At 42.1% G+C, this 72,089-nt stretch overlaps 2 protein-coding genes and 1 pseudogene across 6 annotated transcripts in view; 2 read left to right on the forward strand and 1 right to left on the reverse strand.

Annotated features, from left to right (window-relative positions):
• Positions 1-1,023: 1,023 nt before the first annotated feature.
• Positions 1,024-40,126, reverse strand: ENTPD7 (ectonucleoside triphosphate diphosphohydrolase 7). Of its 5 annotated transcripts, XM_060100959.1 has the most exons (14): positions 39,917-40,125; positions 39,519-39,621; positions 39,307-39,438; positions 38,210-38,392; positions 24,341-24,546; positions 23,946-24,096; positions 20,715-20,818; positions 18,998-19,054; positions 15,692-15,825; positions 11,524-11,690; positions 9,114-9,438; positions 6,811-6,896; positions 4,956-5,117; positions 1,024-3,450 (listed from the first exon to the last, which is right to left on the reverse strand). In XM_060100959.1, the coding sequence occupies exons 4-14, from the start codon at positions 38,269-38,271 to the stop codon at positions 3,219-3,221; spliced, it is 1,686 nt and encodes a 561-aa protein (XP_059956942.1). In that variant the 5' UTR covers positions 38,272-38,392; positions 39,307-39,438; positions 39,519-39,621; positions 39,917-40,125; the 3' UTR covers positions 1,024-3,218. The 5 variants fall into 5 exon arrangements, with proteins under 5 accessions (XP_059956942.1, XP_059956917.1, XP_059956924.1 ...); XM_060100934.1 differs by lacking the exon at positions 39,307-39,438 and having other exon boundaries at positions 39,519-39,631; positions 39,917-40,126; XM_060100941.1 differs by lacking the exon at positions 39,307-39,438 and having other exon boundaries at positions 39,911-40,126.
• Positions 9,916-10,498, forward strand: LOC132491915 (receptor-binding cancer antigen expressed on SiSo cells-like; annotated as a pseudogene).
• A 22,316-nt stretch (positions 40,127-62,442) lies between the features above and the next one.
• The window catches only part of SLC25A28 (solute carrier family 25 member 28), a 10,606-nt gene continuing 959 nt past the window's right edge, over positions 62,443-72,089 (forward strand). Inside the window, exons 1-3 of the mRNA XM_060108975.1 lie at positions 62,443-62,858; positions 69,614-69,842; positions 70,970-71,026. Coding sequence (XP_059964958.1) covers positions 62,568-62,858; positions 69,614-69,842; positions 70,970-71,026 — 577 coding nt within the window. The 5' untranslated portion in view covers positions 62,443-62,567. The remainder of the gene's footprint in view (positions 62,859-69,613; positions 69,843-70,969; positions 71,027-72,089) is intronic.

Raw genomic sequence — 72,089 nt, forward strand, 5'->3', positions numbered from 1 at the left:
TAGACCAAGGAAAATCAATTCAAGGAGCTAAGGTACAGAGAGAAAGATGGTATAATTTGGCTTAGAATTAACTGCAACTTAAGTGAATGTAATGCCAAATAATTGGATATTATACATATTTTTATTATGTTCTCATGATAAGAATTCAGAGAAAAGTGATGGGCTGTACCAACATAAAGAATAATAAAGCTTCACTCCTATAAGCCACTGGCTCGACTTTGACATTTGTGACCTATCTCAGTAATTAAAGCACTGAAACAGTTCAGGTTCATTGCTGCTGTTATAAAGAAGACTGCTTGGTAAGATTCAAAGGAACCAGTGGAATGTGAATTTTATGAAATCATAATTATTTTCACATGAGAACCGCTCAAAATGCAGAAATGCAAATAGAAATCTTTAAAAATCTTTTAAAACTGAGGGCAAAAACAGGGTTAAAGGGAAGATAGACTGTCTGATTCTACAAGTAAGAATATTTCATTTTGAGAAAGTAATATATATAATTGGCACTCAGCAAGGGATAAATGGCTTCTGTTTCTAGCTAATGAGATTTGATTTAAAATTTTTAATTGGGAGCAATGGAAGAAGCTCAGGAACCAGAACCAAGAGCAAATACTCAGTTTTTCTGAGGGATATGACAAAAATTCATCCTTATTTTTATACCATGGAACTCTAAGATGCCTTACTCACTGCAGTAGACAAGCCTAGATCCTGTAATATTAAATAATAAAAGGATATAACACTAAAAAAATTCAGGGCTTCCCTGGTGGCGCAGTGGTTGAGAGTCCGCCTGCCGATGCAGGGGACACGGGTTTGTGCCCCGGTCCGGGAAGATCCCACATGCCGCGGAGCGGCTGGGCCCGTGAGCCATGGCCGCTGAGACTGCGCGTCCAGAGCCTGTGCTCCGCAACGGGAGAGGCCACAACAGTGAGAGGCCCGCGTACCGCAAAAAAAAAAAAAAAAAAAAAAAAAAAAAAAATTCAAAGACTAATTAAATAAATTAAGAAATACATTTATATGGAAAAAATGATAAACAGGTATCCTGAGTTTCTCAACTATAAAAAGAACACAATAATCTGAAAGGTTATCACGATGAGCAAATAATATACATAAAATTCTTAAAGATGTGTCTGGTACACAATAAGTGCTTTGCAAATGGTAGCTATTATCATAGCCAGGATGAAGATTAAGTTTTGAGCTAATTAGATTGGACTAATCACCACCTCCTCCATGCTTCAGTTTCATTCTGAGCATACAAATGTGATCACTGTTAGCCAACTAGGCAGCTTTTGAGATCTTTCACTAGATCACACAAGAAGACCAAAAATAGTATTTGGAAACCAAGGAGAGGGGAAAAGAGTTACCTGAGTAGGCAATGGCTAGCAAAACATATTATGACATTATTTATAAGCAGCATTCATAAGGCAAGGGGTCACTCACAGTACAAAGATAAGAAGTCAAAGAAAATCAAGGCAATTTAGAAACCTTAAAAATTAAAGGAAACTGCTGTGACATAAGCCCTAATGAAAAGTAAAAAGTACTTCCAAAGGAACCTGTAAGACTCTTTGCTGGAACCATTTTAATCTAATTTGAAAACAATTCAAGACTCATGATCTTTTCACCTACCAACCAAGAGTCAGTATACTTATTTTCAACCCATTTTATTTCTAGGAGGATTTGGATTTATTTTTCTTGGTTTTATGAAGCACTTAATTCCTTTCTGCTCCCAGTATGGAATTTATTTTTTAAGAATTCCACTTTCTTTTCCCTTTAAAGTCAAGGACCTTTCCCCTACTCATGTAATCCTAGAACTCAAAGCTAACAAAAAGGAAATCTGTTTTAACTCTGGGAGCATATTCTTGGGCAGGACATTTAAGGCTACATAGAGGAATGGTGATTAACGTATAAAGAAGGTTCCACGGGGATGAAAAAGAAATCCTTGTGCAATTTGAAGGCTAAATGCAGAGAAAAAGCAAAGCTCCTGAAGGGTAGGAGATAAAAATGTAATTACTATGGCTTTTCCTCTCTCCCCATTAATGGAAATGCTGTTTATGACCGAGAAATCTCTTAAGAAATATTCTGAAAGTTGCCAGGTTAACAGATTTATATTTATTCCAAAGTTTGGGATTTGTTTCTTTTCAAATATTCCAAGAGTCAAACTGAGAGAACTTCTGTTTCTCAGAAAAAACATTAATAAATAAGAGCTTGGATTTTATTGCCTTTGTCCACTCTCCTGATACTGTTCTTTCCTTCTTTAAAAACAATCCAAATGCATCCCTTCCCAAAATACATATTGATCTTAGCAGTGAAATAAAGGAACTCTTTTTTTTTGAATCTTCCCACATAAGGACTCATAAAAATAGGCCTAGAGGACAGTGACCTGAAACCAGACAAATCTAGGTCTCCAATTCCCATCACAGTTTCTCCAACCCTACAAGCACACTTAAGGTTCAAAAAGAAAAATTAATGCCCAAACAGCCTGTGAGGCACATAGACATGGAAAAATTTTCTATCCTGGTCTTACCAGGCATCAGATAAAATATTGTTAAAATCGTCAATGGACCATTCATTTAGAAAGGGTTCTAACCTTTTAAAATCACAAACTAACATCAGCAACAGTATGTCAGGGATCTTGGACCACACTCACAATGGCTTCTTTGTCGAGTAAGCAAAGAAGCTGTGTTATTTTGGTTGCCTGGAAATTCTTATTTGTTCCGCTGAACTGCAAAGATCTTGGATCCCTATTAAAGGCTGTGGATCTCCACATAAGTGATATCTCTGTTACAGAGAAAGAAGGGGCTGCTGCATTTGCTAGAATGTCTTCGGCTTTGAATCAGACGCTCCAAGTTTGGTTTCAACCAGACTTCCAGTGTGCCTAATGCCAAACTTCAAGCTTTAAGCAAGGGGAGAAAAGTCTAGATCCCAGGAGCACACCAAATCACTCAGATAGAGGAGTAGAAGCATGCTTCAATTGGACTAAAGTTGGTTCCCTTTGTTAGCACCAATCTCTCATTTAGTTCTTCATAGACTAAATTACAGCTTCTCTCAGAGAAGAGGACCTGGATATTGAGAATGAATTAAAGTAGGTATTAAAGTAGAAATTTCAAGGCCAAATATCCACAAAGTCAGGCAAAGCAGCATCTGAGGCCAGTACCAGAAAGTGGTGGAATTCAATGGGCAGCAATTCTGAATACTTGAGTTCCCCTAGAACCTGTCCAGCCTCATGGCCCAACCTGTACCCCAATCATGGGCACCACCTCCTCGATCCACAGTAAGTCCAATGGGGTTGAGGCTCGACTTTGTCGGTGGTGAATTCGGCGTAGCCGCAGAAGGTACAGGATGATGGCCAGTAGCACCACCAGGATACAGGCGAAGAAAAGATAGTGGTTGTACACAAAGGAGAGACGGAACCAGCTACCATGGGCCTGTCGGGAACCTTCCTGCCGTAGATCCCTAAGGAAGAAGGTGGAAAGAAATGTTAGTTTAGGAGAGAAATATTCATGCCGATTTAAAAGGGCCAGTGGTTTTACCTATTTACTCCATCCATGTAAACATGCTATAATACCAGCTCCACAGAGCAAGCAAAGCTGAAGCATGTCCCCAGGCCCAGAGCTGGTATGTGTGATTCCTTCTGTACCTTCCTTTCCCTGGCCTAGAGGGAGCCTCACAGCCCTACCCCCTCTAGAATCTGGGGGCAAAATTAGAAGCCAAAGAAATGAACAGTAAGACAAGACTGGTCATCTGTCAAATAAGTCTTAACAGTGACCCCATACCACCCTGGCCTACACAGTTTGTAAATATGGTGCTAATGAGAGTAGGGTGGCCCCTGAATCTAATCAAGAAATCAGAGTATATCTAAACCTTAAAAAAAAAAAGTTGCTGTGCTTCCTGAGGATTTAGGATTTATCTAGAGAAAGCTGTCACTTAATCAATTGTATTGTAAACCGAAGAAAAAATAGACATGTAAACCTAAGTGTAGTGATCTGTCTAGAACAGAAGCCCTTCTCTCACGGTCCAGATACCAGATCCATTTTCATTCTGTTTGACCTGCAGTGTTTTTTAAAAATGTGAATCTCCAAACAGAAAGACCACATATAAAATATGGATTTCTGGCTTCTCGACAAAGGAGAGCTGGCAGATGCTGGGACAGCACTTCTGCATGACGTTAATCAGCCTTTTGTTTGGGGCACATACTCTCCAGTTCCCCACTTCTCTCACCCGCCTGACTTCTGTATTGAGTTTAAAGAAACAGGCACCAAAGATTAAGAGTTCATCTTAGTTTATTTGAAATAGTCCAGAGGAGAGAGCACCTAAAAATTATCCCAAATATCTTACGGTACATAAGAGCAAGACATCCCCTAAAAGCATCTCAGGTCCTTTGTTCTAATTCTGGCCCACCAAAAAGCCTTCCAAGTCAATGATATGATCTCTAGAGTGACTCTACCCATTAGGAAAGATTGCTGTATAGGAACAACATATCCCAGTCCTCTAGTCAGATAAGATAGTTCCAGAGTAACTTTAGTTCATCAGTCAGTATCTTAGAAGTTGTTAGTAAGAGCTCAATTCTAAAGATTGATTTGTTGTAGATAAACAAAACTGAATTCCTGGGAACTCCCTGGCGGTCCAGTGGTTAGGACTTGGCGGTTTCACTGCCGAGGGCGTGGGTTCAATCCCTGGTCGGGGAACTAAGATTTCACAAGCCACGCGGCATGGCCAAAAAAAACCCACTGAATTCCTGAAATTGCAAAGAAGAACATACTCCAGACCAATAATTCTCAGACTTCTTTCTGTTTCAACATGCCTGGTAAGTAATAGTAGTTTCACGTGGCAGTAATAAGGGGAGTTTGGGTGGGTTTTTTTTTTTATTTTTTGAGGGGGAGGTTACTTAAGAAACCTATTCTGAGGCACCAACTAACATCCTCTAAGCTCAAGATGCCAGCTTGGTCAGTCCACTTTACCTGAGTGGTAAGAAGCGTGTTTTATACAAAATGGCTCCCAGCGTCCACTGAACCTCTCGGTCATAGACCAGCTGGGCTGTCTGCAGATTTGGGTAGTCATAGGGAAAGTGGAATCCTTCATGAAGAACTTGGTACATCCAAGCTGACTTAAAACACTGATATCTGTGTGACAAAAAATAATTAATTTTTTTTAAAGAAGAAAAAGAGGGACTTCTCTGGTGGTGCAGTGTTTAAGAATCCGCCTGCCAATACAGAGAACGTGGGTTCGAGCCCTGATCTGGGAAGATCCCACATGCCGCGGAGAAGCTAAGCCTGTGCACCACAACTACTGAGCCTGTGCTCTAGAGCCTGCAAGCCACAACTACTGAGCCTGTGTGCCACAACTACTGAAGCCCGCATGCCTAGAGCCTGTGCTCCACAACAAGGGAAGCCACTACAACGAGAAGCCTGTGCAGTGCAATGAAGAGTAGCCCCCGCTCGCCGCAACTAGAGAAAGCCCGCGCACAGCAACGAAGACCAAATGCAGCCAAAAATAAAAATAAATAAATTATTAAAAAAAAAAAGAAAAAAAAGAATTCAAATGCTTTCTGCTAATCCCACTAGATGTCAAAAAGACCTCTCTTTCCCCGTTTCACCTTCCTCACCTCTAGGTGGAGCCAAATCTGAGCTTCCTTTATGTTAACATTTACCACAAAAGTGAAGAACACCTCTATGCAATGTAACAACACTACTGTGAGTACGTTTTACTTTTCTTTTTCTTTCTTTTTTTTTCTAACAGCCCTTATCTTCAGGGAGAATGCTGAAATATCTACAAATATGATGTTTTGGATTTGCTTCAAAATGACTGAATTGTGGGGTGGGAAAACAGATGAAACAAGAGGGCTGGAAGTTGACAGCTATTAGGGGAGAAGCTGGGTGACAGATATTCAGGAGTTCATTATACTTTTCTATTTTTGTTTATGTTTAAATTTTGTTTAACTAAAACATTTACAAAATGGGAGGACTGATGAACCAAACTGGCAAAATATTGATATTTGTTGAAGCTGGGTGACAGTTACACGTGGGTTTCTGTTACTGTTCTTTCTACTTTTCTGCATGTTTGATATTTTAATAAAAATTTAAAAATAAAAAGACCACCACTTTTGATTTAAAACCACTTGGAGAGAACACTTTTTGGTAACCACCAGTTTCCCTTGGCTTCACTAAAATAAGCTCACTATTTTGGCCTCTACCCTTCAGAAAATCAAAATCTGAAATAACCAAATTCTCCTTCAACATAAAATCCAATCTGTACTATCACTCGCTCTCTCTCACTCATTGTTTATACACTTTTTTAAAAATTTAATTTCATTTAATTTTTTTGGCTGCGTTGCCTCTTCATTGCTGCGCACAGCCTTTCTCTAGTTGCAGTGAGCAGGGGCTACTCTTTGTCGCGGTGCTTGGGCTTCTCATTGCGGTGGCTTTTCTTGTTGTGGAGCACAGGCTAGGGGCACATAGGCTTCAGTAGCTGTAGCACGGGGGCTCAATAGTTGCGACATGCGGGTCCTAGAGTGCATGGGCTTCAGTAGTTGCAGTGTGTGGACTCAGTAGCTGTGGCGCGCAGGCTCTAGGGTGCGTGGGCTTCAGTAGTTGTGGTGCGCGGGCTCAGTAGTTGTGGCTCGCAGGCTCTAGGGCGCAGGATCAGTAGTTGTGGTGCACGGGCTTAGTTGCTCCGTGGCATGTGGGATCTTCCCGGATCAGGGCTCAAACCCACGTCCCCTACATTGGCAGGCGGATTCTTAACCACTGCACCACCAAGGAAGTCCCATTCATACATTTTAAGGCCACATCTAAGGGAGAAAAGGAAGTTACTCACTTGAGTCGATGCTCATCTGCATGTGATGAAAAGAGGCCATTCTTGAATCTCTGAGTGAGTACTGACCAAGCCATGCCACAGTAATCCTGGAACAACCACAGAGAAATGGTGCAACATGAAATGGGAGGCAAACTGTAACTCCACCACAGTCATAGCTGTTCTATTTGTAAAGTTACTTGTGGGCTACTAGTTGACAAAGGAAAACAGAAATGGCATATTCATTCACCAAACACAGTGCCAGGTCCTGGGCAAGGCAAGTTCCTGAACTCAGGCCACTGAGTGACTTGAGCGACCTGGGAATAGTCCTTTTTATTCCTATTCCCTCCACGTTCACTACGAAGCCTGCCTGACATGGCTCCTGAGCCTCTTAGGCTTCAGAGATGGGTAAGGTTAGGACCAGGAGTAGCAACATCAAAAGCCAAACAGAGCTTCATTCTATCCTACGTAGGACTGACATGAGTAGGTCAAACAGATGGAACAGAAAATGGTCAAAGATCTATCACTGGGACTTCCCTGGTGGCACAGTGGTTAAGACACCACCTGCCAATGCAGGGAACACGGGTTCAAGCCTTGGTCCAGGAAGATCCCACATGCCGTGGAGCAACATGCACCACAACTACTGAGCCTGCACTCTAGAGCCCGTGAGCCACAACTACTGAAGCCTGCGCACCTAGAGCCCATGCTCTGCAACAAGAGAAGCCACCGCAATGAGAAGCCTGCGCACCACAACGAAGAGTAGTCCCCGCTCGCCGCAACTAGAGAAAGCCCGCTTGCAGCAATGAAGACCCAATGCAGCCAAAAATAAAATAAATAAAATAAATTTATTAAAAAAAACAGATCTATCACTGGCCTGCCTCTGTGTTGTAATTCTCACCAAAGGAATCATTCCTTTTGGTTTGTTTAGTAAACTAACATTTCCTGCATGTCTACTATGTGCCAGGTACTATTCTAGGTGCCAGGGGGATCCAGCAGTGAATAAAACAGACAAAAATTTCGTTCCTTATGAAGCTTACTTTCTAGTGGTGGGGGACAGACAATAACCAAATATACATGCATACATATATACATATACACATACATACACAGAGTGGGTTAGATGACGTAAGTGCTCATGGGAAAAATAAAGCAGGAAAGGGAAATAGGTAATATTGGGGAGGGCTGCAATTTTGTATAGGATGGCCAAGGAAGGTGTCACTGGGACGATAACAGTTGAGTCAAAGTTAAAAAAAAAAAAAAAAGGGCAAACAAAACTACCTTTTACCTAGGAAAGAAAACATATTAAGCCACTAGCAGTTTGGGCAAGTAATAACTTGAGCCCTTTGATGTTCAAGGGAATAGGATTTGAGGAAGTTTTAAAATGAGAGAAAGATTCAGGCTATGGACACTTAGGGGATGCTGGAAAGGAAAGGGAATATGAGGGTATTCCTAGAGGCAAGGGCAAATACAAACCAGGTTTTCCTCAATATTTCTTAGGGACTGCCTTTAGAGAACAGAATAGTACAAACACTGCAGATATTATTCCTTTTGGAAGCCTTATACCAAGCGAACCTTAGAGAATTCTAAGAAAGCAGAAGGGAAAGAATAAGAAATATAAGAGAGGACAGATCTCCCCATAAATTTTTCTGATAAAAGAGACAGATATACAAAAATTAAAAAGAGATGAATCCAAATTAAAGCAGACACTGTAGAAAGCTAGCTAAACTTTTACCTGTCCAAATAACGAATGCTTTAAACCTATAAGATGCTTAAGTCCTAAATGTGCTCTAAGTGCATGTTTACTTCTTTTGCAATTTAAATGCACTATCATTGCTTTTTGCAACATCTTTTTAATATTCTAAGTGACCCTATACCATCCTGGCCTCTTAAAACTCAAGGTAAGAAAATGAAAGTGGACTTGCCCACCTGGGTGACATCATCTCCAAAAGCACATTACACCTGGGAACAACCAGTAAGGGAAAAATACCTGGAGATGACACTTTTGGCCACAAACGTTAATTAAGACTATTGGAAAGTTGGAGGAAAAACCATTAACCACCAGGACAATATTAGACCTGGGTGATAATCTGGGTAATAGGACACCCATGGAAACCTAAGCTTAATTAATTAGAAGGCAGTATAGCACAGCACGTTCCTTAACTTCTCTAAGTCCACCTCCTCATCTGTAAAATGAGGGCTCACAGGGCTCCTGCCAAGAATCCAGTGAGATCATGCATGCAAAGCCCTTCGCACGGCATCTGGTACAAAGTTAGTCGTACAATAAATGGCTGCTGCCAGGATGAGTCACTTTATTATTAATAATTTACCTGAGCAGCCTTGGCAAATGTTGGCCCGTGGTAGCGGCCACCGATGCGTAACACATCCTCTGTACAGTAAAAGAACTCGGAGAAACCGTAGAACTCGCTGTTGTTGAAGTTAATGGGAGACTGGTAGATGCCATTCAGCGAGGGCTGGCTGGTGCTGGAGCGAGCCAACAGGGGGCTCAGCATGGCCCCACAAGCCACCCAGTCCCCTCTTCCTCGGACATGAAGGACCTGGCTGTTCCTTTCCACCACGTCTGTGAGTCCCACAGGCAGACAGGGATCTAGAAATGGATTGTCGGGACTCAGACCTGTCTTCTGGCCCAGCAACCTGTCACAATGACAAAAACAAACAAAACACATCACTACTGTACTCAGCCTCCTCTGAGATGCTTCCCAGATGTCTTGTTATTCTTCTACATGACACCCCTAAAAACAAGGATGGAGTGGTACCACGTAGTTGTGTCACATGAACATTTAAATTATGCAAATTCAATTTAGAAAAAGAAAGAAATATGGCAGTGATTTTCTTCAACCTTTTAGTCAACATGTATATTTCCCAATGTATAGTGAAATTGGAGATGTGAATCTGCTGTTCTCCCTCTGGTCTTCATTCCCATTTGCCTGTTAAAAGTGAAAAGATCTCACCATTCTGAGCACAATTCTAATGTTTAAAAAAACAATCGGGAGGAGGGGAAGTGGGAAGGGCTGAGGAGTGTCCTGAGGCGGGGACCATGGCAGTGGTGCAGTGGCGATGGGTGGCAAAAGTGACTGAGTACATGCCCAGCTCTGAGGGGGAAGGGAGGGGCAGGTTTTGATTCCCACCATGGCCATCACATAGCTCTGGTTAATTAAAGTCTGTACTTGTCTAGCAACAGTATTCTCATTCCTAAAGAGATTAATATGCAGATCTGGCCAAAGATGGAAATTAAGTAGAGACCAAATAACTTGGCCAACTACACAGTTAATTATTCATCAGTTCCTAAGACAAATGTTGAAGAGTGGACTTCCTGGGATGAAGATGCACCCACAAGTGTAGAGATTGAAGGAGGGAATGGGAATGTGGCAACACAACAAAATGCTTTGGAACAAGTGAAACTACTTTAAAGATGTGACACCACCTATAAGGAAAACTCAGAAAATTATTAAAAAGAGAGAAACATTAAGTTTTAACATCCCAGGAAGCACAGGTTTCTCTATAGATTAGAAGATACACAAGATGAATAATCAATCTTCTGAACTAGGTAACTTAGATACACGGTAAAAAAAAATACCAATGCATGAGAAGAAGATGAGGCAGCCTCTTCCGAGGCAGCAAAAAACATGATACAGAGATAAAAGAGCAGCAAAACAACAAAGGAAGGAAATGCAAGAGGAAGCACAGTGGCTGAAGTTGGTGTGAAACTTTCACAGTAATTGTTCTTCAGATGCCACAGTGTCAGCAGGAGTGATATGAACTCCATAACCCAAGAAACATTTGTATGGATTTAAGAGTACTTTCAGAATACAAACACACTGCTTGGTTTTAATGCATTCATCAATCATCCAGATAACAGGATTCTCCCAAAGCACCTTGAACTCTTAGGAGTTTAGACTCAGAAAAACAAAAAAGACTTATGAGACAATATTTTCTTTAACATGCTCCCAATATAAGACAATTGACTACTGTAGAGAAATTATTACAAATGGGATAAACCAGTAGCTCTTCAAGCCACTGTTTCCAGCTAAACGAATGGGGGTAAATAGTTTTATGGTGGAAAAGAACTCTGCTCTCTATTATGCTTTCCTTTAATGTGCATAATGATAAAAATAATTTTAAATGCTAAAAAACCCACAACTATTTGTACATTATGGTCTAAATACTTCATCTGGTACACAAATGAAGAATCAGTGGTCTGTCCAATGCTGGAGGAAAAAATGTCTATTCTGGACTGAAAGAGAATATTTTAAAGGCTAATTTTGATTAAGATGGTTTTAATCTTTTATGCACACTATGGAACCTTAAGTCCCACGTAAGATGCAACTCCACTGTAATTCAGCAAACATGTCCTGCGCACTTCCATGTATTGATAGAATGAATTTCCAGGAGCTACGTTACACTGCACAATTTAAATTGGTGACTTAATTGATCTCACTTATCCTGTGATACCATATCTGAAGATGGGCACAGCAAGAAGTCACCACAATAAGCCACTGTACATTTTTGAGTCCTGATAACAAGATTAGAAGGCACTCTCAAGCAGATCAAGTGGGACTACTAATAGAGGGTCTCTAAAAGACGCTACCCCATTGGCAGGGGTGGTCAGAAAGGAGGAAGCAAGGACGTATCTATCTAGTAGGATGTAACCATTTTTTCCTAATATCTGCAGCCTGACAACATTCTATTTCAGAATCACAGATCCCATGTCAAACATACCTGTTTTTGTTAAGAGTTTCATTCATCACAAGGTCTTCATAGCGCTGCCGGGCAAAGTTGCCCCCGAATCCCAGAAAGGTTGTGACGTAAACCCTATACACATGTTCAGTGTGTTGCACATCACAGCCCAGGTTGAACTCGGCCAGCAAGATCTTTGCAGCTTCTTCCTGTAATACGATGTAAAGGGAACTTTACTTGTGGTTGACTTCTAGAAAGGTATGACACTGCTAATACACTAGATTTCATCTGCTATGACTACTCTTTAAAACGTCTTGTAGCGTTCTTTCATCCTCACAGTATTAATTTAAACAACGACATAAAATGACAAGACTACACAAAAAGGAACAAATCAGAGACTAAATAACAAACTAGAGACTAAAATACTTTCTGTAGTTAGATAGAAGGTAGAATCATTACAGATGATGTCATTATCTGGCGTGTACTTTTCTGATTTTCCAGTTCTCCAAAATGGGAATGTACTCTTTTTATAATCAAAAAAAAAAAAAAAAAAAAAATCCGGAGGCACATAGTTTTTTGAGGCAGAAGCCTGGTGTGTCTCCCTTTGCTATCTTTTTCTACTTCACCCAAAAAGAAAAAAAAAAATCCTTTGACAAAAATAAATTTAAGGAATTTGAGAGATCATAATGAGATCTATTCTATGGCTTTTTCTAAAACTATTCAAGATGCCTTAATACTCCCTGTGACAGATTTGAGGATTAGAAAAGTTCAATTTTATTGTACCTCTGTTTTTGTGGGGGTTTTTGACTTCAGGTACAGAGGCTGAATTAGTCATATTCCTCAGTTCATGGCACACTATCATGGCAAAGCCCCACTTTTGTTTTATTTATTTACTTTCTTTTATCCTCACACTCACTGCCATTCTGGCTCCTGCCACAGGCAACCATTCTAATGTGCTTAATATGTAGTATTTGTTTGTATGTATTGTTGCAAAATGGGATTGTTTTGAATGTATTTATTTTAAATTTCTGAAAATGCTACTGTGCCCAGCAATCCCACTCCTAGGTATATACTCAAGAAAACTGAAAACATGTCTACACAAAAATGTGTACATGAGTGTTCATAGCAGCATTATCCATAATAGCCAAAAACTGGAAACAACCTAAATGTCCATCAGCTGATGAATGGATAAACAAAATGTGCCATGGTCACACAATGGAATGTTATTCAGCCAAAAAGGGACTAAAGTACTGATATCTGCTACAACATGGATAAGCCTTGAAAACTTTTGCTAAATGAAAGAAGCCTGACATAAAAGGCCACATATTTTATGCTTCCATAGGCAAATCCATAGGGACAGAAAGTAGATTAATGGTTGTCAGGGCAGGGGAGAGGGGAATGGTGAGTAACTGCTAATGAATATGGGGCTTCTTTTTTTTTTTTTTTTGCAGTACGTGGGTCTCTCACTGTTGTGGCCTCTCCCATTGCAGAGCACAGGCTCCAGACGCGCAGGCTCAGCGGCCATGGCTCACGGGCCCAGCTGCTCCGCGGCATGTGGGATCCTCCCGGACCGGGGCGCGAACCCGCGTCCCCTGCACTGGCAGGCAGACTCTCAACCACTGCGCCACCAGGGAAGCCCATGGGGCTTCTTTTTGAGGTGATGAAACGTTCTGGAATTTGACAGTGGTGATTGCACAACTTTGTGAACGGTACAAAAAATTAGGTATTTAGGATTATTTAAAATGTTTAAAGTGCTATTGTGTTATGTCTCTTTGTTTCTTTCCTTTCTTTACTAAGCACAAAGATCCGTTATACTGCTATGTATACATCTAATTTGTTGCTTGCAAATATACTTTCTAAACCAGTGTTGCTTTCTAAGTCTGCACACACACAAAAAGCCATTTGTTTAAGACTTTAAGGCTCAATGCCACCTGTCACCTATTCCTTAGTATCAGAACCATGCCTTCATTTTACCTGTTGAATACATACTAACAAATATAGACTAAACAGTCTCATAACCTAGTTCCCCAAATCTGCAACCCCACCACAGACAATCTCTTCTGAGTGCCAAACCCACATTTTCAACATACCCAAAACTGAACTGCTTGGTGATAGGACTTCAGAGCTAGAGACCAGAAAGATACTCTCATCCAAACCATACCTGTGTGCTTAGCATCAACCCTGCCCTCTCCCCTGTGGTCTCTCTCTCTCAGTGACTAGGTTCTTCACCCTTTCAGTTACCTAAGCTGGACCCTCAGCATCTGGCCATCCCTTCCTGCCCTACCCACATCACCACATTACACTGTTTTTTTTACTCCAAAATATCCCTTGAAATCTGTCCCCTCCCTTCCATTTCCACTTATACTGTCTAGTTTAGCTCTTTAGCACTTCTCACCCAAGGTTCCCCGACCTACAGTTTTTTCTCCTGACACCAAAATTATTTTCTTAAAAAATAGATTGGGGGGCTTCCCTGGTGGCGCAGTGGTTGAGAATCTGCCTGCTAATGCAGGGGACACGGGTTCGAGCCCTGGTCTGGGAGGATCCCACATGCCGCGGAGCAACTAGGCCCGTGAGCCACAACTACTAAGCCTGCGCGTCTGGAGCCTGTGCTCTGCAACAAGAGAGGCCGCGATAGTGAGAGGCCCGCGCACCGCGATGAAGAGTGGCCCCCACTTGCCACAACTAGAGAAAGCACTTGCACACAAACAAAGACCCAACACAGCAAAAATAAATAAATTAATTAACGTCAGATGCAGGCTTGTGACATCCTCTGTCACACAGGGGAGGACGTAAGTCAGGCACCAGCAGATAAGCAAAGATTTCACTTTAAAAGAAAAAAAAAAAAGAAAAAAAATAGATTGGAACTCAGTCACACAATTAACATAGTCACAAAATTCAGAGCTGGGGACCTTCAGAGTTTAATTATTTCACAGATGATGAAACTTAGGCCCATATGACTGCCCTACTCAAAAACCTTTGCTGGTTCGCCACTGTCTACAGATAAAAAAGCCAAATCCCCTAGCATGACACCCAAGACTCCTTATGATCTAACTTCATCTTATCTTCCTAGCCTTCCCTATTACCACACTTGAAAATCCCATACTGCAACAGGCTATTCATCATTACCTGGACATTCTGGGCTCTTTGCTGTTTTCTGTGCCTTTGTGCATACTGTCACCTCCATGCAGATGGCCTTCCCTCAACCTCCACTATGCAAAAGCCTACTATCATCCAAGGCCCAGGTAAATACCTTACTTTCCACGAAGGCAGCATGGAAGGCTCCTATTCAAGCCTTTGCAAATGGGGTCGACCCTGCCAGTTCCCACATTGCTGTGGCTCTCTGTTTAGACCCAAGGTTCTCAACCAGAGGTGATTTTGCACCCCTAGGGGCATCTGGCAATGTCTGAAGATACTTTTAATTGTCAAAACTGGGAGTTTGGGGGAAGTACGGGCGTTGCTGCACCTGATAGAGGCCAGGGATGCTGCTAAACATCATATAATGCACAGAACAGCCCTCCACAACAAAGACTTATTCAGCCCCAAATGCCAGTAGTGCCAATGATGAGAAACCCTGGTTTAGATCAAATTACAACACTGTCATGGTCTGCCTGTTATCACAGGCTGTCTCCACTGATAGATTACAAGCTTTTGGGGGCAGTGTAACATGTCTTATTTCTTGCACATACTAGGTGCTAAAAAATGTTTTATTTCTTTTTCCTCTGTATGATGAAACTTCTCCCTCAAAATACATTTTTACATTCTAGTCAGGTAAGGAATAACAGAAGCACAAGGATGGAATCATCAGTAAAGGAAAGGGAATAACATTTAATTAACAAGTATGTAACAAATACTGTACTCCAGGATTTATATTATCATGTTTAATCCTCAGGCAGCTCTTCCAGATAAGTAGTATAGTTATAATTGCTAAAATGTATTAAACGTTATTACATGCTGGGCAGCTTGCTAAGTGCTTTATACACATGGTATTATTTCATCCTCACAACTTTATGGAGTAGATACTATTATTATTCTCTTTTTACACACGAGAAAACTGAGGCTCAGAGAAGTAACCAACCCAAGATAACACAAGCTAGCAATGATCTGAACCAACATTTGGACCCAGGCCATTTGGTCTAAGTCCAAACATAGTGCCCTTCCTTCTCAAAGACTGGCATTCCTAGCCACTGAATTCCCCCAAAAGGTAAAATACCTGTTGTGGAGAAAGGACAGAAGTTGAGGCAGGAACTTCATAAGCAATTTGGAGAGAGGCTCCTCCCATATCCAGTATCCCTACTGTCCTTCTGCGTCCTGTTGCCAATTCCTGGGGAGCCTCGGCATCTGATTCTGAAATAAATAAGGGAACAGAAGGGGTCTAGTAATTAAAAGCCAAAATTAAGTTTAAAGGGAAAAAATCCCAGAAATCCCTTAAAAAATTGAAAGCAGGGGCTTCTCTGGTGGCGCAGTGATTGAGAATCTGCCTGCTAATGCAGGGGACACGGGTTCGAGCCCTGGCCTGGGGGGATCCCACATGCCACGGAGCGGCTGGGCCTAGTAAGCCATGGCTGCTGAGTCTGTGCGTCCGGAGCCTGTGCTCCACGACAAGAGAGGCCGCAACGGTGAGAGGCCCGCGCGCTGCGATGAAGAGTGGCCCCCGCTTGCCACAACTAGAGAAAGCCCTCACACAGAAATGAAGACCCAACACAGCCAAAAATAAATAAATTAATTAATTAAAAAAAAAAAATTGAAAGCAAACTGAGATAAATTAATCTAACTGTACCAACTATATATTATACAGAGAAGAATTACTTTAAGTGACTTAAAACATGGTTATTTTGACTATGTATCTCTTGTAGAATATATCTTAATGACAAAAGAAACAAATAACTTAAACTGCATTCCAGTAGTTTTATTGGTAATACATTATGGGTATTATTATTTTTAAACAATTAAACATATATTATGAAATAAAGTTAAATAAATGTTTATGTAAATAGCTTTAGGAATATTCAGCATAAGAGGAAAAGGATTTGATTTTAATATAAAATCAAAGAAATTAAACAATAATCTTATAATCTTAAATATGAATTAGAACTATCACTATGAGATCATGATTTATTTTTCTTTTTTAAAAACTACACATTTCCTAGCTGTCCACTGAAAAGGCCTAGAAGCGATGATAATCCAGGAGCAATGAGCACCGCTATTGTCTAGACCACAATCTCTAAACATCATTTTCCACTAAAAGAAACAAGGGCTCCTTAAAAAAAATGGCTGATGCTAGGGTCTAAGAGTAGAAAAAATACAAGATGAGCATAGAATACCATGGTATGCCCATATGCCAGGGAAACAGAAAAGACTACTGGGATCATGTTAAAAGGGTACAAGAGCCAACTTAAAGGTGCTCCTACTGGCCAATGATGGTAAAATTTGAGCACCAAAAAGAATAATGATGTGATGGACTGCAATGCATCAAATAAATTAAAATCTGCAAGTTCATAAGGATACTGAAAAAAAAAATTCACTGGTTACCTTCGGAAGTTGCTAGGACACCAGCTCATTATTCAAAAACTTGATAAATAGGGCTTCCCTGGTGGCGCAGTGGTTGAGAGTCCGCCTGCCGATGCAGGGGACACGGGTTCATGCCCTGGTCTGGGAAGATCCCACATGCCGCGGAGCAACTAGGCCCGTGAGCCATGGCTGCTGAGCCTGCGCGTCCGGAGCCTGAGCTCCACAATGGGAGAGGCCACAACAGTGAGAGGCCCGCGTACCGCAAAAAAAAAAAAAAAAAAAAAAAAAAAAAACTTGATAAATAAAAGCAAAGAATCAAGGGTTCATTCTGTCTTTCCCATAGGAACTATATTTCAGGATAACCAAATGGCTAATGAAGAAAATTTCATTATATAAAAATCCTAACTGTTAAATGCAGAAAGAATGACAGAATTAGAAAAATCACCATTCTGCAACCTCTAATGAGAAAACAAATCTAAGTAACGATCACAATTGGCTGCTATAACCATTAGGTGAAAAGTGGATGGAAAAATTTTATAACAGATCAGATCAGACTGACAATACCTGAACCCTGAACACCTGTTCAGTCTTAACATGACTAAAAGTAAGACAACCAGATATTACAAAACTCCTGATGTGATACAGCAGGAAACAGCACCACCTATGATTTATTCTTGCCAAAAGAACTGAATCTGAGTCTAATCAAGCTTCTATACCTAACCTCCAGTTTACAGAACAAAAGCGGGGGAGGGGATGAAAAACATGTTAAAGATCCCACAAAGATTCAGTCAACCAAATCCAGAATGTGGCAAATTCATTCCATCAAGTGACCCAGTTTTGGTTGTTTTTTGGTTGTAGGGTTTTTGCTGTTGTTGTTGTTGTTGTTGAATGATTTGGAAAAAAGAGTTGGGGGGCAGGAAGGTTAACTGTTATAGATTAAAAAAGACCTATCGGGCTTCCCTGGTGGCGCAGTGGTTGAGAGTCCGCCTGCCGATGCAGGGGACACGGGTTCGTGCCCCGATCCCGGAAGATCCCACATGCCGCGGAGCGGCTGGGCCCGCGAGCCATGGCCGCAGAGCCTGTGTGTCCGGAGCCTGTGCTCCGCAATGGGAGAGGCCACAGCAGTGAGAGGCCCGCGTACAGCAAAAAAAAAAAAAAAAAAAAAAAAAAAAAAAGACCTATCAATCAAATATAATTTGTGATCTATGTTCAGATTCTGATCTGAACAAGACAACTACAAATAAATATTCTTGATGCAATTGGGGAACTCTCTACCTGTGTATGAGATGGTTGTTATCAATACATGATATTAGGAATTGTTAACTTTGTTAAGTTTAAAAAATGGAACTGAGGGGGAATTCCCTGTCTGTCCAGTGGTTAAGACTCCATGTTTTCACTGCTGAGGGCCCAGGTTCAATCCCTGGTTAGGGAACTAAGATCCCACAAGCTGCATGGCATGGTGCAGCAAAAAAAAAAAAAAAATCAAATAAAAATGGAACTGTGGATATTTCTGTTTGTTTGTTTTGAAACTCATCTATTAGAGGTATTACTGAAGTACATGAAGACAAAGTGATTATGTGTGGTGTTTGCTTCTAAAAATCCAGTAGGGTTACAGCAGAAAATAACACAACATCGTAAAGCAATTATACTCCAATAAAGATATTAAAAAAAAAAATCTAGTAGGGAAAAAAACCTGTGTTGTATGGAAGGAGTGTGGGAACAAAACAATGGCAAATTGTTAATAACTATTGAGACTAGGTAATGGGTTCATGGAGGTTCATTTTATTAATTACTCTACTTTTGTGAATGCCTGGAACTTTTGAATATTAAAAAGTTAAAAAGAAATAAAAGAAAGCAAATTAGGACTGGGAAATGAAGCATCTTAAGTTTTGAAAAAAGAAAGAAAAAAAAAGAAAGAAAACTCAAAATTAGCACTTACATGCTACTGATAGGTTATGACATAAACGTTCAGCCCTTAGAACTGTCATAAGAAGACAATACTACTCACCATCCTCATGGTCGAATCTTCCCAAAACAAAGTTGATTCCAATCCATGCATAAACCCCTAAGTAAGAAATATAAAAGCCCTTGCTTAATTCTCTACTGCTATAGCATGTATATACCTCTCCCAGGGCTGCTCTTTTCCTCCTTTTCTTGGAAAAAAAGTGATAACAGTATTTTATTCCACATTCTCAGTGTATGAATTTAAAATCTTTTATCTTGTGATGTTTTTCCCTTTTAAAATTATTTGCATTTTCTAAATTTCCTACAATGAATAGGAATTAATGTATAAAAATAAATGTTAAAAGATAAAATATCTTGGAGTTCTAGTTCTGGGCAAGCACACTCACCCTGTCTCCCCACTGACCACAAGTGTAAACTCTGGATAGACTATATGGAGCAGCTTTCTGAGAACTCTGAAAGTAAATGGTAGTGGGCACACTGGGACAGAGATCAGACTTTAAAGTACCACCAAAACCACAGTTAGTTTCCCACTTTTCCCCCTCAGATACTGCCTGGCCTGGACTCAAAATCAGCTTGAAATACAAAAGTACACACCAGATGTGGACAGAAAGAACTTCAAGACCTTGCTTTGTGGTCCAAGGATCAGAAAAGGGGACTCCAAAGGTTCACAAAGAGTGGTGAGAAATTCCCTGCTTTTTAAAAAATTCTGTTCTCTCCTACTCCAGGCAATCCTGCAACAGCAGAGGTAGAGACTGGGTAGATGCCTAAACCTCTGAGGGATGTGAATCCTTCTTTCTGACCAGAGGAGCTACAGCCTCAAGAGCTGGGGCAAATCCCTATTGCTTTTTTTTTCTCCCTCTGTCCTCTACCACTTAGCCTTGGCTACAGATGCAGTCATGGGAAATGCATGGCAGAGTGGGCAAATTAAATCCCTGGCTTTCTGACCTAAGGACCATGAACGTGAACCTCAGGGAACCAGAAAGTATTGGGGAGACTGTGGAGAGTGGGGAATAAACTGGTGTAGGAACTCCTGGGCTCACATGCATGATCTGACTCTAAACAACATATCAAAGCTTTTGAGAACTGACATACTGGCTAGTCAACACATTTGTATGGGCTGTGCCCAGGTTCAGACTGGCCACTGGCTGGCACACACATGGGACAAATCCAAATAGCCATGCCAAAGCTTTGAAAAATGAATCAGCAGAATCACAGCCCACAGAAGCCAGGTCAGAACTTAAGGCTTGAACCTAACCAGTCTACTAAGACAAAAATTAACATTCTCTTTATGATTGAAACAAGACCCAGGGTCTAACAATGTAATATTCAAAATATCCAGGATACAATATAAAATGACTTGTCATACAAAGAACTAGGAAGATCTCAACCTTTCCAATCTCAAGGGAAAAGATGCCAACCCTGAGATGACACAGGTGTTGGAATTATCAAATAAAGCAGCTATACAGCCAGGAAATAAGAGCAGTCTTCCAATGAATGGAAAGATAGAAAGTCTCAGCAAAGAAATGGAGTAAAACCAAACGGGAATTTTAGGACTGAAAAAGGAAATACTGAGATTGAAAAAGGTGAATCTTTTCCTTTATGTGAACTGCAACTAGAAGACAAAAGATTTTCTGTTTTTCAAGAAATGGAAACATAATTCATCATACAGGCCACATTTGGGCTACATGAGAACATGCATTCAACTTCACCCCAAAACTACAAACCCCAAGTGCAAGCTTTTACTCCTCAAGGCCCAATACCTTCCTGCTTCCCAGAGATCACTTCTGCCTGAGACTGAGAAAAGAGGAAGTCAAACTCCAGAGGTAAATCTTTCACTAGATCAGCCAAGATAGCCAACTGCTTCCTGCAAGAAAGAATAAAAAACCTAAGAGTTAATGGTTAGACTCTCTTCTCACAAACAACCTCAACTTGACCTTCTACTTAGCCTTGTTAGACCTCACTGTTCACCTACCCGAGACACTTGATCCCTGCTTCTGTTTGGTACCCCCTTCGAGATTTCAAAGGTTTAAAATTACTCAAAAGTGGGCTTCCCTGGTGGCACAGTGGTTGAGGGTCCGCCTGCCGATGCAGGGGACACGGGTTCGTGCCCCGGTCCGGGAAGATCCCACATGCTGCTGAGTGGCTGGGTCCGTGAGCCATGGCCACTGGGCCTGCACGTTCAGAGCCTGTGCTCCACGACGGGAGAGGCCACAACACTGAGAGGCCCGCGTACCGCAAAAAAAAAAAAAAAAAAAATTTCATGTGCTTAACCTTTGACCCAGCAACTACATTTTAAGACATTTATTGCAATGAAATCATCAGATAAGAATACAAAGAGAAAAAATACGACAGCATTATTTATAACAATGAAAAACTGGAAATAACCTAAATGCACGTACATCAGTAGTGACTGGCTAAATAATTTATGGTATAGTCATGCAATGTAATAGTACACAGATGTTAAAAGAAATGAGGTCAATTTATATCTGCATGTATTGACATGAAAAGATGTCCAATATATTTTGAGTTCCAACAGGTTACAAAACAGTACATATAATATGATCTCAAATTTATGTTAATAAACAAAACACTCTTCATGTATTACACAGGATAGGACAGAACTTCCACTTTCTAAAATTCAATATTGTTTCTTTATTAAAAAAAACATTTATGGCAAAACATTGACAATTGTTGAAGCTGGGTGGCAAGTAAATGGGGATTCATTCCATCATTCTCTCTACTTCTATATACATTTGAAATTTCCCATAATAAAGTTTTTTTTCTTAAATTATCACTTTGTAATTCTTTAAAGGTATTTCCATTACAAACTAAAAAGGCAGTGGAACAAATTCTGTTAGTCTAGGCCTTTGGCAAAAAAATAAAACCTAGTGCTAATAAATCCAAAATACAGTCCAGGGGATTCAAACCCATTTTGAATATTGCTCACAAATGCTAATAAATTAACAAAGCATTAATTATACAAAACAGGTTCTTGCAGTGATTGTTACACTTATGTCAACAACTATAGCTACCTTAGAGGTAGCAATGATTTCATAAGCCCAGGGTAGATCTTGGCATTATTAAAAGAGGTGATCAAAACCAAGTTAGGGCTTCCCTGGTGGTGCAGTGGTTGAGAGTCCGCCTGCCGATGCAGGGGACATGGGTTCGTGCCCCAGTCCGGGAAGATCCCACATGCCGCGGAGCGGCTGGGCCCGTGAGCCATGGCCGCTGAGCCTGCGCGTCCGGAGCCTGTGCTCCGCAACGGCAGAGGCCACAACAGTGAGAGGCCCACATACCGCAAAAAAAAAAACCCAAAAAAAACAAAACAAAAAAAAAACCCCAAAACAAGTTAAAGGCGAGTTCTTTAAAAATTCTTAAAATATTCAGAGCTTCCATGATAACAGGGAACATCTTAGACAAATGGGGTGGAGCTACACAGTTGGTTTTGTTTAAATAGAAACTTCTTTGACAAACAGAGGAAAGGCTGGGCAGTGCCAGGAGATAAGGCAATCCTCTCCTTTGCTCCAGACAGTCAAAATGTGGCCATTTCATCACCCTGATGGTTGGCTCTGCCTTTTTGACCTCTGAGTCAGCTTTTTCTCTGGCCCTCCACCCTCTTTCCTTGTTTGTGAGACCTTAGTCCATTCACAGCCCTGTGAAGTGGCACCACGTATGTCATCCATACTCTTCACATGGTTTCTAAAATTTTGAATGATGTATTATTTATGTCAAAAGCAAAAATTCTAAATTGCACGTGTAGTATGATTACAATTTTGTAGAAGTTACACATAGATATACAGAGAGAAAGGAATAGGACCAAATGAAACAGTTTTGATAGGATAGTAGAATTATAACTTCTTTGTTTTGATTTTAAGATTTCCTTTAATGATGTAAGGTTCTACAATAACATTTTAAACTTTAGTTTTAAAAATAAGTAAAAACAAACAAACAAACAAACAAATTTAAAGACCAAGATGTATGAGAAAACAAGGAGCTAGAAGGCCTTTCAGATTGACAAATGGCTACATAAAATAATCTGCTTCTCAACAGTAAACCAGTAACTCTGTGTCTGAGCAGAAGGAAAGTAGTCAACTGGAAGAAGTGTTGACATACATGTCTGGCACAAGGAGAATGGAGCCCTACACACATGGCAGAGGTTTTCATTGCTGTTGGCCAAGTATATGAAATGAAACCTTGTGGAAAAGGGAAGTGCTATTTAACAAGGAAAAACATTTAAGCTAGTAAAAAATACCCGATGACTATGGGACTGTGAACATTGCAGAAGGATGGGTGCTCAAGTTAAGGGAGCTCATTCCTACCTCAAGACCATAATAAGTATGGAGGGGTCAGGGAGGTGTCAAAAGGGAGAAATCACAAACAAGGAGGGGTCTGACCTAAGCATAGCTGCTGCCTCTTTGTCTTCCTCCTCTTTCAGTGAAGGAAGAAGGATCAGGTGGCAAGAAGCCAGGCTAAACTGCCAAGGTCAAGTGGAAAAGACTTAACCAGCAGGGGTTGAAAAAAGTGGTCTAAAGCAATGGAGGCTAAGCTTTGCAAGTAGCACCAACTATCACCAGGGAGCCAGGCAAAGTTACAGAGAAAACCCCATTCCTACCAGAGCCCCCAGGTACCCAGTCCCTCAGGTGACCCTCCTACTACCCTTCTGAAATTACGCTCCCCTTCTAGGTGCCTCATGACCCAAATTTATTACATCACCACTGCTCCCAACCCTCAATCAAAATTAAGAGTCATTACAACCATCTCAAATAGATATTGATCCCAAAGAAGCAAATGACATGGAGGTGTGATCAACTGATCGTGGAATAACGGGGTGTAGGAGTGGCTCTGCTCTATTTTGAGCAAGAAGTCTTTTAGTGCCACCTGTCAACTCTGTGTGCTGTACCCACATCCTGCCTTCAGACCAGGGAACCACAGAGAATAATGTATGAAACTGCACTTTCAACTCCTGGGCCACCCACTCTCCTGCATCTCACCTCTCAGAGAGAAGCCTCATGCCTGCTGTGCAGAGGATGTAAAGGGGGGTCTCCTTGTGCTTCCTCACAGGCACATGAGCAGCAGCAAAGCTCAGCAGAGGACGAAGGTAATCGCTGGCATGTTCTGGAGTGTCTGCCATTGCAGAGATTCCTTAAGTAAGACAAAATACTTTCTTTAAAGAGCAGAGCACATAGACTCAGAAGACTGATACCCCGTAAGGTTCTGTTTAAGGTCCTAAACATTTATTTCATAAGAGTAGGGCAGCAATGAATGCCTCCCATTATCCAGAACCTCCAGAAGAAAAGGGGAGCTTTCTTTCTCCCTCTTCTCTTCTGTCCTCTCATTTCTGTAGCAGATCAAAGAGACTGACAGTGAAATACATTCCATTTAGTACCTGGCTTGATTTTTTTAACCACTGGTTGGCTGTTACGGTCTCTCATCTGTTTGATGTCCAGCAAGTCATGAGGATTCCCATTATGTCTTGGCCAGAAGTAAACAAAAATCCGAGAGCCACTGCTGCCACAGTCCACAACAAGTCCATAATTTAGATTTGGGTCCTCAGTGTCAGTAGCTTCAAGATCTCCTACTCGAGCCAAATACCTAAGCCGGGCAAAAAGAGAAACTAGTGTTCAGCAAATAGCACCACCACTTAACTCATCATGTTCGCGAGTCTTCATTAAGTGCCTGCATGTGCCAGGCACATGGGACTACACAGCCTAACAAAGGAATGAAACAATATTGACCATATTTACTGATGTATATGAGGCAACAGCTGGTTTATACTGAAATTAGGTAACCAAAAGACTCCCCTAAGTTTGGGGGTAGTTCTGAAACTGGCCAGGGTAGCAAATCTTTTACTAAGCATTAAAGGACTTCTAGGCCTGAGTAAATACGGAGCCACTAAATTTGAGGGTGGTTTGCTATGCACACTAGATAACTAAAGCAATTCTAATAATTTCTTTTCTATTTATCTATCCTTTCTGTATATAAACATGAAGAACATGGCGGAATGATATCTGGCTGGCAGCAGAAAGACGGAACAAGTAAAGATGTTACCACCAAAACCCCAAGGTTTGAGTCTCAGCTCTAGCACTTGCTATGTTTTGTGACCTTCAGGAAATTACTTCTCTCAAGCTGTTCCCTCATCTGTGAAATGAGGGTAGTTAGGCGTCTCTGCTCTCAGAGAGGCAATGTATGTTGAACAGTTAGCACAGTGCTGTGCAGCTACCTCTGCTCTTATTGTTACATAACTACTGGGAGAACAAATAGCAGAAGACTCTCTGCAGAAAAGGGCTGAAATATCCAGAAAGAAAAGATGGCTAAAAGCTGGTAAAACCCTTCTTCTGAGTGATGAAGCTTTTTTTTTTTTTTTTTTGCGGTACACGGGCCTCTCACTGTTGTGGCCTCTGCCGTTGAGGAGCACAGGCTCCGGACGCGCAGGCTCAGCGGCCATGGCTCACGGGCCCAGCCGCTGCGCGGCATGTGGGATCTTCCCGGACCGGGGCACGAACCCGTGTCCCCTGCATCAGCAGGCAGACTCTCAACCACTGCGCCACCAGGGAAGCCCTGAGTGATGAGGCTTTAACAAGTATTAAAGTTTCCTCAGAGTGTTAGGGTCTGAAAAGTACAAACGTCACTGATGACTCCTCTTTAAAGGCTTCACCTGAAGAGGAGCCCCGTGAGAATGAGAATGGCTTTTAGCTTATTATTTAAAAAAGGAGAGCTCTTTCTTGATGCTAATATATAATGCATGGTAGGCAGACTAAAATTGTGCCTTCTAGATTCTTTTAAATTTGAATAAATATTACCATAGGTTGAGCTAATAATTGAATGAATATTCTGAAAGTAATGTGTGAATTTTTTCAAGGAATACACCTAAACTCCCTTCTGCCCTATCATCCAACATTGTCTTTAGAGCTAACGCCCAGATCCCCAAGACCCTTACATAGAACCCTTTAGAACTAGCTTTTGTGAAGCCTGAAACTAATATAATGGGGGAGGAAGGTTCTTTTACACAAAATATTCAACATTACAAATACAAAAGGGGCCCATGTAAGTGAGGGGCCTTGAATTGCAGGTAACATTCCCTTCACAGTAAATCCAGAGAAGTAAGCCATGTGTCATACCTCTCAGAACAATCTAGCCTGTGTTTACTGGTGATTTCACATTGCTACACAGACTACAAAGTTCCTTATTTTGGACAGAAAAGCAAACTTGATGAAAAGAAGACCAAGTAGAAACAGTTCTGAAATCAAAAAAGTAGAGCTGAGTACCTTTCCCATTCTATAACACTAAATGCATTTTTTTTAAAAAGAGAAGAACATATATTTGAGCTTCATTACAATGCTGTAAATTATTGCATAGGATAGGGTCAGGTAGAACTTTTTTCTGGATCTGATATGACAGTGAGTTGCGGGAAGTGAAGCAGATGGTAGAAGTCTGTTACACACGAGAAAGTTTACAGACCTAAAGATTCCATTCCACCATACCACAGACTTTCCCATTCTAATCAAATGAATGGGCTGAAATGGGCTCACAATCCACCAATCAACTCATAACAGCTCAATTCTATCACAGGAAAGCTGGGCAGACATCTGTGTGCCACAGACAGAAAAGAAATAGGCAAGATAATCCATCTCCAGCCCAAAGTGACTTTTCATTTCTCATCAGCAATCTTTCTGCTTCACAGATCTTTATCTGCTTTCCTTCTCTGAAAACCACCCCTTCTACTTCTCTTTGACAAGATTCTGGATCCTGTCCCCTCCTGCTTAATGAATAACTTTTTCCAGTACAGTGGTTCTCAAAATTTGGGGGCTCAGGACCCCTTTATAGTCTTAAAAAAATTATTGGACCCCAAAGAGCTTTTGTGGTACATCTATCTATATTTACCATGTTAGAAAATAAAACAGAACATTTAAAAATATTTATCTATTTATTTTGACACAATAGCAAACTCATTACATATTAACATATTTTATGAAAAACAGCTATTTTCTAAAACCAAAAAGTTAGAAGAGTGGTATTGTTTTAGAGTTCTGCAAATCTCTTTAGTGTCTGGATTAATAGAAGATAACTAGATTCTCATATCTGCTTCAGTATTCAATCTGTTACGATAAGTTGTTTTGATTGAAGTATATGAAGAAAATCAAGCTTCACCCGGATATGTTGTTGGAAAAGGGAAGGGTACTTTTTAGATCATTGGTACTACACTGAAACTCGACAAGTGGAGTTTCTTAAAGGTTGGTTGCAATGTGGAATCTAAACTCTAAGAACTTTTCATACTATTACATTAAAATGCACTGGTCTATCTTTCACTTTAAATTGCTTTTACCCATGCGTAATGTTGTCACATCATATACTGGAAAATACTGGTTCGCTGAGCTATGCAAATCTTCTTAATGTTGACACATTTCATTCTACCAAAAAACCACACACATTCATTAATATCACTACCAATTTTATCAAAAAAGTCTTTTAGGGCCTCCCTGGTGGCGCAGTGGTTGAGAGTCCGCCTGCCGATGCAGGGGACACGGGTTCGTGCCCCGATCCCGGAGGATCCCACATGCCGCGGAGCGGCTGGGCCCGCGAGCCATGGCCGCGGAGCCTGTGTGTCCGGAGCCTGTGCTCCGCAACGGGAGAGGCCACAGCAGTGAGAGGCCCGCGTACAGCAAAAAAAAAAAAAAAAAAAAAGTCTTTTAAGTATTGGGAAGCTATCAAACTCACAGTGGCAGATACAAATTTCCCAAACTTCTAATTTTCACTTAAAAGCTCAAATTTTATCACTGGCAATAAATACTGACAGTTATTTTCCTTAAAGTGACAGGTTTTTACTTCATTCATTTTCAAGAAAATGTCTATGAAATACCCACATCTGAAATCTACAGTTTTTCTGACAGTTATTCTTTCAAGTGAAAAATAGTATTCCATGACTGTGTTCAGCTCACAAGTCAAACTGCCTAAGTGCTTTTCCTTGAGACAACCTGAGTATGCAACAGAAGTGCTTAATTCCTAATTCCCATTTTGTCACACAGAATATTAAAAAGATATTCTTAAGTGGAATTAGACTTTTCTTCCCACTGCAACTGTGTGACAATGAAGACTACCATAACTACTAGTATAATTTGGTGCTCTTATCTTTTTTTTTTTTTTTTGCGGTACGCGGACCTCTCACTGTTGTGGCCTCTACCGATGCGTAGCACAGGCTCCAGACGCGCAGGCTCCGGACGCGCAGGCTCTGGACGCGCAGGCTCAGCGGCCATGGCTCACGGACCCAGCCGCTCCGCGGCACGTGGGATCCTCCTGGACCGGGGCACGAACCTGTGTCCCCCGCATCGGCAGGCGGACTCTCAACCACTGCACCACCAGGGAAGCCCCTGGTGCTCTATCTTGATTTGTGCTAAGGCACCAGCACTTTTACCCACCATTGCTTTTGCATCATCAGTGTAAATGTCAACTTAGTGAAAAAGGCAAATAATATCACCATAGCCAAAACGTAGAAGCAACTCAGATGTCCATGACAGATGAATGGATAAACAAAATGTGGTATATACATACAATGGAATATGATTCAGCCTTAAAAAAAAGGAAATCCTGCCATATGCTACAACATGGGTGAACCTTGAGAACATTATGATAAGTGAAATAAGCCAGTCACAAAAGACAAACCCTAGATAATTCCACTTATAATAAGTATGTAAAGTAAGCAAATTCATAGAAATAGAAAATGGAATAGTGGTTACCAGGGGCTGGGGATAGGGAAAAATGAGGGGTTGTTGTCTAATGGGTATAGAGTTGCAGATTTGCAAGATGAAAAAGTTCTGGAGATTGGCTGCAGCCATGTGAATATGTTTAACAGTACTGAACTATACATTTAAAAATGGTTAAGATGGGTAAATTGTGTTATGCGTTTTTAAACACAATTTTTTAAAAGGGCAAACAACATCTTAGTATTATCATCAAAATAGTTTTGGCCTCACAGACTCCCTGAAAGGGTCTCAGAGACTCCCAAGTGTCAGTAAGCACTTTGAGAACCACTACTCTAACGCGACCTTTTTTCTAACATCCGTTTGCTTCTCTACCTATTCTTCCCCCTTTCCCTTCTTTGATATGGCTTCCCAGTTCTCAAGAAGCCTCCCCTCAACAAGCTGATTCTTTTAATGATCTAAAAAAGGCCTCCTCCTTCTGTTCTAACATGTGGAGTGTCATTATTCTCTTTAAGCAGTTTGCTTACATTTCAGTATGAGCCCTAAGACTTCTTTCATATTTGTTTGCTCCACCTCTCCACTTAGATTCTCAGCTTCTCAAGAGTAATTACCTTATCTGCATACCTCAATACAGGCACAATGTTCCTCACATTTCTCTGATACGTATCAATCAATACTGATTGACTTGGGCCTAGAGCTCACAATATGAAGCTGCTAGTTTGTTAATAATTCATCTATGTATAGCTATATTCAAAATCAGCTGGTCTCCTTAGAAAATTTCAATGGCTTTCCAAAGCATCCTGTCATCCTCTTTGGTTCCTGTCAAGATAAGCAACTTTACAGCTCTCATTTGGGTACAACTCAACTTTGCTTTCTCTTCTCTTAGAAGTCGCCATGTGTGCACTGGCAGAAAAAAGTCAGCTGACACTAGAATACAAGGGAGAAAGATAGGACCAGATGACATTTATATTACATTTCCCACTTGAATCCTTGATCAGTTGCTTCAGGCCGCAGAAAGTTCTGGAATTCTGACCTCTTCTGACCTAATCAGGCTTCTTACACTTTTCAACCACCTGAAGGTCTTCCTCTGTCTAGGCTCCTAACGCGAATGGATCACTGGTCCTTTCTCGGATATTTTCATTTCTGATTTGCAGTCCCAGCCTTAGCCATCATGGTTAATTACTTGCATTGCTGGATCCTTCTGCTTTGCTGATACTGCACTAAGTCAACCCCTAAAGAAGACCTAAAGCCCAAGAGAAAAGTTCCAAAAGCTTTGGATCCCTCACATCCACCGTCCCAGGAGAGATCTGATTCCCCATCACATGTACTTACCCCCGCCTCACACACATATATCCTCTCAATTTGAGAAACATGATTTCCCTCTGGTCACTGCTGAGTCAATGAAAAGAAAGATACCCACATATACATCACCCAAGGCAGAATTGGAAGACATTGCTTTTCGTTGCCATTATCCTCAAGACATTAACAGCATTAGAGCAATAACTAACCAAACCATTACCTAGCTCACAAAATCAACACTAATTATACCACTTCTAGAGTTCAAAAAGAACTCAGTAATATGCCGGAAGTCCATTAAAGTGGTCCACCATCAGCATGGAGCTACCACCTCTTTGATGAATGTAATCATATCCCAACTCTGTTCAAGGCTCAAAACCAAATATAATGACATTATAGCCAAAGTAGCTGTGCATGACTGATGATAGCAATACATACCCAGAAAAGCATCTTGTAAGGTTACTACTTATCTCCTAACAAGATTAATCAGGGCAGTCAGGAACATTTATAATTTAAAGCTCTGCTTATAAACATTATAAACACCATTAAGGACAAGTAAATGAATAAATGAATAAATGTAAATAAATGTCTTAAATTTCACCAGCAAAATCTCTGAATTTTTCCACTGTACATAAGAACCCTTAACTTCATCTGTATATCTGTTTATCATTTTTATTCTAACCATAAGTAATGGCTCTTTTTCACTTGCTTTAAACAGAATTAAAACTCTTAAGCAAGGTCAGTATTGAGCTGATTGTTGACACAGTAGCTCTCATTCACAGTTATTCCCAGGTGGCAAAGGAACATGAAGGCACCACCTTTCAATATCTACATTCTTCAGGACAATAAGTCAACCAGACAAAAATTTCCCCACTAATAAAGACAGTAGTGGGGTTACCAAAAAGTGAACAATATTAAACATTAAGGTGAAAAAGAAATGTACTGAATATACAGAACATTTAAGTAAGAACAGTTCACTGTTTGTCTTGCACAATATGTATGAATACATGCTAAAAGTATCCCTTATACTAAAAATTATTAATAAATTTTAACAATTTACCCAGTATCCAAGACTAGCACTTTCCAGCAGAACTTTCTGATACGATGGAAATATTCCAGTTCTGCACTGTCTGATAGGATAGCTACTAGCCACATGTGGCCAGTGAACACTCGAAATGTGACTAGTACAAATAAGGAACTGAATTTTTATTTTATTTTATTTAAATTAATTTATATTTAAATAGCCTCTATGGGTAGTGGCTACCTTATTGGATACCACAGTGTAGACAGTGTTTGTTGAGTGAATAGATGAATGAATAAATGGGTGTAAAATATGAATTAAGTAAGATGAAGTTGTTGGAGCACATCTTGTATGCCACATGCTAGATAAATAGTTGATTAAATCACATCTAACAAAAATTATTCTTAAAAACAGCTTTGCTGTGCGTGTTGGGGGGGAAGGCAAGAGGTATATGGGAAACCTCTCTGTCCTTCTGCTCAATTTAGCTGTGAACCTAAAACTGCTCTAAAAAATAAAGTTTGTTTTAGAAATATAAAGTTAAAAAAAATTCTGGATTCTATCCTTACTGACACCCATCAATCTGTAAATTTACCTTTTCCTAAATTCTAGTTCTGATGCAAACCTTCTGCTTTCTCCTTCCAGAAGCAATGTGGGTATGTGTTTGTAAAACAACAGCTCTTCAGCTTTGAAACTACTGAGGGAAAACCCCCATGCAGGCTTCTAAAATCCTGGGCCATATCACCTCAGAAGTGATATGCTATATATACACTAATATGTATAAAATAGATAACTAATAAGAACCTGCTGTATAAAAAATAAATAAAATTAAATTAAAAAAAAAAAAAAGAAGTGATATGCTAGGTTCCACCAATGGCTGAAAACATTCAAATTAAAACATTTTTTCAATATAAAATGATATAATTTCATCATGTGAATTAAGAACAATTTAAGTTGGAAAAAATATGACTATATTCAATGTATATAATATAAAAATCACAAGCACTTGTCCTAATTTTTTATAAGCTGTTGAACTTGAGTGTTAGGTGTTTTCAACAATTCCTAATTATTTGTTTAATCATTTTATCATCAGCTAGTGCTTACCAGTGCCTAAGTAGTAACAGCTGCCACAGAAAAGAAATTCTGGAAGGAAAAAATTTAAATGGAGATAATGCTTCCCCTTATCTTCATATTTGCAGGGCACAAAACAGAATTAGAGAACAGAAAAATCAAGATTATTCCAAATAATACTAATAAGACTAATATCTGTGATGTACCAGGCAGTCCTAGGTGTTTTTCTTTTTTAATCCAAATGACAAGACAATGCAGGCATTTTACCTCCACTTTATACTTAAAGAAATGAGATCCCAGAATACAGCACCTGTCTGAGATAACCCAACTAGAGAATGACGGGCTGATTAGCTCTAAAATCAATCCTCTTTCCCCTATACCACAATACTTCATTCCCAGATAAATATAACTAAACTGTATAGCAATGGCTCCCAACTTAGGCTGCATATTAGAATCACCTTGAGAAAAAGTCCAGTTATTTGCATTTTTTAAAGGTCCCCAAGTGATTCGGATACATAAAGTTGAAAACCACTGACTTAAGGTCATCGTTAACACAAATAATTAGACTGTATAATAAAATAGTTTTAACAAAATGTGTAGAACTGTTTAGCACTACAGAAACGGTCTGTAGAAATTCTGAGTTATTGAGTCTACTTTTTTTTTTTTTTGGCTGTGTTGGGTCTTCGCTGCTGAGTGTGGGCTTTCTCTAGTTGCAGGGCCTACTCTTCGTTGAGGTGCACAGGCTTCTCACTGTGGTGGCTTGTCTTGTTGCGGAGCACTGGCTCTAGATGCGTGGGCTTCAGTAGTTGTGGCACGCGGGCTCAGTAGTTGTGGCTTGCAGGCTCTAGAGCTCAGGCTCAGTAGTTGTGGCCCATGGGCTTAGTTGCTCCGCAGCATGTGGGATCTTCCCAGACCTGGGCTCGAACCCACGTCCCCTGCATTGGCAGGTGGATTCTTAACCACTGCGCCACCAGGGAAGCCCCTGAGTCTATTTTTAATAAATTTCCTCTCTCCTGCCTCACTGTCAAGATGTCAGCACATCGTTAATTACTGTCATCAGTGTGCCCGCATCTAATGACCATCACACCCTTCCCACTACCACCATTCTAACTTGCTATTATTTGCTGCGTCCTGAGACAAGAGAGAAGCAAGCTAATTACAACAGTATGCACATGTACACAGTACTATATTTAAAATGGATAGGGACTTCTCTAGTGGCGCAGTGGTTAAGAATCCGCCTGCCAATGCGAGGGACACGGGTTCGAGCCCTGGTCCAGGAGGATCCCACATGCCGCGGAGCAACTAAGCCCGTGCACCACAACTACTGAGCCTGCGCCCTAGAGCCTGTGAGCCACAACTACTGAGCCCGTGTGCCACAGTTACTGAAGCCTGCGCGCCCTAGAGCCCGTGCTCTACAAGAGAAGCCACCACAATGTGAAGCCTGCGCACTGCAACGAAGAGTAGCCCTCGCTCCCTGCAACTAGAGAAAGTCCGCATGCAGCAACAAAGACCCAAAGTAGCCAAAAATAAATAAATAAATAAATAAATAAATAAATAAATAAAATGGATAACCAACAAGGACCTACTATATAGCACAAGAAACTCTGCTCAATATTATGTAACAACCTAAATGGGGCAAGAATTTGAGAAAGAATAGATATATGTATATGTATAACTGAATCGCTTTGCTGTACACCTGAAACTAACACAACATTGTTAACAAACTACACCCCAATATAAAATAAAAAATTTAAAAAACAAACAAACAAAAAAACAGTATGTAAAACAAAAGTAAATAGCCTCTATGTGAGAGCCTTTCTTATCAGTATAGTACATAAGCTCTTAGTACATGAACTCAGTGATATCAAATTTGGTTACTCATAAGCCTCTTATTAATTTCTGATTCTTAACTTTATTCCTCATTCTTGACTATGTACAGTTCCTGATTCTTTATTCCTGATTCTACATAGTTAAACTATTATCTCATCAGGAAACAATTATTCCTTCACATCTGCCTCTCTAACTAGATTAACTCCATGAGTTCAGGGGCCACGTTTTATTCATCTTTGTACCCTAGTGCCTAGCACACAGTCACACACACAGCAAGCTCTCAACAGATGTTTGCTTCCTAAATGACTCATGTAGGCAGCCATGAGTGAAGTTTAAGGACACATGGTAATTTGTGGCCATATGCACATAACGTTTCATTAAAGAACAAGGAGCTCTAGGCTATATGGCTGCTGGCTGCTCAGCCAGAGAATTACAGGGTGTGAGGATTTTGTTAAGATCATTACACAGGCACAGCCTGTGTGTTCCTTAGCTCTGTGGCTAACTTGTTTCAATTAATTCAGCATAAGTATTTATTGAATCTGGCCACCTGAGTTTAGTGGTAGATAAGAACTATCAGATCTCTCTACCTCCCACGTTTCCCTCAGGTGCATTTACTTCTCTTCATTATCATTGCTGCCACCCAAGTCTAGGCCACCATCATTTCTCTACTGGAGGATTCCAATTCATTCTCCACCATGCCATCAAAGTGACCTTTCTGTAAAAAGCATTTCTGATCATATCACTCTTCAAAGCCTTTCAAAGTCTTCCCTCTGCCTTTAAGATAAAGTCTAAACTCCCTAAACTGGCTTAATAGGCCCAGCCTGATCTACCTCTCCAGCTATATAGATCACCACTCACTGCCTAGTAGTCTTTACTCTAGCCATATTATCCTACATAGAATTCCATAATTAGACCATGCTATGTTCCAGTGAGAAACTGTGCTCAGGTATGTCAAGAAAATCTCAATAACCATTTAAAAAACTCAAATTATGGACTCAGTTTTCCAAAGCTACAGGCTTCTTAAGACCAACTGTTGACAACTCTAGTCATCTATCTAAACAAGTGTTCCCTCTTCGAAAAGGAAGAAAGAAAAATACAAAGGAATAGTGTTGCTAGATGAGAAAAGTTTGAAAATATAAACTTCTTGAGAAAAAGTACCAAGTCTCCATGCCCTAGTTCCTATCACCCAGCACATAGTGGCTGCTCAATAAATGTTTGTTGAATGAATGAATGAATGAATGACCAAAGTGAATAGGAAATAAGAAATTCTGGGGACAGAACAACACAGAAATATTAAGGGGAGGAGGTATGTGTCCCAATTCTGACCAAAAATGATTCAAGGAAAGGGTTGTAGAGGTTTCCAGGAAGGGTCTTCACTCTTATAAGAAAGCATGGAAGACCTGTTTCTCTCCTGCAGGACATGAGTGAGGATGCAGGTAGCCCTGGCTGCCATTATGCAACCATTTAGTAAGCTGACAAAATGGGCAACTGCGACAGAGACTCCCATCCTGACAGCCAATGTTGAACTTGTGGTACCTCTATCCCCGGACTTCTTGTTATGTGAGCCAATAAACTTTGTTATTATTTAAGTTGGTATGACTGTTACTTGCAGCCCAAAGCCTCCTAACTGATACTTTCTGGGAAGCAATAAAGAGAAAATCATGCTGAAGATGATGAACACACGTCATCATTTCATCCTGTAGCCTAATCAGAAACTAACCTTTAAAAAATAGCAACTTCTATGCAACTGGTAAGGCATTAAAACAACAAATAATATCAAATAATTCAAATATATTTTCTGTGAAAAAAGGTATTCAGTTCTCACTGAACTAACAGGAGATTAGACTCTACAGAAGAAAATACTAATGAACTGGAAAGCATGGCAATATATTAATAAAATATCCAGAAAAAACAGAGAGAAAAAAGACTGAAAAAAAAAAAGAAATGAATAGAGCATCAGTGGGCTGTGAGAAAACGTCACACGGCTCAGTATGTCACTGGAGACACCAAAGGAGAAGTGGGAGAGGATAGAAAAATATTTGAAGAAATAATGGTTAAAATTTTTCCAAATCTGATTAAAAATTACAATCCATAGATCCAAGAATCAACAAATCACAAACATAAGAATCATGAAGAGGGAATTCCCTGGCGGTCCAGTGGTTAAGACTTCGCCTTCCAATGCAGGGGGTGCGGGTTCGATCCCTGGTCTGGGAGCTAAGATCCCACATGCCTCAGGGCCAAAAAACCAAAACATAAAACATAAACAATATTGTAACAAATTCAATAAAGACTTTAAAAATGGCCCACATCAAAAAAATCTTTAGAGCTTCCCTGGTAGCGCGGTGGTTAAGAATCTGCCTGCCAGTGTAGGGGACATGGGTTTAAGCCCTGGTCCAGGAAGACCCCACATGCCGTGAAGCAACTAAGCCTGTGCGTCACAACTACTGAGCCTGCACTCTGGAGCCCGCAAGCCACAACTCCTGAGCCCACAGGCCACAACTACTGAAGCCCGCGAGCCTAGAGCCCATGCTCCACAACAAGACAAGCCACTGCAATGAGAAGCCTGTGCACCCCAATGAAGAGTAGCCCCTGCTCACCACAACCAGAGGAAAGCCCATGCACAGCAATGAAGACCCAACACAGCCAAAAATAAAATAAAATAAATTTTAAAAAATAAAAATCATTTAAAAAAAAATCTTAAAAAAAAGAAAAAAGAGGGCTTCCCTGGTGGCGCAGTGGTTGAGAGTCCACCTGCCGATGCAGGGGACACGGGTTCGTGCCCCGGTCCGGGAAGATCCCACATGCCGCGGAGCAGCTGGGCCCGTGAGCCACGGCCGCTGAGCCTGCGCGTTCGGAGCCTGTGTTCCACAACGGGAGAGGCCACAACAGTGAGAGGCCTGCATACCGCAAAAAAAAAAAAAAAAAAAAAAAAAAAGAGTCATGAAGAAAACTACACCAAGGCACATCATAATCGAATTGTTTAAAACCAGTGATAAAGAGAAAACCTTAAAAGCAGCCAGAGGAAGACACATTATGTACAGAGAGAACAAAGATAAAAATGACAGCAGACTTCTCCTAAGACAAGCCAGAAGACAGTGAAGCATCATCTGTAAAGTAATGAAAGAAAAAAATGATCAACCTAGAGTTCCATACTCAGTGAACATTTCTTTTAAAGGGAAAACAAAATAAAGACTTTTCCAGTCATATAAAAGTTTAAAGAATTCACCAACCACAGACTCACACTACTAGAAATGTTAAAGCAAGACCTTTAGGCAAAAGGAAAACGATACCAGATGGAAATATGAAATCTACACAAAGGAATGAAGAGGCCTAGAAATGGTAAATATACAAGCCTTTTTTTCTTATTTTTAAAAACCCCTTTAAAAAATAATTGAATGCTTAAAGCAAAAGTAATAACACATGGTGGAGCTTATAACGTGTGTAGAAGTAAAAGGTATGACAACAATAGCACCAAGGCCAAGGGGAAAGAGAGGAATGAAAGCACACTGTTGTCAGGTTCTTACACTGTGCGTGAAGAGGTATAATATTACTTGAAGTAATAAGTTAAAGATGTATACTCTAAACCCTAAAGCAACCACTGAAAAAATAAAAACAGAGTTATAGCTAATAAGCCAAGAAAGGGGCTAAAATGGAATCATAAAAAATGTACTCAATTCAAAAGAAGGGAAAAAAAGAGGAAAGGCAAACAAAGAACAGATGTGACAAGCAGAAAACAAATAGCAAGACAGATTAAAACCTAAACAATTGATAAATGTAAATAGTCTGCACGGCCCAAATAAAAGGCAGACATTGTCAGATTGGGTAGGAAGAAAGACTCAACTAAACTCTGCCTACAAGAAGCTCACTTTAAACATAAAGACACAAATAGGCTAAAACTAAAAGAATGGAAAAACATCTATCATGCAAACACTAACACAAGAAAGCTGAAGTTGCTATTGATATCTTAATACCAGACTAGTAGATTTCAGAGCAAAGAATATAATCAAAGATAAACAGAGTCATTTAATAATGATAAAAGGGTCAATTCATCAAGAGTACATAACAATCCTAAACATTTATGCACCCAGCAAGTCAGCCCACTAAGACAAAAAAACAGAAAGATGTCTTTCATGGTTAAAATGCAGCAACAGCATTCCTGAATCAAAACTGAACATTGCCGAAATGGGGCTTAAGATCTTCTTTATGTAATAAGTGGCATGCAGTTTTACTAATAAAAGTGCGGTATTCCCCAAAAGAGTCAAAGGTGGTAGTGTGTTAAACAGCTTATCAAAATATCTATGACTTCAACACCAAAGCCAATCGAAGCGACATAAAGCTGACTCACCTTTCGTATTGCCTGTCTCGTGGTAATGAAGCACCCCAATGTCGAAAGTCCATGATTAACATAAGTAAAAGGAGACAGGATATGAAGAAGAGTCCTAGGAATGCCACCCGCTGCCGGGGAAATGGGCTCACTGTGGGCACAGTGAAGTACCAGGAGGCTGGGCAGAGGTAGGAAAAACTGATCCTGAAATGAGACAAACATTAGTAAGAAAAGTCTCTACAATCCAGTGCTAAAAAATGGTTTTTAAGCTGAATTAAAGCGCTTCCTGATAAAGGCAAAAAATTTATGCCCCCAGAAGTCTAAATGTTCATTTAGTCTCGAATTTTAGAAAAGGACATATACAGTTCATGGAGCTTCTACTATAAAAATAAAAAAAGGCTTCTCTGCTCTTTTTTCAGAGTCTGCACTTTGGGATGCAGTTCAAAGAACCAACTTCATGTTAATGAAAAGATCACCAGTCTCCCTGTGAAATCTCATAACGCTGAAGAATCGGAGCACTTGTAACATTCCCATCAAGAATGCTGTCAAAAAAACTGGATAGTCAGAAAATTTATTCAATTGATTAAAAAAAATATTTTAATAGGTAACATACGCACACAGTATTAAAAAAATCAAACAGTTTAAAGGATATATAGTGGAAAGTAAGTCTTGTGCCTTAACCCCATCATTTCCCTCTCAGAGGCAACCACTGTTACCCAGGGATACTCTATGTATACACAAGCATAAATACATACCATATAGGTAATATATCTGTGTGTGTGTCTGTGTGTGTACCTCCATTCCTTTGGTTTTACACCATACCTACTGTTCTGCATCTTTCTCCACTTACTCTATTTGACAACTGTCTCATTTGGTACATGTCGCTCCACAGATCCACATTAATCTTTTCTGAAAGCTTCAGAGTGTTATAATGTATGGATAAGCATATTCAACTGTGAAGTTCACTTTCCATAGTAATTCAGAAGGACCTCGGTCTGTTTTCAAAGTTCATTAAAAAAATTTGTTTTGTTTTGTTTTTGGTTTTTTTTAATCTCCTCAAGGAGCGCCTAGCCTCACTCAAGTGGAAATTTGAAAGAACATTACAATCTAGCACTTACCAGAGCTGAGCGGGCACTCACTCTATCACCCCGGGGGCTCTGGGATGTAAGGTATTGTTGAATCTGCCTTCAAAAGAATGCAGCTTTGATCTCTGCATCCATCTGACCAGGCTGCGAAGTCCAGATGCAGCCCTAGAGCAAACCTCACTCGTAACAATCTCCCAGCCACCCCCCACTGAGCTCCCAGCTGAGGATAAAGTCTGCAATCTTACCTAGCCATGGATTCCCTTCAGTGGTCTCAAGGCCTGTCACCTCCTTTTCCTTTTGCCTTGAGAAGGTGGTCTCCTCGTCCCAGTCATCTCCGAAGTCTGCAGCCTGGGAAGAGCTGGTTGGGGTTCCGGCTCATCTCCAGCAGTACCCACGAGACTAGACCCCATACCCCACCACGAGAAGCTCATGGCGTCCACCCACTCTCGGGCTCCCACTCCAGATCCGTATGCTCTTGTTCCTGGGGCTCAGTGGACCCTACCCGGGCTCCCTGGGAGCGGGGTATTCTAGAGGGCCAGCGACATCCTCGAGGAACCCGCGGTTCGCAGGTGGCGGGGATGGGGGTTCCCTCTTCCCCTCGCCGCCCCTCCCGGCCCCGCAGCCCTCCCGAGCTCACACTCACGGGTCGAGCGGCCCGCCGGCTCCCTCAGCTCCGCTCTGCTAGGTCCGGAGGTGCTCCCAGCGGCCTCTACCCGAGCCGGAAGGAGGCCTGGGCCGCCGGCGGCGCCACGTCCCCAAGGAAACGGCAGGGAGCCAATGACTGACAGGGGACCCGCGGAGAGGGGCCCGCCTTCCACCCAGCAGGGGCCGCGAGCGAACCAGCTCCGTCGGCGCACGTCGGTCCGCCAGGGTGGCCAGTCCCCTAGAGCGCTAGGCCTTAATGCCCGCCCCGGGATTTCGAGCGCGTCCAATCCGGAAGAGCGTCGTGCGGGGCTCCGCCTGGAGGGGCCGGCTGTGGCTCACAGGTGAGCAGTACCGAGCGGCGCCCAGGTGCATTGCGGCTGCTACCCTCTCGGTGGCGCGAGTTCTCTGCTGGCTGTTTTCTCTGCGGCCGTTTTCAGGACGGAGCGGCTCGGGTGCGTAGGTCTCGGGGTGTTCGCGACACAAGTGCATCTCTTGCCTAAAGCCAGTCGGAGGTTTTGTGTCCACAAATCCTGCCCTGCAGAATGGCAGTTCTCCCACCACAAACCTTCCCTACAGCCTCCCAAACCAGATGCCCCGGATCCACTGTGTTGTCCCATGAAAAAAAAACACAAGTTGGGGGGTGATGACGACTACACCGCAGCGCTTATATCCATTCATTCAACATTCATTTAATGTGTACTGTGAACCAAACATTAAGAGCGGCTGTGTCCCTGCCCTCCTGGACCTTAACAGTGATACACAAAAGGTAATGTTTCCTGAATGTTGTTTTTGTACCTTGCTTACACCAGCCCCTTCTCTCATGTCCAGGCGGGAGCCGCTTGGACAGGATGAAGTCCAAGTCCTTACAAACTTGGCACACACATGGCCGTCCACGACCTGCCCATGCAGCATCTGCTGCTGCCCCGCACCTCCCTTATCATGCTCCAGCAACGCACCTCTGTGGTTTCTGCCCTCTTGGGCTTTGCTCACTCTGCCTCCTCCACCCCTCCCCTCCACCTGCCTTGAGTATCCTTCCCTGCCTCTTTACCGGGTCAACTCGTCCTCATCCCTTACCACTCGATTTAAGGGTCACTTCCCCTAAAAGCCTTACTTGATCTACACCTCCTTTATAGATGCCTGTTGTTTCACTTACCACATTGACTTACAATTATATTTATGTATCTGTCTATCCCGGTAGACAGAATATCCTTGAGGGCAAGGACTATCTGCTTGCATAGCAATGTTGGGCACTGCCTGGCACATAAAATACAACTAATATATGATAAATATGTGAATGAATGACTGTGGAAATAAATGAAGACCACCCAAATGAGAACAAAGAGGCTATTTATTCTATGCCTGCTATAACAAGGCAGTCAACCACCATCACTTGGCATCTGGCAGAGAATCAAAGGCTGTCTAGGGAGTGGGGAAGTTTAAGGTGGAAAAACAAAAAGGGAAGATTTCATGTATGTATGCACCGAGTATTGGCATGGGGAAGCTGGAGGCAGGCTAACTAGAAGCAAGGCATCTTATGTGATTGTTTTGGGGGAGCATATTTGACCTTCTCCAGTTGGTCCTGAGTTGGAAGGGCAGGGGCAAAAATTAGGGAAGCTGACAGTCATTGACCAGTCATGAGAGTTCTGGGCTGATTGCTGCAGAGGCTGTGGGTCAGAGTTTTAATTGTCATATACGGTCTGGCCATTATCCAGTTTGCGTATTCAGTCTCTCATGACTGCTTCTTTTTTCCTCCATTACCCTCCCAACCTTGTTGGGTTTCCTAGGTTGCTTTTCTCCTTCAATTCTCAATTTTCTTTTTGTCCCTCAGTCCCTACTCTGCTTCAAGTGTTATATTTTATCCAGGCCCCAGAAACCACATCGAGTATAATAGTTGCATAAAGTTAGGATTAATCACAAAAAATTACAAAATACCAGGTGTTTTTATTCTAGAGCCCAGTTCAGTGCCTGGAACAAGGTAGACGTGGGAAAAGCTCAACAAATGTTTTGGTTTTGTTTTTTGTTTTTTTAATTCTTGAAGTTGCCTGCCAACTGTGCAGTTCTAAGTCTATGTATATTTCAAACTCCAGTGTTCCGCTAAATGAGTGTTTTTGAGTGGAAATAAAATTCCTATTTATGTTTTAAATAGTACTTGATTCATATGGTTTATGAACTATATTAACTTAGAACTTGAAGGTGCATTGAAACATCTAATTTATATTTTGTAACTACTGTTATAAAACAGAAAAGAAACCTACATTTTAATCCCAACACTTTCTCATTATACCTTCTTTGTCCATCTGGTTTGCACAATAATTCCTTCAATCAGTCCATATGCCCTCAGGCATGGTAAAGCCTGCAGTGCTTATCTGATTAACAGCCTACAGGGCTAAATTCTGAGGTTTCCAGTTAGGAGGCCAAAAAAAAATGGGTTGAGATCATTTCGCCATCTCATTTGCTGTAATTCAACATGTTGAAACAAATTACAGAAATCCATATTTCAAAACAGGTTTTTAACTGCTTTTTAAAGGCTTGTCTACAATTACATTTGCAATTTTCTCAAGGCGTCCTTGACTCTACCCACCCTGAGCAAAATCAGTCAAACCAGTCCCACACTAGGTGTCAGCTGTCTGCATCGCTTTATGTCTCCTCATCAATTCTCCTTCATTCCACACTCCATCCTGCCCTAACCTCTAATGGAATTTAATGTGGTCTTTGCTCTCCCCTCCAAGTTTACTGATCTCTCTTCATGTGTCCTGTAGGTACCTCATTGTTGAAGACCAAATTCACTGTCTCTCCATTCTCACCTTATCCACCCAAACCTCCTCCATGCATATTCCCAACTTTGACAAAATACCCTGTGATTCACCCAAGCAGGTATCTACAAGTCATTCTTTTTTAAAAAAAAATTTTAATAAATCTTTACTGGAGTATAATTGCTTCACAATGCTGTGGTAGTTTCTGTTGTACAGCAAAGTAAATCAGCCATATGCATACATATATCCCCATATCCCCTCCTTCTTGAGCCTCCCTCCCACCCTCCCTATCCCACCCCTCTAGGTCATTGCAAAGCACCAAGCTGATCTCCCTGTGCTATGCTGTGCTTCCCACTAGCTATTTTACATTTGGGTGTATGTATGTCAATGCTACTCTCACTTCGCCCCAGCTCCCCCCTCCCCCTCACCGTGTCCTCAAGTCCATTCTCTATGTCTACATCTTTATTCCTGCCCTGGCACTAGGTTCATCAGTACCATTTTTTATTTTTTAGATTCCATAAATATGCGTTAGCATACGGTATTTGTTTTGCTTTCTGACTTCACTCTGTATGACAGACTCTAGGTCCATCCACCTCACGACAAATAACTCAATTTCATTTCTTTTTATGGCTGAGTAATATTTCATTGTATATACATGCCACATCTTCTTTATCCATTCATCTGTTGATGGACATTTAGGTTGGTTCCATGTCCTGGCTATTGTAAACAGTGCTGCAATGGACATTGTGGTACATGACTCTTTTTGAATTATGGTTTTCTCAGGGTATATGCCCAGTAGTGGGATTGCTGGGTCATATGGTAGTTCTATTTTTAGTTTTTTAAGGAACCTCCATACTGTTCTCCATAGTGGCTGTATCAATTTACATTCCCACCAACGGTGCAGGAGGGTTCCCTTTTCACCACACCCTTTCCAACATTGTTTCTAGATTTTTTGATAATGGCCATTCTGACCGCTGTGAGGTGATACCTCATTGTAGTTTTTTTTAATTATTATTATTATTATTATTTTTTGCGGTACGCAGGCCTCTCACTGCCGTGGCTTCTCCCATCGCGGAGCACAGGCTCCGGACACGCAGGCCCAGCGGCCAAGGCTCACGGGCCCAGCCGCTCCGCGGCATGTGGGATCCTCCCAGACCGGGGCACGAACCCGTGTCCCCTGCATCGGCAGGCGGACTCTCAACCACTGCGCCACCAGGGAAGCCCGTCATTGTAGTTTTGATTCTAATAGTGATGTTGAGCATCTTTTCATGTGCCTCTTGGCCATCTGTATGTCTTCTTTGCTGAAATGTCTATTTAGGTCTTCTACCCATTTTTTAACTGGATTGTTTGTTTTTTTTGATATTGAGCTCCATGAGCTGTTTGTATATTTTGGAGATTAATCCTTTGTCCGTTGTTTCATTTGCAAATATTTTCTCCCATTCTGAGGGTTGCCTTTTCATCTTGTTTATGGTTTCCTTTGCTGTGCAAAAGCTTTTAAGTTTAATTAGGTCCCATTTGTTTACTTTTGGTTTTATTTGCATTACTCTAGGAGGTGGATCAAAAAAGATCTTGCTGTGGTTTATGTCAAAGAGTGTTTTTCCTATGTTTTCCTCTAAGAGTTTTATAGTGTCTGGTCTTACATTTAGGTCCTTAATCCATTTGGTTTATATTTATTTTTGCGTATGGTGTTAGGGAGTGTTCTAATTTCATTCTTTGACATGTAGCTGTCCAGTTTACATGCAAGTCATTCTTGAATCTATCCCTTCTACTTCCTTTTCCCATTCCAGTTAGTCACTAGGTGTTCTTAATTCAAATGCCTAAAATCCTCTCTAATATCTTCTGATGAAATCTTCTAACTGGTGGCCCTACCTCAAGACCCGTGCCCCTCTTGAGTACCCCTCTATTCTGACATAGTGAAATATAGTCATGCTATTTCCTGTTTTAAAATCCTTCTGTGGTTTCCCATCCCAATGGGATATAGTTCAAATTCCTTGGCATGGTGTGGCAGATTCTGCTGACTGCCTAGCCAAAACACCAACTATCTCCCTTCTACCTTGTTAACAGAATCCCAGTTTTATTCTAGTAACCACACTGCTATGCTTGGCCATGTGCTTCAAGAGTGCTAGCTCCCACCTCAGCCCTAGGGAGTAAACTGTGACTGGTCTATATCAATCATGGTGGCCTATTCCCTTACCAAATACTGAGCCTGGGCATATGATGCAATTCTAGCCAATGATACTAAAGGGAAGTCAGCTGTTGGGAGGAATGGGAGGAGGAGGGAAGATATTTCTGGGAAAGGCTTTCTCCATCTTAAAAGGAGTATGTCAATCAAAAGTTTACATAATGAGGGCTTCCCTGGTGGCGCAGTGGTTGAGAGTCCGCCTGCCGATGCAGGGGACACGGGTTTGTGCCCCGGTCCAGGAGGATCCCACATGCCGCAGAGCGGCTGGGCCCGTGGGCCATGGCCGCTGGGCCTGCGCGTCCGGAGCCTGTGCTCCGCAGCGGGAGAGGCCACAGCAGTGAGAGGCCCGCGTACCGCAAAAAAAAAAAAAAAAGTTTACATAATGAGAGAGAAGAAAAGGCCCCATTTCTACCTCCAGAAGTAATCCTAAGAGTACCTAGAGCTGCTTTAGTCATCTTACAACCACGGGGGTAGGGTTGGGGTGGGGGATAGGGGACAAGCCTGGGAATAACAGAATCGAAATATGGAAAAAACCTGGGTCCTTGATAACATCGTTAAGCTGTGAAGGTAACCAACATGGGAGCAGCCCTACTTACGGACTTATTTTTTTTTTCTTTTTGCGGTATGTGGGCCTCTCACTGTTGTGGCCTCTCCCGTTGCGGAGCACAGGCTCCGGATGCGCAGGCCCAGCGGCCATGGCTCACGGGCCCAGCCGCTCCGCGGCATATGGGATCCTCCCAGACCGGGGCACGAACCCGTATCCCCTGCATCGGCAGGCGGACTCTTAACCACTGCGCCACCAGGGAGGCCCCGGACTTATTATTTGAGATACTAAATTCATTATTGTTCTTATTTTTAAGTCAGTTGAATCAGGGGATTCTGTTAGCTTTGGTCTCCTAACTGATATATGTGGCTTACAATGCCTGATATGATCTAGCCCCCAACATCAACCAAGCTCCTCAACAGGTATTCTCACGCACAACCCTGACATATTTACAGGTCTCAGAATTATGCCTTTTCTTACCTCTGAGCCCTTGTACTTGTTATTACTTCTGCATAAATGACTTTCTTTCACTTCTCTACCAAATGAACTCCTACTTATCCTTCAAAACTCAGCTCAAATGTCACCTTCTCTCTATGAGCTCCCTCAGTCAGCTTAGGTGCTTCCTCTCTGCTCTTGTAGCACTTGGCTCATGCATACTTCTATTAGGGCAAGAATACTTGTTTTAAAATCTGGCAGCTGTTTGAGTGGACCTGGTACCAGCTGGCCAGGTAGGAAGACAGAATATCTAGGTTTTGGACCATAATGGATATATTTGGTCAGGGAGAGTGGGATCCCCTGGGCTTAGTCTAGATGGGAGAGGTTTAGACCAAGAAGACTTCAATTACTCTCCAAATAAAATACAGGAATTTTGAGCATTCCCTCTAGAAACTAGGTTCAGGGAGCTCTGGTAAAGGAAAAAAACAAATGAGATAAAAGAAAGATGAGGGACCTCTGCAAGATGGTGGCAGTTGGGACTGGAGAGAAGAGCACATGAGAGAGTCCCTGTATTCTTTGTCTATAGTTGCATAACAAATTATTATCTCTCCCAGTTTTCGTGGGTCAGGAATTTAGGAGCAGCTTGGCTCAGGGTCTCTCATGAGGTTGCAATCAAGATGTCAGCTGGGGGACTTCCCTGGTGGCACAGTCGTTGAGAATCCGCCTACCAATGCAGGGGACATGGGTTTGATCCCTGGTCCAGGAAGATCCCACATGCCTCAGGGCAGCTAAGCCTGTGTGCCACACGACTGAGCCTGCGCTCTATAGCTCGTGCTCCGCAACAAGAGAAGCCACTGCAATGAGAAGCCCACGCGCCACAACGAAGCGTAGCCCCTGCTTGCCGCAACTAGAGAAAGCCCATGTGCAGAACGAAGACCCAACGCAGCCAAAAAAATAATAATAATAAATTTTTTTAAATAAAAATAAATATTAAAAAAAGTATGTCAGCTGGGGGGACTTTCCTGATGGCACAGTGGATAAGACTCCATGCTCCCAATGCAGGAGGCCTGGGTTGGTTCCCTGGTCAGGGAACTAGATCCCACATGCATGCTGCAACTGAGAGTTCACATGCCTCAACTAAGACCTGGTACAACCAAATAAATAAATATTAAAAAAAAAAAGAAAGATGTCAGCTGGGGTTCTAGTCATCTAACATCTTAACTGGCACTAAAGTATGCGCTGCTAAGTGATGGCTGGCAAGTTGATGCTGTCTATTGGTGGGAGGCGTCTGTGCCTTCTCACGTGGGACTTTTCCAGGGATCCTTGTGTGTCTTCATGACGTGGAAGCTGGCTTCTCCCAGAGTGATCTGAGAGAGAGGGAGAGTGTGAGTGCCAGGTAGAAGCTTTATTCTTTTTTTTTTTTTTTTTTTTGCGGTACGAGGGCCTCTCACTGTTATGGCCTTTCCCGTTGTGGAGCACAGGCTCTGGACGCGCAGGCTCAGCGGCCATGGCTCACGGGCCCAGCCGCTCCGCGGCATGTGGGATCTTCCTGGACCGGGGCACGAACCTGTGTCCCCTGCATTGGCAGGCGGACTCTCAACCACTGCGCCACCAGGGAAGCCTAGAAGCTTTATTCTTTTGATGACCTAGCCACAGAAGCCATGTCTTCACTTATGCCACATATTACTTGTTAAAAGCGAGTCACTAACTCTCATTCCACATTCAAGGGTAGGGCAATTAGGCTCCACTTTTTGAAGAGAGAAGTATCAAACAATTTGCAGAGATATTTTAAAATCACTAGTCCCCAAGACACGGTGGTCAGGGAAATTTCAGGTAAGAGCGTTGACATCCAGGGTTCAATTTTGAATTCTGAGCTATGTTATAATCCTCTCCATGACCTTAAACCTTCAGTAAAAGTCTGATAACACTACTGCCATGTGTCGGAGTATCTTGAGAAATGATGGCATAGCAGTGAAAAAAAGATGACAGCAACTGTAGGAAGTGAATTAACAAGTAGGATGATTGAAAATTTGACAGACGCAGGAAATCAATCCCATAGGTCATTCAGAGAAATGAAAGGCCACTCTTCAGAGATTCCAGCTGGGGAGGTGGGGTGCAGTATGGCAAAGTTTAAAATTCCCATAGTACTTGGGACGAAAGCATGGGGAGGATAGTGATCCCCTTCTCTTGGCATCCGTTCCGACTTTGAGTGTGGGCACCTTCCCCAGGCATAGGCCGTGTGTATTTGAGGATTCTGACTTCACCCTGGCTCTAGGAGTGCGACATGAAAGCCAGGTCTAAGGTATTGGGCAAAATCCTATCCCTAGGCCACAGCTGTGTTTTCAGGAGTGGGCATATAGTCCAATTCCAGATAAAGAGACATATTTGCTGGGGCAAATAAAAAGTTTATTCGCTTTTCTTACGGAGTGTAGTGAGGGAGCCTCTCTCTCTCTTTCCCCTCCTTCCTAAATTCTTGATGACATGGTTAAGTTACTGAGTCAAATGAAACCTGCATTCCATTGTACCTCTGGATAGCCAATTATTTGAGTGAATACATATCCTTTATTGTTTAAGTCAGTATGAAGTGGGTACTATTTCAATTTTTTGTATGTTTGACAATTTTCACAATTAAAATATAGGGAAAAAACTACATTAGATACCATTTTTTCAGCTACCAATCTGGCAAAGATTAAAATGTTTGATGACACACTATGGTAGTAAAGGAGTAAGAAACACTCCATTCTTCCAGATGCTCAGGCCCAAAATCTTGGAGTTGCCCTAACTCTTCTCTTGCTCCCATACCCACTCCCCACCTTCCATCCAGACCATGAGCAAAGCCCATTAGTGCTACCTTACGAATGCATCCAAAAGCCAGCCATTTCTCACTAACCTCATTGCTACCACACTGGTCTAAACTACTACCTTTAAAAAAAATTTTTATTGGAGCATAATTGCTTTACATTGTTGTGTTAGTTTCTGCTGTGTAACAAAGTGAATCAGCTTTATGTATACATATATCCCCATATCCCCTCTTTCTTGCGTCTCCCTCCCACCCTCCCTATCCCACCTCTCTAGGTGGTCACAAAGCACCAAGCTGATCTCCCTATGCTATGCAGCTGCTTCCCACTAGCTATCTATTTTACATCTGGTAGTGTATATATGTCCATGCCACTCTCTCACTTCATCCCAGCTTACCCTTCCCCCTCCCCATGTCCTCAAGTCCATTCTCTACGCCTGCTTCTTTATTCCTGTCCTGCCCCTATGTTCATCAGTACCATTTTTTTTTTAGATTCCGTAAATATGTGTTAGCATACAGTATTTGTTTTGCTTTCTGACTTACTTCACTCTGTATGACAGACTCTAGGTCCAACCACCTCACTACAAATAGCTCAATTTCATCTCGTTTTATGGCTGAATAATATTCCATTGTATATATGTGCCACATCTTCTTTTTCCATTCCTCTGTTGATGGACACTTAGGTTCGTTCCATGTCCTGGCTATTGTAAATAGTGCTGCAATGAACATTGTGGTACACGTCTCTTTTTTTTTTTTTTTTTTTTTTTTTTTTTGCGGTCGGACCCGCAGGCCCAGCAGCCATGGCTCACGGGCCCAGCTGCTCCGCGGCATGTGGGATTTTCCCGGACCAGGGCACGAACCCGCATCCCCTGCATCGGCAGGCGGACTCTCAACCACTGCGCCACCGGGGAAGCCCCACGTCTCTTTTTTAATTATGGTTTTCTCACTGTATATGCCCAGTAGTGGGATTGCTGGGTCATATGGTAGTTCTATTTTTAGTTTTTTAAGGAACCTCCATACTGTTCTCCATAGTGGTTGTATCAATTTACATTCGCACCAATAGTGCAAGAGGGTTCCCTTTTCTCCACACCCTCTCCAGCATTTATTGTTTGTAGATTTTTTGACGATGGCCACTCTGACATGTGTTAGGTGACGCCTCATTGTAGTTTTGATTTGCATTTCTCTAATGATTAGTGATGTTGAGCATCCTTTCATGTGTTTGTTGGCAATCTGTATATCTTCTTTGGAGAAATGTCTATACCATTTCTTACTGAATTATTGCAGTAGCCTTCTTCCTGGTCTTTCTGTCTCTACCCTTGCCCCTTATAGTCTATTCTGAACACTGCAATCAGTGGGATCCTTTCAAGTATAAGCCAGATCTTGTCACTCCTCCAAACTCTCTAGTAGCTTCTCATCTCAGAGGAAAAGCCCTAGTCCTCACAATAGCCTACAATTCACATACCTCTTACCTCTCTAACTTCACTTCTCACTGTTATTCCCTTCACTCACTTTACTTCAGCCACAGGGGCCTCCTTACAGTTTCTACCTTATGACAGGCCCTGTCTTGATTTAAGTTTTTTGTAATTAGTGTTCCCTTTGCCAGAGTTTTTATGCATCTGTTCTCCCTACCCAGTGCTTTACCCAGACCCTTACCTCCTTCAGTCTTTATTAAAATATCAACTTCTCAGTGAGACTCACTTAACCATCCTAATTATAACTGTCCTTCCCACCCACACTTCCTATATCACCATTTTACATACAATATGTTTTATTGTCTATCTTCCTCCAACTAGAATATAAACTCCATCAGAGCAGGAGTTTGGCTCAAAAATGAATAAAGAGGGCTTCCCTGGTGGCACAGTGGTTGAGAGTCCTCCTGCCGATGCAGGGGACACGGGTTCGTGCCCCGGTCCGGGAAGATCCCACATTGCTGCGGAGCGGCTGGGCCCGTGAGCCATGGCCGCTGAGCCTGCGCGTCCGGAGCCTGTGCTCCGCAACGGGAGAGGCCACAACAGTGAGAGGCCCGCGTACCGCAAAAAAGAAAAGAGAAGAAAAGAAAAGAAAAGAAAAGAAAAGAAAAGAAAAGAAAAGAATAAAGAAGCTCTTTATGTACAGATATGAGAAGATCTCTATGAAATATTGTGAAATAAAAAACTGACAGCTAACAAAAAACCTCATATCACATATGAAAATTAACTTGAAATAGATCATAGTCCTAAATGTAAGTGGTGAAACTATAAAACTTGTAAAAGAAAAAACTAGATGAAAATCTTAGTGACCTTGAGCTTAGCAAAGATTTCTTAGATTCAGCAGCAAAAGCATGATCTACAAAAGAAAAACTTAATTGGTACTCATTAAAACTAAGAACTGTTCTTCAAGAGACACTGAAAAAAATGAAAAGATGGGCTACACACTGGCAGAGAAAATATTTGCAAGTAATCTATCTGTTAAAGGACTTGTATCCAGAATATAAAAACAATCCTCAAAACTAAATAATAAGAAAACAACAAAAAAAAAAACTATTTATAAATGGACAAAAGATTTACACACCTCATCAAAAAAGATATACAGATGGCAAATAAGCAAATGAGGTGTTCAACATCATTAGTCACTAGGGAAATGCAAATTAAAACTACAATGAGATGCTACTATATACCCACTAGTATGGCTATAAGCAAAAAGGCAGAAAATAATTTGCCAAGAATGTGGTACCATGTGCTGCTATGTCATAAGGACCCTTAAGCAGCTCTCTGGAGAAACCCACAAGGAGAACATCTGAGGCCTCCTGCCAACAGCCAGCAACAACTTGACCGCTGTGTAAGCGAGCCGTTGTGGAAGTGGATCCTCCAACTCCAGTCAAGCCTTCAGATAGCTGCAGCCCCAGCCAACATCTTGACTGCAACTTCATGAGATAACCTACACCATAACCACTCATCTAAGCCACTAACAAATTCCTCACCTGCAGAAACTGATAGTGAATGTTTATTGCTGTTTTAAGCCACTGTGTTTTATAGTAATTTGTTCACTGAGCAGTAGATAACTAATATACAACCAAAGAGGATTAAAAGAAATAATATATACCTTGCCTGGCACACAGTAAGCCCTTCATAAAAGTTAGCTGTTATAACTGTTGTTGTGTAAATGCACGCATGTCCTTTTCACCAACAGTTGCAATCTTCTTGAAAAGGACTGCAGCTCATTCCCGTTTTTGCACTCTCTGCCTCTGCTCAGCCCTCTCAGCCCTTTAGCATAGTGCTGGGCACACATACAACAGAAGCCCAGTAAGTAACTCTCAAAGAGGGAATTAAATCCGAAGGTGAAACAATTTCCCTTTGTCGCCGTGAGGATAACTTTCCACTTCCTAAAATATTTGACTACCTTTTGGTGCAGTTAATGTAAATGCTTGGACTTTTATATGCTAGTTTGTAATGACTAAGCTGTAAAAGCCAAGGGGTGGAGAGGGAAGACTTGGTTGACTAAAAGGAGGCAATGAAGAAATGCACATTGGTTAAGGCAGAGGACCAGGTAAGACGGTCAGGGATGTACCTGTAATAAAAAGAGTAAAAATGGGAATAGGACCTGGAGAACAGCCAGGAAAATTACACATATAATTCAGTGCTTCAAGGTTCATGGTTTTGAGGCCCACATCTGCTGTTTTTTGCTAATGATGATGTTTTTATTGTTGATAATGTTTGCTGCCTCCACAACTCTGGCTAGTTGCTTTGAGAAGATATCCCATATTTATAAAGGATTCAATACCACAGAGCATTAAAAATACATGACATCCACTTAAATAACCCGTGTCATTCCCTGCTAATAGCTTATCTTCTTTGTATGTCAAAGACAACAGACCATTACAGTCTTTGATAATATTCAAGGAAAGTTTTGCAATTTTACTTAAGAAATTAAAAATATTTAAATCTACTCTTTATGATACAAAGCTCATACAATAATTGAAGTCATACATGACATGGACCTGAAGTCAGGATATTATTGTCAGGCTTATTTGTGAAATATCCCAAATTTGGTGTGCTAGTCTAGAAACAAGTTGATTGTGCAAAGAAGCAAAGGACAGTAACTAGTCATGAGCATCTTGGTTTCTTGATTGGCAGTTAGGTAACATGATGCCATCAATTTCTGCAGTGGGTGGGTGGACAGTCATAAAGAAAAATAGGTAACAATAAGTATAATAATAGTAATAATAATCAACATTTGTTGGCTTCTAACTAACCTAGTATAGTAAGAATTTAACCTTCTTTTTCTGATTGAATCCTGAAACAATCCAATGAAGTACGTATTATTACTATTACGATTTTACAGATTAGGCAACTGAAGTTTGGATTAAGTCATGGAACTGCAGCTACCCTATGCTTCCCTCCTTGATCTCTGACAGTCATGACCAAGGCAATGTCAGATTGAGTCAGAGATAAGTCTCTTTGTTTCTTCCATTCTTAAATCATTGTAACTAACTCTATTTGGGGGTTTATTACCTTGATCTGGAGAGACAGCACTGTGTGGTTAAGTTTATACTCTGATGTCAGGCAGATAAGTGTTTGAAAGCTGGTTTCACCACTTACTAGCTGCGTGACCTTGAGGAAGTTATTTTCGTTAAAGCTCATTTTCTTATCCATAAAATAACAATAATGACAACACTTCTAGGGTTGCTGCCCTCAGTCTTTCTCCACAGCAGCCACAGAGAAGTTTTCAAAATGCAAAATTGACCATGTTATCTAATTTCAACTCAAAATGAGATCCCATTGTTCTTAAGATATATAAATTGATACCCTTAACGTGACTTTCAAAGCCTCTCATGGTCTGGCCCCTAATTCACCTCCCAGACTGCATCTCAATTTATGCTTCCTCTACCCCAAACACTGGCTTAAGCCTCTCACTAGAGGACTTTTGCAATATGATGGTCTCTTTGTCCAGAAAGTTCTGCTTCCCTTACCCCTTCTGTTGCTCCCCATCTGACTTAGCTTAATTAACTCTTATCTTTCAGATCTTATTTCAAATGCCACTTTCCCTGTGTAACATAACTCCCTAGACTAAGTCAAGTCCCTCTAACATATGCTTTTAGTGCGTCATGTGTTTTTCCCTCATAGCATACATCCCAGTTGTAATGTTACATTTTTGAGTCTCTGGTTAATGCCTGTGCTCTTCGCTAGACCCTAAGCGCCACCAGAAAAGAGACCATGTCTAGTTTTACTCATCTTTGTCTCCCTAGCACCTAGTTCAGGGCCTGGCACATATCATCTGAAAGAACACTTGAATTGGCTAGCATTATTAAGCTTCACTGCCCCTGCTATGACTATAATTTTAGCCTGTGAAACAAGCACCACCTGGGTGTTTAGAATTAGTATGGTGATAACAAAGCAGTATTTCTCAAAGAGTGAACAACCTGCTTGGAAAATGCAGATTTCCATGCCTCATTCTCAGAGATATGAGTGGATAGGTCTAGGATAGGGTCTAGAAATTTGCATGTCTAACAAGTCCTCAGGGTGACTTGAGAACCACTGGTAAGAAAGGAAGGAAAGAAAGGAGAGGAAGAAGCTAATTCATAGTCTCACTACCTTTTAGTAAACTCTGATAAAGTAACGGCAGGACTCTGTTTCCAGTCCTGGTTTCTGAATTCACTGCTGGGCTTGTTGCTTCCGAGGCAGCTTCCCAGAATTAAGGCCATGATTAGGAAAGGGATGAGCTTTGCTAGCATCCTGTTGGGTGGTGTCTCTGGTGACAACTGCAGGACACCGGGGAGGGTTGAGGGGTGAAGGAACTGGAACTTACTGGATGAGTCAGTCACTGCTACTACCTAAGGGGAGAAATAGCAGCTCAGGCCCAAGATCCATGAGTGTCTCACTCATTATTTATTTATTCATTCAAATAAATTCTACCAAATTCTTACAGTGTTTCAGGTACTAAGCTATTCTGAAAATATAATGACACAGGGGAAAAAAAGTAAAAAAGATACTCTTTTCTGATGGGGCTTACCATCTACTGGTGATATAGACAGTAATGAAATAATTTTATAAACATATGCAAAATTACAGCTATCTAAGCTCTGTAAGATACAGGACCTGAGACATGATGGGGGAACTGATCAAGTCAGGGAGATCAGGGAAATAATTATTGAACTGGGATATGAAAACAATATAACTATAAATTAGATTTTGATGAATCACTACCTACATAAAAAGTAACACTTTATTGGACTGTACCTCTTAATAGATGGATGGAGCTTTAAAAACATTTTAAATTATATCATTTAATGTAATTAGATGGCTAGATCACTAGATGACTCATTTTTTGGTAAAGTGAAATAGAGATCATCACCAATTCTACTCCTATTTTTTATTATTATAGGTAGGTACCAAAGAACTTTTTACACAAATGAATGAATGGCACTTTGCCAAATCTTTGTCACAATTTTTCCATATCCTTAAGATTTGTTAAAGGATTAGAAACCATCTCATTTGCAAAAGGATGTGTTATTCATTTGAGTAATCACTTAATCTCTGGAAATAAACCCAAAAAGGCTTATCAACTGACTACTAATTGTTCTTATTTCTCTTTCACTTAAAGGCATTTTGGTTTTGGAGCTGAAAACCCCTTAAAAACGTGTTGCATGATTTTTCTTGTTGATTGTGAATAAAGACCTACTTCAATTATTTAGGTCATGTTAAAGTGCCGTAAGAAGACATTACAGATGGGCAGAAATTGGTATAATAAAAATATTATATACAGGTTTTTTAATCTCACTTCAAGATTTAAACACATTTAAAATTATACATTTGACAGAATTAAAAGAACATGTCACCATCTGAGATGAAGATATTAATTCTAATTAAATGAAATGGTTTCCAAAAGCTCAGGCCATTATATCTTAGGTTATATTTTGGGAACACTTTTATTTTACCAGGTACATAAGTAGATGCTTTTAAGAGTGCAGTTTTGGACTTCCCTGGTGGCACAGTGGTTAAGAATCTGCCTGCCAATGCAGGGGACATGGGTTAGATCCCTGGTCCGGGAAGATCCCACGTGCCACAACTACTGAGCCCACATGCCTAGAGCCGATGCTCCACAACAAGAGAAGCCACAGCAATGAGAAGCCTGTGCACCACAACGAAGAGTAGCCCCCGCATGCCACAACTAGAGAAAGCCTGCACGCAGCAACAAAGACCCAATGCAGCCAAGAAAAAAAAAGGGTGCAGTTTTATCTAGTTTGTGAAAATAAACAGCAAAAAGAAGAGAAGATTTTATATGACTAGTAGGTAGAGTTTACAAAATGGTGTAAAAATAATTGTTTAGGGGGATTATTTACATAATTTACAACATGTTTCTGCCAAGGTAATAAGGATATAATAGAAATGCATAAATGAAGGGGAAAAATGAGTGGCAGTGAGAAGATCTGTGCCCAAATAATATGGATTTACCATATCAAATAATACTTTTCTCCTGTGTTTCAACTTGAGTACGAAATGAACTGAAACTTCCTACTAGACAAGAACCAGTGAAACTAAACTAATTTGGGGGGATTTTGCCTATGAGCCAGAGATGACATGATGTTTGTTTCTTAGCCTGATCAAAATTAGTGATTTTCCTTGTTTTGCCTTTTTTTCTTTTAGAAATAAGATCCTTTAGGAGAAACAAACAAACAAAAAATTTAAAAAGGTGGTGTGATTGCAGTAACTACCACCACCCGAAAAAAAAATGTGCAAAGGGAAACAGTTTATTGCTTAAAGGATGATGCAACTAACTAACTAAAGTTCCAAAAGAAGATGCTCTTTCAGTCTTCTGGCTACCTGGAGGTTTTTACGCACCAGGGCAATGAATTATAACAAGATATAGGACGGGCAAAGGCACACGTGTCTTTCATAAGGTGGGAGGACAGTGAGAAACGGGAGGAAGGAAAGGAGAACTGCCTCGTCAGCTTTCTTATGAAGATGAATTTTATGAAAGATAGGGAAAATGAGGAACAGCAAATTGATTCCCTTAAACTGTCCCCCACATACCCGTTGGAAAGTCTTCCTGTACACATTCTCCAGTTTGAAACTGCTAAAATACATAATCCTAGCTTCTTATCCCTTCAGCCCTTACTGATTGCCCCCTCTCTGAATTCCTACAGCTCTTATTGTCTATTCTTGATAATTTAGGAATCAATTTCTCTTTAAGTGACTGTAAAGAAATCAGTCTTATTTTCAAGTGTGGCTGCCAGAATCAACCCCATTCTTTATTATACTCATACCTCATGTCTGGTCATGTACAATGGCAGTTCAGGGAAAGAGGGTAATGTAAGCCGGAATAAGTAGTGGGACCTGTTTTAGACCTTCAAGATGAGATTTTTATAAGAGAGAAATGCATTCTCGGGAAGAACATGTGCTGGTTAGGATATAAATCAGCTGCTGTAATAAAGATTCAGACTAACAGCAACTACCTAAACAAGTTTTCTCATGTACCGGAGCACGCGTAGTCCAGAGGTACTACTGTAATCCATAAGGTAGCAGGTTTCCTTTACCTTTTGCTCTGCTACCTGCTAAGGTAGAGGCCTTGTCCTCATGGCCAAAAATGGTTGACATTTTGGGTCTGTATGCTAGATGACAAGAAGGGAGAAAATGAGGAAAATACTCAAAGAGGACATAACCTTTCCTTTTAAAGGCAGAACCCAAATGTTTCATATCAATTACACTCACATCCCACTCACCAGAACTTAGTCACACAGACAATGCTAGCTGTAAGAGAAGCTGGGGAAAGTATAGACTTCTGCTGGGAAGCCATGGGCCCAAGCTAAAACTTGGAATTTCTATTACTAAAGAAAATAACTGAGACAACATTGAGACAACTAGTGGTCTCACAGATTAATGCAGAAAAGAAAATGACAGGAGACAGAAGGGAGAATGGGGAAAACAACTGTCCTAAGAATATAAGAAATTAAGATTCTAATGGGACCTAATGAAACTTCAAAGCTTTTGCACAGCAAAGGAAACCATAAACAAGACCAAAAGACAACCCTCAGAATGGGAGAAAATATTTGCAAATGAAGCAACTGACAAAGGATTAATCTCCAAAATTTATAAGCAGCTCATGCAGCTCAATAGCAAAAAAACAAACAACCCAATCCAAAAATGGGCAGAAGATCTAAACAGACATTTCTCCAAAGAAGATATATAGACTGCCAACAAACACATGAAAGAATGCTCAACATCATTAATCATTAGAGAAATGCAAATCAAAACTACAATGAGATATCATCTCACACCAGTCAGAATGGCCATCATCAAAAAATCTAGAAACAATAAATGCTGGAGAGGGTGTGGAGAAAAGGGAACACTCTTGCACTGCTGGTGGGAATGTGAATTGGTACAGCCACTATGGAGAACAGTATGGAGGCTCCTTAAAAAACTACAAATAGATCTACCATATGACCCAGCAATCCCACTACTGGGCATATACAGTGAGAAAACCATAATTAAAAAAGAGACGTGTACCACAATGTTCATTGCAGCTCTATTTACAATAGCCCGGAGATGGAAACAACCTAAGTGTCCATCATCCGATGAATGATAAAGAAGATGTGGCACATATATACAATGGAATATTACTCAGCCATAAAAAGAAACGAAATTGAGCTATTTGTAATGAGGTGGATAGACCTAGAGTCTGTCATACAGAGTGAAGTAAGTCAGAAAGAGAAAGACAAATACCATATGCTAACACATATATATGGAATTTAAGAAAAAAAATGTCATGAAGAACCTAGGGGTAAAACAGGAATAAAGACACAGACCAACTTGAGAATGGACTTGAGGATATGGGGAGGGGGAAAGGTAAGCTGTGACAAAGGGAGAGAGAGGCATGGACATATATACACTACCAAACGTAAGGTAGATAGCTAGTGAGAAGCAGCCGCAGAGCACAGGGAGATCAGCTCGGTGCTTTGTGACCACCTAGAGGGGTGGGATAGGGAGGGTGGGAGGGAGGGAGACGCAAGAGGGAAGGGATATGGGAACAGATGTACATGTATAACTGATTCACTTTGTTATAAAGCAGAAACTAATACACCATTGTGAAGCAATTATACCAATAAAGTTGTAAAAAAAAGATTCTACAGTGCCCGACTGAGGAGTTGCAGGCATGGGAAGCTATTCAGGGTTTATAAAGAATATCACCAAGAGGGACTTCCCTGGTGGTCCAGTGGTTAATACTCCATGCTCCCAGTGCAGGGGGCCCAGGTTCGATCCCTGGCCAGGGAACTAGATCCCGCACGTGGCAACAAAGATCCCGCGTGCCACACTAAGACCCGGCACAGCCAAATAAATAAATATTTAAAAAAAAAAAGAATATCACCAAGAAAGTCGTTTCTTTGCTTGCTAATTTGTTTGTTTTCTAGGAGGGTTTAAGTCCTGGTGAGATGTAGGACAGAGTGTGTGTAGATGTGTTGAGAGGGTATATCAGATAGGATGGGTAAGGTTCTTATTATTTGAAGTGTGGTCCAGGGTCTCATAGCATCAGAATTACCTGGGAGCTTGTCAGAAATGCAGAATCTTAGACCCCCACCGAGGCCTACAGAATTATAATGTGGCATTTTTACAAATTCTTTAGATGATTAATATCACATTAAAGTCTGAGAAGTGCTGTGTTAGATTATGTTATGGTATGGAATAATCCTAAAATCTGTATCTTAAAACCACAGAGATTTATTTTTTACTCATGCTGAAAGTCCATCTGGAAGGAAGAGGGTGGCAAATACGTGACTGCTTCATCATCCTCACCTGGGCCCCAGCCTGACGGTGCCTCTACCATCTGAACGTCACCAGTCAGGTGGCACGAGAAGGTAATGTGTGGCTCTCATGCTTCGCTCACACTTCCTTGGTCAGACAAATCTCATGGCCATGCCTATCTTCGAGGAGGTGGGAAGAACAATTCTACCGTGTCCCTGGAAGGAGAGGACTCAAAATACTGGTGAAGCCAGGAGCTCCCAGAGGTAGGGAGGCCTTTCAAAGGTTATCACAATACAGATGTAAAATTATCAGACACTGGGAAAGTATAATATCTATAGGAAGGAGAAGAAGAGCATGAACAACAACAACAGAAACATTTCAGGATAATTATTCTGAAGAGGTAGTCAAGGAAGACTCCCAGCTTTAGTCTGATTGACTGGGTAGAAAATGAAAAATTGTGGAGGAATTGGTTGCAGTGGGGAGTGGAAAGGCTGAGTTTGGAACGGACATGCTAAATCAGAAATTAAGGTGGATATTCACCCTCCGCCTATCCTTCCAACCCCCCACCGTGCTCCGGCCACACTGCCCTTTCTGTTCCTTCATACACCAACCTTGTTCTCACCTTAGGATTGTTGTACCTACAGTTTCTTCTGGAATGCTCTTCTCTGGGCCTATCATGAGCTCCTGCCTGTCGTTCAGAACTTAACCATAGTGTCACCTCCTCAGAAAGGCCTTTCCTGGTCATACAGGTATAGCCACCCAGTCATACATTATCACACCCCCCTACTACAGTTTTCAGCATAGTACCTAGAGCTAACTGATAACCGATATTTTTATTGGTCTATCCCTCTCCCCCCATTAAAAAGTAAGCTCCATGAGGTCATAGACTCTGTCTATCCTGTATCACCAGCTTCAAGTACAGTGCCAAGCAAAGTTGGTACTCAATAAATACTTACTGAATATTCACATGGAAATTTCAGTTAACAGGTATGCAATAGATAGGGCTCCAATGAGGAAAACAGATTTGGAGTAGTGAAGTTCTCTAAAGTATTAAAGATGAACAAGAAGCATTAAACCTTTAGGAATGCTCCCCCTCAGTGGGTAGAGAAGCGTACGAGACTCAGAAGTCTAAAGGGTAGAATAGAGTGTCTCCTGAAGCGAGGAAAAAGTTTCAGTGAGGGATGGGTCAATGGGGGGCAAGTGTTATCTCTTAGTCAAGAAAAATGGGAATAAGAAAAAGACCATTGGATTTGGAAAGGTCATTTGTGACCAATGAATAAAGGAGTAAAAATGTAGGGCTTAAGGAGAGAAAGGACTTGGCAGGTATAGCTCATTACTGGAGTAGGTTTGGCAGTAAAGGGAATTAGTACTCCAGCAGGATTGAGTGGGTTTCTTTTTGTGAAACCTATGGTTCTTAACTTGAAGTTAATGGATCCCTAGGGGGTCCACGAGTCACTGTCAGGGACACTGCAAATTCAGAAATTATAGGCAAAATTTTGTGTGTGCATGGGGGTAGGAGGTGGGGGGAAGAGAATTTGTAGTTTCATTATTTTCCAAAAGGTCGAGACCCAAAGGTTAAATAGCCAGTGCTGAATAGGAAGAGAATAAGTTTAAAAAAAAAAAGTTTAACCCCCCCCCAAAACGGAGACCCATAAAAAGGTTAAGCTTTAGAGAGAAAAAGAAAAACCTTTCTTATCTAAGGAAAAGCTAGAAACAGATTTTTAGAAGTTCACAATTACATCATCATCTCAGTAAAAGAGTAAAGACAGATCTGGAAACACTGGGGAGACTTGTGCAAACACGCTCCAGTTAAGGGAGACTGAAGAAGCCGGGAAGACGGAGTGGGGAAAGCCTGTGTTCCTCAACCGAGCCCGCAGCCCTAGCAAAGCACCACCTGTGCAACGTCACCGCCCAGGAGGTGGTGCTCAAGGCTGGGAACTGCTGGTATTGTTCTTTAATCAGTAAGCGCCCCCCTGAGACCCCAGCCGAAGCGTCTGGGATCGAGAGCAGTCTTACCACAAAAAGCATCATCACCGGGCAGGGGAGCTCATCAGTGAGTCAGCTCAGGGACAAGCTGTGCGTCCGACAAGCTTACCCAAATTTGCCGTACTTTCCTGCTGTGTTTGGGAAGCTACCTACTGCCCAGCTTCCCCACCTGTCGTCGTCTCTGAATCGTCCCGCCCCATTTCGACGTCTCCCTTCCCCGCCTCCAGCTCTCGGCCTGGCGCAGGGCCGAGCGACAGCATGTCCCCGGAGAACTCATTCACTCAACAACTGCGGGGTTTACTTGGCGACTCCGGGGTAAGCCCAGTGCCGGGCGCTGGGGCCTGAGGAACATCAGGCCCTAAGGAGTCCGCCCGCGCGCAGCACGGAGGGGTCAACTCTCCCGACCTGACCGGAGTTTAACGGGCCTCCTCCTGCATGTCGCAACAGTTTTCCCGACATCCGGCGGGCCTCGCCAGGGGATGCCCGGCCCCGGCCCGCTCCACCCAACGCCAGGCCGAGATCCCGCGGGAACAGAGTTCTCGGGCCAAAGCCACCCGCCAGCACACGACCCGCGAGTCCCGGAATTCGGGGCGGGCGCTCTAGGAGGGGCCTAACCGCATCCGTTAGCGGTTTGACCTTGAATGCCAGGCACCGCCCTCCCCTCCTCCCCCGACACGATCCAGCCTGCAGCACCCACAGCTCTACGGGCGCCAGTCAGGGCCCGAAATTCCCCCTCGATAGCCCCTGGGCGCTTCGCCCTCTTCCTGTAGCCAATCAGATCCCGACATAAAACTGGCCAATGCCCGCGCTCAAAGTATCAAGAGTCGTTGAGCCTATCAAAGTTCAGCCTTAAGTCTCTCCCGCCCTCCAGAAAAGTCGGAGGGCGGGTTGATCTTACATGTTGGCCAATCAAGTGGCCAATAAACAAGACGCTTCCAAGATCAAAGGGGAAGGGGTGGGATCTAAGCTGTCGCAACGCCGCGGGGCGGAGGAATGACAGGCAACTTTACTAATACCACAGACCTATTTTTTCTACGTAAGCCGGGGGCGGGGCTAGCTTGACGGCTGCACCAATGGCTGACAGAGGGGCGTGTCCTCGGGGCCAAGCGGGAGCCCGAGGCCCCGGGCTCTCTGGGCCGCGCCTGAGGCAGACGCAACGGGGCTTGGGGGCGGCAACGGCAGCGGCGGCAGCGACGGCGGCAGCGGCGGGGGTGGGCGCTGCAGCTGGCCCGGGTGGATGGAGTTGGAGGGGCGGGGTGCTGGCGGTGTGGCGGGGGGGCCGGCGGCTGGGCCGGGGCGGAGCCCCGGGGAGTCGGCGCTGCTGGACGGGTGGCTGCAGCGGGGCGTGGGCCGGGGGGCCAGCGGCGGGGAGGCCGGGGCCTGCAGGCCCCCGGTACGGCAGGATCCGGACTCCGGCCCGGACTACGAGGCGCTGCCGGCTGGAGCCACTGTCACCACGCACATGGTGGCGGGCGCCGTGGCAGGGATCCTGGAGCACTGCGTGATGTACCCCATCGACTGCGTCAAGGTGAGACCTGGCCCTGCTCCGAACTTCACCTGGGGCTGACCCGACCCCTGTGTCATGCCCGGAGCCAGGATCCCAGCCGAGAGCCGGAGCCGACCAGGGTTCCTTTCTGGTTCCTGCCACCACACTATTCGAAGCACACACCTATGCAAGAAAGGTCCCGGCCGAGAACTGATCCCATTCAGAAGCCAGGACCAATTTCTCACCGTCAGTGAGATCTAAATTGGGACTCTGGAAAGAAAATCTGTCAGCCAAAACGCTGGATCCCAACTGGGACTAAATAGGAATAGGGTGGGATGGGAAGGGAACAGGTAAGTACTACTAACTTGATTAAGGTAAAGCTTACTGAACACCCTAAATAGGATCTTAATGGCTAGAGATGTTCTCTGGCCAGTGCTTTTACAAGCTCCTTGCTGTGTTTTCCCTTAAAAGTGATGGGGCAGGAACCAGAATCTGGGATCTCTCAGCTAGATGAAGGATTTACTTATTAAATCTTAACCCATGAGTGACTGGAAATCATGGTGCAGTCAGAATTCAGAGTTCCTGACTGGAAATAATATGGCAAAGACCATGTTCAGGAAAAAGTTTCGGTTTCTCTGTGCAGCAAGCATGATACTCCACCTATTTCCTGAACATGAAAATTGAGCTGGGATTGGGATTGTGTATATGCAGGGAGCACATCAGCCCTCCAAGGAGAGATGGACCTCAAAGTGTATTTCTTTAGCCACTTAAGTTGACAAAAAGGGAAAAGTTGTCTAGAAGGGAAGCATGACAATACTGGAAAGTAGATGTTACTGTGAAGAAAATAAAAAGGGATCAACAAGAGGGTATGATTCGTGTGAAAGTAAAACTAATTCCAGCCACACCAAGCAGGCTGATGAGTGGGTACAAGAAGTCAGATGCTTCTGAAGAAAGCTGGGTGACGAGGGGAGCACATTGTTCTTTACAGTTCTTATTCTTGTGCATTAGCAAAGGAACAACCAAGGGGACTGTTGAAATAAATATAACGACAGAGACTGGTTTGTCCTTTACATGTTAAGGGTAATATAGTTAAACAATATCCTCACAGCTCTTGGATGTATGCTTTCTTCTCAAATTAGGAAAAAGTTACATATTCAGGAGGAGAATATCTATTTGGAAGATGCAAAGTCTTTCTTTTCTGCTCCCTGGTTCCAGTACCGTTTCATGTTTTCATTAGTAAGGTGGATGAGGAAATGGAGAAAGTGCTCCTTAAGCTTTGTGAATGACACCGAGTTGGTAGGAGTATTCTAGCACATTGCAAGGTAACTCCTACCAAGGGCCATACCCTTGAAACTGTGGTAAATGCACTTGGCTAAAATGGATATTAGAATTTTATTTATTTTTTTAAAGATTTTTTTTGGATGTAGACCGTTTTTAAAGTCTTTATTGAATTTGTTACAATATCGCACCTGTTTTATGTTTCGGTTTTTTGGCCCCGAGGCATGTGGGATCTTAGCTCACCGACCAGGGATCGAACCTGCACCCCCTGCATTGGAAGGCCAAGTCTTAACCACTGGACCGCCAGGGAAGTCCCTAGAATTTTAAATACGCATGTCAATGGTGAGGAATAGAAATAAATAGTAAAATCCATGAGAGAGAAGTAAGAGGATGGCTAATGCTCTAACAATATTGAAATGTCATATGTGTAAGTACAAATAAAAAAGATTCAGACATGTATGTAATAGAGTCTAGGCTGAATGACTGTGAGTTGTTAATGCTATATATCCAAAAGTTAACATGATCTAACTGCAAAGTAACCTCACTATACTTGGACTGTGAGTAAAGTCCAAGATAGTCTAGGGTGCTGTCTTTCAGGATGGGTATCAAATGAAAACTAGATCAAGGAGAGTAATGAAAATTATTGAATGGCTTGAAAAGTACAATGTGCTAATGTGACTGACTTAGAAATATTACCTCAGAAATATTACCTCAGCTTATCAATTTAAGTGTTGTCCCACTACCTTAGGAGACTATCTCCTTACTCCATATATTTACATAATGCTAATGTTGTTGTAAACATTTTATAACTTCCTCTGTTAGAAATGCCTCTGGAATGCTTGGCTACATATCCTTAAACGGGGCAAGTCTTTGTCCTGTGACAAGACAGAGTTGATGTTTTAGTAAATGAGACCATTCAGAATCAAATATGGCAGTTCAGGTGGGAGATCAAAATGGGTAATGATGATTGGGGTCAAAGATAAGGTAGGACTGGAAAGGAAGGAGACTGATTTACTCCTGAGGTTGATAAACCCACTGAGGGAACATTTTGGAAAGAGGAGTTCCAGAAATGTTTTGCATAACTGCAGCAGCATTGCTGGAATAAGTCGCTTGTAGCCTTCCAAGATAACTGTTTTGAAGAACAGTTCTTATTCATTTGCATAAGCTTTGGAATTTTTGTTTTTAAAAAATTAGTAATACAACATTACAGTCATGCCTCAAAGCACTACCTTAAAGAAATAATTATTTCATCTAGAGGAAAAAGTGCTCAGGAGTCTTCAAAAACACAAAAGCGTGTTTTAGAAGAATCATTTTCATTTGCCATTAATGCTGGGATTTAAATTATTAGAGGGAAAAACTAGGTGAGCCTATCAGGATTTCGTGTCAGTAAACACTGTTTACAGTAGACACTGTTGTGCAGGCATGAAAGTAAAATTCAAATCTCTTCCTTCAGAAAGGGCTTTGCAGTTCACTTGTCCCTGGGTAGCTATTCTTCCTCTTCTACCATAAATAGGTGGTGGAGAGGAAGAGCAGCCCAACATACCCTAAGACTAGAGGCAGGTATGTGTGTTGGAGCCTAAAGGGCAACCACAGTGTTTGCAAGTGAAAGCTGATAGTGACTCTTGGCATGCAAGCCTGTGCACCCCCAAACCGCTTATCAGGGTCAAGTCGACTTAAAATATCCTTGGGAGGGACCATGGGAAGTCAGCATAGCCTTGCTAGGCTATAGTTAGTCAACCAGCGATTTTCATGGTCATAATAGGGAGGTTTGGGAGCCCAAGTGAATCCCAGTTTTCCTTTTCTGGGCTTCAGAGACAAGCACCAGACTTTATCTAAAGGGATAGGTTCTACAGCGTAAAGCATTCAAAACTTTTCTCAAAATCATCTGGTTAAGCACCTGTCACCAAGGTGCTGCTTTTTGGCTTCGTAGTCGTGAAGCAAATAAACAACTTATATAATAAGTTAAGGAGGGAAAGAACAAAGGGAAGTAAATCTTTTCCAAACTCCAGATGTCAATGGTTATCTATATACATTCACCAGTGGACAGTTAGGAAATGGAAACATTGGCTTATCTGATTTTCTTATATCTAATAATGAGGATTCAGTAAATGGCAGTTGCTCATGTTTGTCAAGCACTATCTGATGTGCCTTAATATTTACTGATTTAATCATTGGAACAACTTCATGAAGTAGATACCATTTTCATTATTTTATAGATGAAGAAAACAGGCAAGTTAAGTAACTTACCCAAGGTCACATAGTTAGTGGCAGAGTCATGATTTAAACCCAGTCTGACTCCCAAGCCTTCCATACAGGCTCCCAAAAGGAGATTTCCAGAACCAAGCAAGGCACAGAATTTCACAGGTGTGCTCCTTCCTAAACATGACCTTTAGATGAACCGCTGGACACATAAATCATAGCCACAGAGGAACTTTAAAATGAAAACAAAAAATACAACATCAAGCCTGGTTTGGTAGTGGTTAAAGAACAGTTAGTTGCCCATATGCATATTTGCAAAATGACTTATACACGAGACAACACTGCCATGATCTGTAGATTTTGAGATGTGAACTAATAGTTCGGAGAAACATAGCTGAATACAACAAAAAGCCTTATATTTCTAGCACCGCATAAATTAGCAATGGCTTTTACTTGCCTTAACTCTGAATCTCCACAACAGCACTCTGAGCCAGCCATTCTTAGTCTCATGTTACAGATGACATTGCTGAAGCTCAGAGGTTAAGTGACATACCCAAGACCACATAGCTAGCAAAGCTGGGTCTCCCACTCAGCCTTTCTGACTCAAGTGTGACTTGTCTTACCAAGCTACTTACCTGTTTGTTTTTTTTTTTTTTTTTTCGGTACGCGGGCCTCTCACCGTTGTGGCCTCCCCCGTTGCGGAGCACAGGCTCCAGACGCGCAGGCTCCGGACACGCAGGCTCAGCGGCCATGGCTCATGGGCCCAGCCGCTCCGCGGCATGTGGGATCGTCCCAGACCGGGGCATGAACCCGCGTCCCCTGCATCGGCAGGCGGACTCTCAACCACTGTGCCACCAGGGAAGCCCCCTGTTTGGCTTTTCTTCAAAGTCAGGCAGTGGTTTTTTTTATGTTGAAGACTATTCACTAATTAGTACTTAGAGATTTCATCTTTAAGAGGTTTTCATCTTTCTGTGAAAGAGATTGATTGGCCCACAAATTTGGGGAGCCATATCTGTTTGTATATTTGGTTTGGCTTATGCCTGGGTCCTCTCCATGAGGGTGTATTTTCATTGAGTTAGAATTGTGAGTTAGATTTAGACGTGTGTGTAAAATTTTCATTGTAACTTACACACAGTCCAGGTTTCTCTTGTGGGTAAACGGTTCCAGGCCTCTGAGGCCAGACCTTTAAGACTAGTTACCCAAATATGCTATTGACTCCAGCAGAACAGTGCAATTTCTAAACATTCCCCCAATACTAGATTAGTTTTGTTTTTGTTTTTGTTTTTTATTTTTGGCTGTGTTGGGTCTTCATTGCTGCGAGCGGGCTTTCTCTAGTTGTGGCGAGCACCACCCTTCATTGTGGTGCACAGGTTTCTCGTCGCGGTGGCTTCTCTTGTTGCAGAGCACAGGCTCTAGGTGCGCGGGCTCTAGAGCGCAGGCTCAGTAGTTGTGGCACACAGGCTTAGTTGCTCCGCGGCATGTGGGATCTTCCCAGACCAGGGCTCAAACCCGCATCTCCTGATTGGCAGGCGGATTTTTAACCACTGCACCACCAGGGAAGTCCTTTTTTTTTTTTTTTTTAATTGAGAAGTAGAAAAGGATGTGTCATATTGTGATAAGTGATATTGTGTATTTCTGATTGAACGTAATCTTTTAGGCTACCAGTTCTTTGTTGGTAGCAGGAAGGAGAAAATAACTAGAGGAATGTGGATTGCTTGCAGCTAACCAGGATTTGTTAATCTGGTTAGTTCGTTTTCTCCCATGCTTTTGAGAAGAGGCATTACTCTTGGATTTCAGATGGCCAACAGGAAGGTTCAAGCTTTTAAATCCAGATTGAATCAGTGACGGGAATGAAGTAGGAATTTAAACTGTACTTGGGTGTTAGTTGCCCCTATTGGCTCACTAATGGCCTTTTTGAACTGGTGCAGACAAAGCTAAGATTCATTCATTCTTTCATTCATTCATTCATTCAACAAACAAATCGTGAGTGCCTACTGTGTTCCAGGCACTGGACATTGATTTTTTTTTTTAGTAATTAATTAATTAATTAATTAATTAGGTTTTTTCGCTGTGTCGGGTCTTAGTTGTGGCACATGAGATCTTTTTGTTGCAGCACGGGCTCTTTGTTGCCATGCGCAGGCTTCTCTCTAGTTGTGGTGTGCGGGTTTTCTCTCTCTAGTTGTGGTGCGTGGGCTCTATAGTTGTGGTGCGCGGGGTCCAGAGCACGTGGGCTCTTTAGTTTGCGGCACGCGGGTGCTCTAGTTGAGGCACATGAGCTCAGTTGCTCTGCGGCATGTGGGATCTTAGTTCCTTGACCAGGGATCAAACCTGCGTCCCCTGCGTTGGAAGGCGGATTCTTTACCACTGGACCACCAGGGAAGTCCCTGGACATTGATTTTATACTATCTGGTAGTCTCCATGCCACCCTAACCTTGAAATAGATCAATAGACAAGAGATCTGCATTGGAGACTCATCCTTCAGAGAAGGTCTGTGATTTGGGAAGTATTTCAAGTAAGATTAATTTCCCAAATTTCAGTATCTACCATATACATTCATTCCAGTCATTGAATCCTCTAGAGATTCCAAGGGTTGTGTTTCACTGAGACTAATTTTATTCATTGATGCCAGTTTTGGGATTCAGTCAGTTTAGATTAGAAATCTGGAATCTCCCTCAGTTTTAGAGAATAGATTGGTTTCCACTTTCATAGTTTGAGGGTAAACTTTCTTTTCTAGGAAATTAGAGCAGCATCTATTAGGAATACTACTTCTGCCAGAATTTTAACTTACAGGCCCAGCTGCCAATGCCAAATAGTCTGAAGAAGCCAGATTATCATCAAGGTTATATCGAAGGATGAGCTCTTGTCTCATTAGTCAGTGTAGTGTGTGGCCAGGAAGCAGGCCCAGGATCAGTCTTCAGAAATAATAAAGTATGTTGTAGACAGTAAATAGCTGACTTTAGAAACCACTTGTAAAGAACTCTTAGCCTGAGTTTATTAAGACACAAAAGCAACTTCTCCTGAAACACAGGCTTAATATATGTTGCTGGGTTCAAGAACGCTTAACCAAGGGGCGATTTTTTGAGGGAAAATAATGGTGTTCCACTCGTAGGGTCATAGGTGACCAGAAAAAGAAAGGTCCAGCCAAGGCTTGGAAAGACTGCACATAGATTTGGAAGGCAGTAAAACTGGATGCCAGGTATCACTTCTACATACTGGCGTGATTTCACGTAGGAGGTCTGCCCAGTGCCCAAGCCTGAGTGTTGAGATTGGGTGCGCAGTCACCATCACTGACATTGCACTTCTCCTTTCTGTACTTTCAGACCCGGATGCAGAGCCTACAGCCTGATCCAGCTGCCCGCTATCGCAATGTGTTGGAGGCCCTCTGGAGGATTATAAGAACGGAGGGGCTGTGGAGGCCCATGCGAGGCCTGAACGTCACAGCAACTGGCGCAGGGCCTGCCCACGCCCTCTATTTTGCCTGCTATGAAAAGTTAAAAAAGACACTGAGTGATGTAATCCACCCTGGGGGCAATAGCCATATTGCCAATGGTATTGAGCCTTCCTGTGCTGGTTCCCCCACTTTCCCAACTCTTTGGGCTTTGCTGTTGTCAGTGCTTTCCAGTCTCAGCATGATTTGAAGCTGAAGCTTTGGGCTGGAGTAGGCCAGATTATAGGGGAGGGACTTCCAAACCTGATGTTCTCAGACAATGGGCTGCTCCAGCCCCACCCCTTCTTTGGGGCATCTCAACAAAGGGTTACAATATCCTCCCTTACGTACCAGCTTGACTCTTTCCTCTCATTTTCTCCCTGGTATCAGCTTCTGATGCCCTGGTAATGTGGAGACACACACTGAACTGCCCCCATTATGTATTTCTTGGTAGTTGGGTGGTATCCCACTCCTCGGGGCAGGATTGGAGGTAACCCAGCCACCCAAGGAAGACATCAGTGGAGCCTCAGCTCTTCGCCTCACCTTTTCAGGATCCCAGCTGCCCACAGGCAGTTTGTGTCATGGAGGACATGACAAGGCCTCAACAAGTGAATGGTGCTGGGGCCGGGGGGCTTCTGTACAGAGAAACCAGAGGGTTGGAGATTGTGTGGAAGTAATGGAAGGGATGGCAGCCTGGAGAAAACCAAAGTGAAAGTGGAGAGGAGAGGGTGAGGGATACGGTAGTTCAGGACCTGAGGGAAAGGTCTAGGTGGACAGATGTTAGGATTTGGAGACTGGGGTTGGGCAGCATGGGGCAGCAGGATAGAAGGTGAGATTCTGTGGTGGAGATCTGACCACCTGCCCCTCGTGCTCTCCCGCCTCTGGAAGCGGTTGATGTGCTGGCATCCCTTGGCCACAGTGTAACTGCTTCCTGTCCGGAGCATGAGCTGCATTTATTCTCAGAGCCATCTTTGTTGAAACAAATCTGGGCTGTTTCTCAGACTCTTCCTGGCCTTCCTATCGTAGCTGTGGAAGGTAGATTGATGGCCTTATTAAGTTAGAGGGAACAAGTATCTTCATTTCTCTGAACAGGCATTTAGAAGCAGTGGGTTCCCACCTTTTAAACTGGCTCTTAACTTTCCCTTTCCCTGCTGTGGTTTATCACAGCCACGCCCCTTCACTCTGGGTCCTCCGTGAGTCAGTCACCCTTTCCTGGCCTTACATGTGGCAGTTGTTTTTTCCTTTACAGGCACGGCCGGGTGTGTGGCAACATTACTTCATGATGCAGCCATGAATCCAGCAGAAGGTAATGATTCCTCACCCTTTCCCTCTGTGGGCAGCTGCGTCTACATCTCTGGGCTTTTCCTTTATATTTGGTTTGCAGGAGAAAGCCAGGGAGCACCCCATCAGTTTTGGTGGGAAATCCTGGCGTGTTACGTTGTCTTACCACTAGAGGGCACTCCCTCCATGTTGTCCGTGCTTAGGAGGAGTCCCTTAGACAGGAAGCATATTCAGTGAGATTTATTCACCTGGGGCTTCCCTGGGAAAACGTCTGGCTCTATGTGGCCTATTCCTGGGCCTTCCTAGAAGTCCGCTTTATAGTGGATTTGATGTAAAAAATTTAGCAAATTATTTCACTTTTCTTCAGAAAGGTGAAGATGGATTCTGACATTTGAAAATACTGCCTATCTTGTTGGAATGAAGAATGGTTGAGATAGGAATGAAAGGTACATTGGTAGAGCTTAGTCCCTGCACTGCTGCTTGGATCTTGGCTTTTCAGTTGGAGAAAGAGGTACCCAAACAAATATGAAAGGATAGCACAGTTGCCAGGTTCCTTAAAGTTCCAGTTCTTTACCTGTCTGGGCAAGGCCATGGCAAGGAAAGAGCCAAAGGTAAGCTGAAGATTATACCTGAGCTTATACCATGTATCTACTTGAGGGGGTAGGAGATGTTTGGAAACTAAAGCCATATGCTTCTTGACTAAGAATTTTGTTTGTGGTAGCCCTTCTCCTCTTCCTGTGGAAGGATGACATCCTCATGTTGTAAGAGTTCAGTGTTCTGTGTACCTGAGGATTGGGATTGTTAGGGCTCTGTGTTCATTATTATGTTCACTGCCACTGAATCACTTCTTGTCTTAAGAGTTACGAAAGGGTAAGATGGTAACGATAATAGGTAGGTACTTATTTCAAGGAAACCCTCTGGAGTCTAACCTGTAGATATATCCTATATTAATTGGCTGGTTTTAAAGAGATCCTCCTAGAATTGGGTCCATTATTTTTTAGCCCTTTATCACCCTCTCCTATCCCCTCCTCTCAAAAAAGGGAAACCTTCACTAATCAGGCTGACAATTCACTCATACTTTTTTCTCT

This window comes from Mesoplodon densirostris, chromosome 1 (genome assembly GCF_025265405.1).
Source record: "Mesoplodon densirostris isolate mMesDen1 chromosome 1, mMesDen1 primary haplotype, whole genome shotgun sequence".
Classification (NCBI taxonomy): Eukaryota; Metazoa; Chordata; class Mammalia; order Artiodactyla; family Ziphiidae; genus Mesoplodon; species Mesoplodon densirostris.

Bases quoted from the DNA above. Each gene is read 5' to 3' on its own strand.
- ENTPD7 (XM_060100934.1), bottom strand. The intron at 20,819-23,945 runs GTGAGATGCAGG...TCTTTCTTGCAG, and splicing joins ATGAGGCTTCTCTCTGAGAG to GAAGCAGTTGGCTATCTTGG. The intron at 19,055-20,714 runs GTATTGGGCCTT...TTTCTTACTTAG, and splicing joins GATCTCTGGGAAGCAGGAAG to GGGTTTATGCATGGATTGGA.